This window comes from Argopecten irradians, chromosome 6 (genome assembly GCF_041381155.1).
Source record: "Argopecten irradians isolate NY chromosome 6, Ai_NY, whole genome shotgun sequence".
Lineage (NCBI taxonomy): Eukaryota > Metazoa > Mollusca > Bivalvia > Pectinida > Pectinidae > Argopecten > Argopecten irradians.
In genome coordinates this window covers 32,150,366-32,211,736 of record NC_091139.1, presented here as the reverse complement: position 1 = coordinate 32,211,736, position 61,371 = coordinate 32,150,366, and the positions used below count along the sequence as shown (strand labels likewise).

Genomic DNA, 61,371 nt, shown 5'->3' with positions numbered 1-61,371 from the left:
TTACTAAACCAAGTGCCAGTTGTGCCACTATCCTTCACCGTCTGTATTGGTGGCGAATCGATAGTTCATCGGGAATATATACATACAGGTATTTAGATCTCTGATTCCTCCATACTTTTGACTTTGTGTAATAGGTTTGTTTTGTCCATGATTCCTTTTCTACTTAGATCTCTGATTCCTCCATACTTTTGACTTTGTGTAATAGGTTTGTTTTGTCCATGATTCCTTTTCTACTTATGTTACTGCTCAAGTGATAATTCATAAGGATTGATTGGAATTCCTGCCCGCATATCATATTGTTGAATGACGTACTCTAGAACAGAGGACGGGAGGATGCGACAATGTCACTGATCAAAGAAAGTTTTTATATCTTTGAAGCATTTGAAGTAACAATGAAACACAAGAAATTGTCTATTAGACAAAAACATGTTAGATATATACTAATGTAGAATATATTATCGGTTAGACTTAAATTTCCGTTAATTACTTACACCAGTTTACTTTCAAATGAATTTGTTGGAACGAAGTATTGACATGCATCCCTCTTAATATCGAAATAACTAAAGAACAAGCTTTATTGTCAAGAAAGTTTTTATCAGGACATCAATAATTCAAAAAATGTTTTTTTACAACCCATATTGGCACTGATTGAGCGGTAAAAAGATTAAACACTGCCAGAGATCTCGCTGTCTTCAATGGTTGACAAAATGTCAGAGTGTATTCCCTCTGGTTTTCATATTGGTTTTAAAGCCGATATAGACGACAGAACGACTAAATAATTTGGACTAGCGGAATCTATTTAAAACAAATTTTAGTACATTATTTACATATACTTTTAACAATATTATTTTAGTAATACATTCACAATGTTCAAAACAGATATTAACATGTTCTGATATTGCAGTATGTTTGAAGTAAAATGGTCCAAAGTCATTAAGAACATTTGATTGAAATGCTGTGGTATACACTGTTTTATTGCCTTTTGGAATCGTTAATTATATTTTTAATTATTCAATTATGCTACTAAATGTCCCATCGCCCATCATTAATATACATTCTTGTGGGATGTTCTTTTCTCCGTGCCTCATCTTGACCATTTCACAGGTGACGTGAAAGAAATGAAATTGACAACGCGTAGACATTACAAACTTATTAACATGTTATAGCTTGTTTCATATAGTATGTATAATCCTTTTACAATGCTAATTTGACACGAGGCATCACTGCGGGACAGAAAAATGAAATCGACAATAAAAATTCAAGACATCTGCTACATAAATCTCTTAAGGTTTTAATATTTAGTTGAATGTACCGCCCTGACTTGTGTCGACCGGTATACTATTGTTTAGGAGAATGTCTAACATTCAACATGTTATACTATTTTCTGTGTAGTAAGGAACAGATGTGACAACGGAGAAGAAAGTAAGTCGTCAGATTGTTGGACGGGATCCTGAAGTGTAGACAGGTAAGTAGGCTTCGTACACTAGCATCTGTTTATATCTAAGTTATATTTATAAACAATGTGTGATAAAGAGGCTACATATTCATCAATTAATTATTATAATGACTTTTAATGTTCAGGCTCAAGGTTTACCTACAGTTAGTATTCTCTTCCAATCGTTTTTATCTACTAGTACCTGGAGTTGAAAGCTTTTATGATTAATTGGATAAATTCATAATGTGTCATCTGAATATTTTGAATAGCCTATGTCACAACACTTCGCTGACATACCGTCTTTAATAACTTCGTTTGTAAGGCATACTCCAGTACTGTATAACATATGTGATACACCGAGTAATATAAGACACACACAATTCTTAGCCTATCTATCATATAAAAAGAGAATATCATATACATGTACATATACTATATTATTAGTTATTGTGAAAAAAATCTATATGCTTCGTTATCAACATACTGATACTGATATCTTCAGGTGTGATACTGATATCTTCAGGTGTGATACTGATATCTTCAGGTGTGATACTGATATCTTCAGGTGTGATACCGATATCTTCAGGTGTGATACTGATATCTTCAGGTGTGATACTGATATCTTCAGGTGTGATACTGATATCTTCAGGTGTGATACTGATATCTTCAGGTGTGATACCGATATCTTCAGGTGTGATACCGATATCTTCAGGTGTGATACTGATATCTTCAGGTGTGATACTGATATCTTCAGGTGTGATACTGATTTCTTTCATACCTACGGGTGTAATACTGGCTGATCTAGGGCAATACACTCATATCGCCTGAGGCTGTATTGCATAGCTACCCATGGAATAAAGCCCTGTGACGTCACGGCGTCAACAAAATTTTTATTTCCTCTGTAAGATTTTAACAATTTTTTCACAAACTTGACTAGTTTTACTATAAAAGATGCAAACAACGAAATTTGTGTTGAAAATATCACATAATTTTCATGTATGGAAAAGTGACTTTCAGTCGTAGATTTCTTCGAATTTATTTCAAAATGGCAGGATATTATAGTTGTAAAATTGCAATAAAACGTCGAGGTATGAAAGAAAAACTCTTTCATAAGTGGATATGAAGGATAGGATTATTCTACCCTCGGGATCACAAAATGTTGCAAAACCCTCGGCAAGCCTCGGGTTTTACCACATTTTGTGACCCTCGGGTAGAATATCCCTATCCTTCATACTGATATCTTCAGGTGTGATACTGACATCTTCAGGTGTGAATCACACAACTCTTTCTCTTACGGAACACATGGTTATATCTCCTGTTCTTACAAACCTTTGGCTGGACTTTCCCTGTTTGATCGAATGTTATTTACGGGTTTGACGTCATTGTTTGTGTATGTTTGTGTGTTGAAATCGAGAGTATTTCAGTAAGTCTGCAGTGACTCCTCTAAAGAAATAAATTAACTTGGAACGCAATCTTAATCAAATTTGTCCAACTCACGGAACTGTTGTTAACAATACCTGATTGAAATGAGGATTGTAGATAGGTGAAAAAGATGTTTGTGTTTGTCTTTTGATCTCAGTATTCAGCCGTCTACAACCCTATAGTTAACCCAGTTTGTAGCACAGAATAGCTGATTGATCTATTGTTTATAGGGTTTTACGCATTTCTTCTTATCCTTGCACATATTGTTTTCAAATGACTTGCTCCTTCCTTGCGTCTCCCTTCGCACTGCCTCACTTCTGATCTTGGGTTGAGCTTTCGCCCGCGTGAAGACGGCCGTAAGCTCTGACCAATGCACACAATATAATATTTACAAGATGTACCCGGGATAGCATCCTCGATACTCCAGGGGTTCGATCACCACCGATCTTTACATCCCTGGACTATCTCATAGTAAAACTGGAGGCAACAGAACAGAACAGGTAATTTAGTCCTCTGATGCACATCAAAATAAGAACCATATAACAGTACACCGTGATTGACTGTGTGGCTTTGAAGTTGGACATCGCTTTCGATGTAGTCTTCAAAGATTTTTTTTTGTTGTCCTGTGATTGATTCAGATTTTTCACTCTGAACTGGCTTAAGTTTTACTATGAGACAGTCTAGAGGTGTAGAGATCGAAAGTGACCGGAATCCCTGAAATATTGAGGATGCCGGGGTAGTTCCTTTTTCCTTGCCTAGTTCTGGTATGTGAAAGGTTTGGCATAACACTAGTGCCTTAATTTAGGTATATCCTAGTTCTGGTTTAAGTAAAATCTGGTAAGATACTAACGTTACTGCCTTAATTTAGGTATATCCTAGTTCTGGTTATAGAAAGGTCTGGTAAGATACTAACTTTACTGTCTTAATTTAGGTATATCCTAGTTCTGGTATAAGAAAGGTCTGGTAAGATACTAACGTTACTGCCTTAATTTAGGTATATCCTAGTTCTGGTATAAGTAAGGTCTGGTAAGATACTAACTTTACTGTCTTAATTAAGGTATATCCTAGTTCTGGTATAAGTAAGGTCTGGTAAGATACTAACGTTACTGCCTTAATTTAGGTATATCCTAGTTCTGGTATAAGTAAGGTCTGGTAAGATACTAACGTTACTGCCTTAATTTAGGTATATCCTAGTTCTGGTATAAGTAAGGTCTGGTAAGATACTAACGTTACTGCCTTAATTTAGGTATATCCTAGTTCTGGTATAAGTAAGGTCTGGTAAGATACTAACGTTACTGCCTTAATTTAGGTATAATCCTAGTTCTGGTATAAGTAAGGTCTGGTAAGATACTAACGTTACTGCCTTAATTTAGGTATATCCTAGTTCTGGTATAAGTAAGGTCTGGTAAGATACTAACGTTACTGCCTTAATTTAGGTATATCCTAGTTCTGGTATAAGAAAGGTCTGGTAAGATACTAACGTTACTGCCTTAATTTAGGTATATCCTAGTTCTGGTATAAGTAAGGTCTGGTAAGATACTAACGTTACTGCCTTAATTTAGGTATATCCTAGTTCTGGTATAAGTAAGGTCTGGTAAGATACTAACGTTACTGCCTTAATTTAGGTATATCCTAGTTCTGGTATAAAGAAAGGTCTGGTAAGATACTAACGTTACTGCCTTAATTTAGGTATATCCTAGTTCTGGTATAAGTAAGGTCTGGTAAGATACTAACGTTACTGCCTTAATTTAGGTATATCTAGTTCTGGTATAGTAAGGTCTGGTAAGTAAACGTTATGCCTTAATTTAGGTAATCCTAGTTCTGGTATAAGATACTTGGTAAGATACTAACGTTACTGCCTTAATTTAGGTATATCCTAGTTCTGGTATAAGTAAGGTCTGGTAAGATACTAACGTTACTGCCTTAATTTAGGTATATCCTAGTTCTGGTATAAGTAAGGTCTGGTAAGATACTAACGTTACTGCCTTAATTTAGGTATATCCTAGTTCTGGTATAAGTAAGGTCTGGTAAGATACTAACGTTACTGCCTTAATTTAGGTATATCCTAGTTCTGGTATAAGTAAGGTCTGGTAAGATACTAACGTTACTGCCTTAATTTAGGTATATCCTAGTTCTGGTATAAGTAAAGGTCTGGTAAGATACTAACGTTACTGCCTTAATTTAGGTATATCCTAGTTCTGGTATAAGTAAGGTCTGGTAAGATACTAACGTTACTGCCTTAATTTAGGTATATCCTAGTTCTGGTATAAGTAAGGTCTGGTAAGATACTAACGTTACTGCCTTAATTTAGGTATATCCTAGTTCTGGTATAAGTAAGGTCTGGTAAGATACTAACGTTACTGCCTTAATTTAGGTATATCCTAGTTCTGGTATAAGTAAGGTCTGGTAAGATACTAACGTTACTGCCTTAATTTAGGTATATCCTAGTTCTGGTATAAGTAAGGTCTGGTAAGATACTAACGTTACTGCCTTAATTTAGGTATATCCTAGTTCTGGTATAAGTAAGGTCTGGTAAGATACTAACGTTACTGCCTTAATTTAGGTATATCCTAGTTCTGGTATAACTAAGGTCTGGTAAGATACTAACGTTACTGCCTTAATTTAGGTATATCCTAGTTCTGGTATAAGCAAGGTGTCTGGTAAGATACTAACGTTACTGCCTTAATTTAGGTATATCCTAGTTCTGGTATAAGTAAGGTCTGGTAAGATACTAACGTTACTGCCTTAATTTAGGTATATCCTAGTTCTGGTATAAGTAAGGTCTGGTAAGATACTAACGTTACTGCCTTAATTTAGGTATATCCTAGTTCTGGTATAAGTAAGGTCTGGTAAGATACTAACGTTACTGCCTTAATTTAGGTATATCCTAGTTCTGGTATAAGTAAGGTCTGGTAAGATACTAACGTTACTGCCTTAATTTAGGTATATCCTAGTTCTGGTATAAGTAAGGTCTGGTAAGATACTAACGTTACTGCCTTAATTTAGATATATCCTAGTTCTGGTATAAGTAAGGTCTGGTAAGATACTAACGTTACTGCCTTAATTTAGGTATATCCTAGTTCTGGTATAAGTAAGGTCTGGTAAGATACTAACGTTACTGCCTTAATTTAGGTATATCCTAGTTCTGGTATAAGTAAGGTGGTAAGATACTAACGTTACTGCCTTAATTTAGGTATATCCTAGTTCTGGTATAAGAAAGGTCTGGTAAGATACTAACGTTACTGCCTTAATTTAGGTATATCCTAGTTCTGGTATAAGTAAGGTCTGGTAAGATACTAACGTTACTGCCTTAATTTAGGTATATCCTAGTTCTGGTATAAGTAAGGTCTGGTAAGATACTAACGTTACTGCCTTAATTTAGGTATATCCTAGTTCTGGTATAAGTAAGGTCTGGTAAGATACTAACGTTACTGCCTTAATTTAGGTATATCCTAGTTCTGGTATAAGTTCTGGTAAGATACTAACGTTACTGCCTTAATTTAGGTATAATCCTAGTTCTGGTATAAGTAAGGTCTGGTAAGATACTAACGTTACTGCCTTAATTTAGGTATATCCTAGTTCTGGTATAAGTAAGGTCTGGTAAGATACTAACGTTACTGCCTTAATTTAGGTATATCCTAGTTCTGGTATAAGAAAGGTCTGGTAAGATACTAACGTTACTGCCTTAATTTAGGTATAATCCTAGTTCTGGTATAAGTAAGGTCTGGTAAGATACTAACGTTACTGCCTTAATTTAGGTATATCCTAGTTCTGGTATAAGTAAGGTCTGGTAAGATACTAACGTTACTGCCTTAATTTAGGTATATCCTAGTTCTGGTACAAGAAAAGTCTGGTAAGATACTAACGTTACTGCCTTAATTTAGGTATATCCTAGTTCTGGTATAAGTAAAGGTCTGGTAAGATACTAACGTTACTGCCTTAATTTAGGTATATCCTAGTTCTGGTATAAGTAAGGTCTGGTAAGATACTAACGTTACTGCCTTAATTTAGGTATATCCTAGTTCTGGTATAAGTAAGGTCTGGTAAGATACTAACGTTACTGCCTTAATTTAGGTATATCCTAGTTTGGTAAAGTAAGGTCTGGTAAGATACTAACGTTACTGCTTAATTTAGTTATCCTAGTTCTGGTATAATAGGTCTGGTAAGATACTAACGTTACTGCCTTAATTTAGGTATATCCTAGTTCTGGTATAAGTAAGGTCTGGTAAGATACTAACGTTACTGCCTTAATTTAGGTATATCCTAGTTCTGGTATAAGTAAGGTCTGGTAAGATACTAACGTTACTGCCTTAATTTAGGTATATCCTAGTTCTGGTATAAGTAAGGTCTGGTAAGATACTAACGTTACTGCCTTAATTTAGGTATATCCTAGTTCTGGTATAAGTAAGGTCTGGTAAGATACTAACGTTACTGCCTTAATTTAGGTATATCCTAGTTCTGGTATAAGTAAGGTCTGGTAAGATACTAACGTTACTGCCTTAATTTAGGTATATCCTAGTTCTGGTATAAGTAAGGTCTGGTAAGATACTAACGTTACTGCCTTAATTTAGGTATATCCTAGTTCTGGTATAAGTAAGGTCTGGTAAGATACTAACGTTACTGCCTTAATTTAGGTATATCCTAGTTCTGGTATAAGTAAGGTCTGGTAAGATACTAACGTTACTGCCTTAATTTAGGTATATCCTAGTTCTGGTATAAGTAAGGTCTGGTAAGATACTAACGTTACTGCCTTAATTTAGGTATATCCTAGTTCTGGTATAAGTAAGGTCTGGTAAGATACTAACGTTTACTGCCTTAATTTAGGTATATCCTAGTTCTGGTATAAGTAAGGTCTGGTAAGATACTAACGTTACTGCCTTAATTTAGGTATATCCTAGTTCTGGTATAAGTAAGGTCTGGTAAGATACTAACGTTACTGCCTTAATTTAGGTATATCCTAGTTCTGGTATAAGTAAGGTCTGGTAAGATACTAACGTTACTGCCTTAATTTAGGTATATCCTAGTTCTGGTATAAGTAAGGTCTGGTAAGATACTAACGTTACTGCCTTAATTTAGGTATATCCTAGTTCTGGTATAAGTAAGGTCTGGTAAGATACTAACGTTACTGCCTTAATTTAGGTATATCCTAGTTCTGGTATAAGTAAGGTCTGGTAAGATACTAACGTTACTGCCTTAATTTAGGTATATCCTAGTTCTGGTATAAGTAAGGTCTGGTAAGATACTAACGTTACTGCCTTAATTTAGGTATATCCTAGTTCTGGTATAAGTAAGGTCTGGTAAGATACTAACGTTACTGCCTTAATTTAGGTATATCCTAGTTCTGGTATAAGTAAGGTCTGGTAAGATACTAACGTTACTGCCTTAATTTAGGTATATCCTAGTTCTGGTATAAGTAAGGTCTGGTAAGATACTAACGTTACTGCCTTAATTTAGGTATATCCTAGTTCTGGTATAAGTAAGGTCTGGTAAGATACTAACGTTACTGCCTTAATTTAGGTATATCCTAGTTCTGGTATAAGTAAAGGTCTGGTAAGATACTCACGTTACTGCCTTAATTTAGGTATATCCTAGTTCTGGTATAAGTAAGGTCTGGTAAGATACTAACGTTACTGCCTTAATTTAGGTATATCCTAGTTCTGGTATAAGTAAGGTCTGGTAAGATACTAACGTTACTGCCTTAATTTAGATATATCCTAGTTCTGGTATAAGTAAGGTCTGGTAAGATACTAACGTTACTGCCTTAATTTAGGTATATCCTAGTTCTGGTACAAGAAAAGTCTGGTAAGATACTAACGTTACTGCCTTAATTTAGGTATATCCTAGTTCTGGTATAAGTAAGGTCTGGTAAGATACTAACGTTACTGCCTTAATTTAGGTATATCCTAGTTCTGGTATAAGTAAGGTCTGGTAAGATACTAACGTTACTGCCTTAATTTAGATATATCCTAGTTCTGGTATAAGTAAGGTCTGGTAAGATACTAACGTTACTGCCTTAATTTAGGTATATCCTAGTTCTGGTATAAGAAGGTCTGGTAAGATACTAACGTTACTGCCTTAATTTAGGTATATCCTAGTTCTGGTATAAGTAAGGTCTGGTAAGATACTAACGTTACTGCCTTAATTTAGGTATATCCTAGTTCTGGTACAAGTAAAGTCTGGTAAGATACTAACGTTACTGCCTTAATTTAGGTATATCCTAGTTCTGGTACAAGAAAAGTTTGGTAAGATACTAACGTTACTGCCTTAATTTAGGTATATCCTAGTTCTGGTATAAGTAAGGTCTGGTAAGGTCATAACGTTACTGCCTTATTTTAGGTATGTCCTTGTAGCTACATCAATTGATGTAGACGGTTTTAATTCGTTTGGTAGCAAATTACATAAAATCTCGACCTATATGTTTCCACTTAAATAATATTTCTTGTTCACTGCGTTCGTGCATACATTTATGTATGTCCCATTGCAAAAACAATCTTCTGCTGATAGAAGAAAGACAAACAATGCTACAATTTCAAGAATGTCAAATACTCATGACACGATATGTCAGGATATACATCCTGTGCATTGTTGACATTCTGATCGGGAACATTTTTGCTGGCCATTGAGATTTATTTTGTATTTGTTATTGGTATACACACAAGGACAAACCGTATCAGTTCGACTTTTGACTCATGTTAATAATTAAGTTTGATTTCACATAGTATAACGAGAACATTTTAAACTGGTCTTTTTCTTCTTATCCATTCCCAATGGCTATATAGCAGCAATCCCATCTGTTTATGACTAATATATTAATTCGTTGTAGGTGAATACTTTTGGTTGTTTCTTCGATATATCCATTAATGTATATTGATATGTTGTGATCAAGACGTCGGTGTATTAAGTTTTTTCCATGACATTTCTTTTCTCAATTGTCAAAAATTATTTCAAAGGTGTCGAGGACAAACTATTTAGAGGCAACAGTTTTCATCATTAGAGGTCGATTGGGCGTTATAATAAAAATATGACTGTGAAGTATTCGTGTTAACGGCGATAATATGAACGATACATGAAGAATACGTACTGCTTACTGAAAGGTGTGAACCATGCTAGATCTAGTTGTTTTGACGCATTTTTTTGTCAGGATAAGGAATATAGACCAAGGCACTGTCGGTCACTAGGTCACTGTCCATATTATGTCTGGAGGTCACTATATATGTCACTGTACATAGTGTTGGTGGTGAGTGTGTCTGTAGGTCACTAGGTCACTGTCCATATAATGTCTGGAGGTCACTATATATGTCACTGTACATAGTGTTGGCGGTGAGTGTGTCTGTAGGTCACTAGGCCACTGTATATAGTGTTGGTGGTGAGTGTGTCTTTAGGTCACTAAGTCACTATACAGAGTGTTGGTGGTGAGTGTGTCTGTAGGTCACTGTACATATATTGTCTGGAGGTCACTATATATGTCACTGTACATAGTGTTTGTGGTGAGTGTGTCTGTAGGTCACTAGGTCACTGTACATATAATGTCTGGAGGTCACTATATATGTCACTGTATATAGTGTTTGTGGTGAGTGTGTCTGTAGGTCACTAGGTCACGTCACTGTCACATATTATGTCTGGAGGTCACTATATATGTCCACTGTACATAGTGTTTGGTGGTGATGTGTCTGTAGGTCACTAGGCCACTGTACATAAAATGTCTGGAGGTCACTATATATGTCACGGTACATAGTGTTTGTGGTGAGTGTGTCTGTAGGTCACTAGGTCACTGTACATATAATGTCTGGAGGTCACTATATATGTCACTGTACATAGTGGTTTGTGGTGAGTGTGTCTGTAGGTCACTAGGCCACTGTATATAGTGTTGGTGGTGAGTGTGTCTGTAGGTCACTAGGTCACTGTACATAAAATGTCTGGAGGTTATCTATATATGTCACGGTACATAGTGTTGGTGGTGAGTGTGTCTGTAGGTCACTAGGTCACTGTCCATATTATGTCTGGAGGTCACTATATATGTCACTGTACATAGTGTTGGCGGTGAGTGTGTCTGTAGGTCACTAGGCCACTGTATATAGTGTTGGTGGTGAGTGTGTCTTTAGGTCACTAAGTCACTATACAGAGTGTTGGTGGTGAGTGTGTCTGTAGGTCACTGTACATATTATTGTCTGGAAGTCACTATATATGTCACTGTACATAGTGTTTGTGGTGAGTGTGTCTGTAGGTCACTAGGCCACTGTACATAGTGTTGGTGGTGAGTGTGTCTGTAGGTCACTAGGTCACTGTACATATAATGTCTGGAGGTCACTATATATGTCACTGTACATAGTGTTTGTGGTGAGTGTGTCTGTAGGTCACTAGGTCACTGTACATATAATGTCTGGAGGTCACTATATATGTCACTGTACAGAGTGTTGGTGGTGAGTGTGTGTCTGTAGGTCACTAGGTCACTGTACATATAATGTCTGGAGGTCACTATATATGTCACTGTACATAGTGTTGGTGGTGAGTGTGTCTGTAGGTCAGGGGTTGTACCTAATACCACGGGGGGGGGGGGGGGGGGGGGCAATATAATGAAAATGTCATACATATTTCGGTTTTGGTGATGAACTAGTGAATAAATATTCTTACATTTAATTTTTGATTAAAAATGCGATACCGATATGTGAACAATTATTAAACAGTCGTTCGGCGTATGTACTAATATTCCCGATTTTTTAAATAATTTTTCAAATAACGTATGGCTGTTAAGTTTATTCACAATTTCATCCAATAAATATGAAATTTGTATGGTAACATTCTTTCTGGAGTACCTGTCATTTATTTTTGTCGTTCAATGTTAAAAACATACTGGAGAGGTTTATCTTAAATGTATAAAACTGCCGTCCAGGAGGTCATCTTACAGCCACTCTCCCACATCCTCCTCTTTCTCCACAAAGAGACAAAGAGAAAAGTGGTGGTATCATCTACATTAATTAATTGTCACATGATAATTAGTTGTCACAACAGTTGTCATTGCATCCCGAATCCCAGTTATCCCCCCCCACCTCCCTCCCAATTATCGTGTATTAAAGAAGCCATGATTTATTTCAGTATTCTAGGATACAGTTGGCGCTGAGTACTCGATACGACATCGATCTTTTCTACTATTCTAAACTGCCCTAACATGACCCTTGGATGTCCAAACCCAGGTGTTTCATGTCTTAAATTAAATGTTTATTAATCCGCTATCATGTCCAAGTGCTTATTATTAGGGTTGCAGCTCAATTGACCTAATTGCACAAAATTATTTTGATAATTTCTTTGTCTGTAACGCTCGAAGCAAATAGCAATTAGAGCCTTTTTGAAAAGAATTATGACAGTCGATATTTAACCTTGGTTTACCTGACTTTACAGGGATGAAAACGTCTTAAACACATTACAACTCAGGACAAAGGTTCTCGGATAAGGATAAAAAGGCAGTTTTGAAAGATAAATCTCATTTATACCATACGCATATACAGTTCGAGGTTAAATCAAAATGAAGTTAATTATAGTAACGACAAAAACCGCAAGGCATATTAAGTAACCTGGAATACGCCTCACGTCTTGTCGTATTAAGAAAAGAAATTGTAATAAAATAATTAAGTCAACGATAACATTATTACAATCGTATTACAATGTCACACAGTGTCGTTAACTTGCATCAATACTTGTTTCCTTCTTGTTTTGTTAGTGTGTCTAATGTGCGTGTTCTGTGAAAACTGTGATACCCTTATATCAATACATACTATGACTCCTTGTGATAGTTTGTCTAATGTGCGTGTTCTGTGAAAACTGTGATACCCTTATATCAATACATACTATGACTCCTTGTGATAGTTTGTCTAATGTGCGTGTTCTGTGAAAACTGTGATACCCTTATATCAATACATACTATGACTCCTTGTGATAGTTTGTCTAATGTGCGTGTGTCTGTGAAAACTGTGATACCCTTATATCAATACATACTATGACTCCTTGTGATAGTTTGTCTAATGTGCGTGTTCTGTGAAAACTGTGATACCCTTATATCAATACATACTATGACTCCTTGTGATAGTTTGTCTAATGTGCGTGTTCTGTGAAAACTGTGATACCTTATATCAATACATACTATACTCTTGTGATAGTTTGTCTAATGTGGTGTTCTGTGAAAACTGTGATACCTTATATCAATACATACTATGACTCCTTGTGATAGTTTGTCTAATGTGCGTGTTCTGTGAAAACTGTGATACCCTTATATCAATACATACTATGACTCCTTGTGATAGTTTGTCTAATGTGCGTGTTCTGTGAAAACTGTGATACCCTTATATCAATACATACTATGACTCCTTGTGATAGTTTGTCTAATGTGCGTGTTCTGTGAAAACTGTGATACCCTTATATCAATACATACTATGACTCTTTGTGATAGTTTGTCTAATGTGCGTGTTCTGTGAAAACTGTGATACCCTTATATCAATACATACTATGACTCCTTGTGATAGTTTGTCTAATGTGCGTGTTCTGTGAAAACTGTGATACCCTTATATCAATACATACATGTACTATGACTCCTTGTGATAGTTTGTCTAATGTGCGTGTTCTGTAAAAACTGTGATACCCTTATATCAATACATACTATGACCCTTTGTGATAGTTAATGCTAACTGGTGTAATAAACTGCCAATTGGTGATACCGTGCAGCACACCATACATTACCACTTTATAATAGAATAGGGATGAGTATGTCGTCACTTCCCCTTTCTGCTGAGCGCTCAATAGGAGCAACAACTTCCAGTTTTATAGATAATTGTGTATCTTTGAAAGAAATAGACCAAAAGTCTCTATCATGTGATCAATAGGAGGTCTGGTGGTGATCTAGAAAAAGATAGTCGATTAAACGAAAAAGAAATGTTACTTGTAAGCCGTATTTTATGATCATGTTCACACTTCTACCGGCAACTGCTAGAACGAATGTACGTACCCGGCCTAATGTACCTTTGCCCATTATCTGTTTATAAGTCTTTTGAGTTACGATATTGCAGCTACTGCCTTGCATGCAGGTTACATGATCTTGCTAATATTTTATATTGTCTGTGGGAGGCTTGTGATTATTCTTCATGTGACGTTAGGTATATAATGGGATACACTAAGAATGAACTTTTTAAGAAAATGCCTAATTGAACTTTTCTATAGGATGTATGTACACAATCAATCATTGAGAAAGGTCACCGCATGCTATTCAACGCTAGCTTATGGTTTCAAATTATCAACAGTGGAAGCATACCCGTAAGTTGTACGACGATTTCAAATTTCCCATTCCTTTATAACTGCATCAATATTCCAATTACCGTATTCATGTGCCATTGTATATTCGAATTGTGGAAAAGACTATTCTATGTTTCATGCGATAAGGAATCCAAATTTGTAACGGCACTTGAAATACTGTACCAAATAGTATTGTAGTCACTGCAACAAATTCATTCTGAGAATTCGTTAATTTTTTTACCTTAGATTTGATTAAGGAATATTGTCTAATAAGCTACAGCATGCAACCAATTGTCCTTATTCAATTCAATCAAAATTATGTAGCATAAAATGAACTTTTGAGGATTTTTTCTGTTCTTAAAATTAAATTGCAAGAATAAATTGCGATCGTAACCATTTCTGCTATTATCTAAGCTATGATGAGAAGGAGTAGCATACTACATAGAAATGATAGCAATAATTATCATGATGAGTTAAAATTGACTGTCATTGGATACAGGCATCTTCACTGTCGTCTGCGTGTCGTTGAATTGGATCAATGTTCTGTAGGTCACTGGTCCGAGGTGGTAACAGTGCTAATGGATTGAATAGTAGTTCAGCCTCACACAAAGGTTTTTATTTAATTTTTCCTCAGATTTTATAAACTGTATCTCGACTGACTTGACTAATCGCTTGACAAGTAAATGACCTAGTCTGATCAGATAGCACCTTCATTAACACATACTCATTATTGGCACCGTTAATGAAGCAGGTGTATCCATCATGGTGATTCAAATATACTTATGTGTGGTACATTCAAATCATACGAATACCCTATAACTAGTAATTTTCTTCAGTCAAAAATATGACAAAAATCTTTGTAAAGAAAACTTAAGCGAATTAACATTTCACGATATACGAGTACATACACTTTATCTATTACTTATTATTTCGCGGTCATAGAAATGCCCGCGAAAGCACGTGAATTGTCATCTCATCATACTGACTAACATACACGATTTACTGTGATGATCTGACTAGGTCAAAAACCTACTGTTTTTCTTTCCTGTTTGAATATGTGTGTTGATACTCTCTTAGGTGCAATGAACTTCGAAATTATTTCGTTAGTATAAATAGTTCACATTTTCTTTCTCAAAGGACTTATTTACGAAAATTAGATTTCGTGATCTTGACTTTAGGGTTCTACTTTACCTGTATTTGAAACGTTTTGCGACGATTCATTTTCACGACGTTTTACAGATAGAGCGACGCTCAACTTCAAATTCACACAGTCAACCATAGTGTTCCGTTATACGGCTCTTTTGGTGTGCTTCAAACGACTAAATTACCTGTTCTATTCTGTTGCCTCCAGTTTTACTATGAGATAGTCCAGGGGAGTAGAGATCGTAAGTAATCGGAACCCCTAAAGTATCGAGGATTACTCATAACTAATCAATACATTAATTATGAAATTACATTTAGATAAAGTAAGGTTTACATTTGCGGCATGCTAATCTTCTTAAGGTTTGTTTTTATGTGATTCCCAGTTTTTCCGATTACTGTTAGCCAAATTGAGTTCGCGGATTTTCTTTTTTAATAAACATATTTTTGTAATTTTTGAAATCATTTTCGATTTTACAAGCAATACAAACAAAGATAGAGAACAATTTACAAGTAGTTACAAAATCAAAAATATTTCATTTGTACCAATTTCATAACATTCATATTCATACTTTTACACACTTAGCTTCATGTACACACACATATTCATTGCTTTCATTACTACATTCATTCAGAGATTTCCATCCACTCACATTCATTCAGACATATATGATATTTAGAAGAGGAAGACAAGATAGGTTGGACAGGAAATATTTGTACAGGAGGAAGGAGTCGAGATATGGATTATATGTATTTTTATCTAATGGTAGACAGCTTATTGTAAAAAATAATTAGTTGTCAGGATTTAAATTAATTATCATTCGTTTTTAAATTTTTGCATAGTTTACTCCAAGGGACTAACTTTCGCTCATTTTACCTAAATAGTTTTTCATCCAGGTTTTATTTCGCGACCTACTTTACTTGTACAAATATAAATGTAGTTTACAAATATAAAATTTTCGCGACCATTTATTTTCGCGATTTCCACTACAGGAAATTGAATGGCAGAAATAAGTTGTTCTAATGTACCTAGGTAACATGTATTTGTAACAATTCGGAAACAGATACCTCTGTTATATCTATTGACATGTTTTGTATACACGTATACTCTAAATTAAACCGTAAAATTGCGTTTTACATTAAAGCTGATAATGTGTAAGTTAAAAACGTTGGAGTTGAGATACAATTTTCAACTTTCATATGGTTTGCAGATGCCCCCTATGATGTCTCGTAACCGATTCTTGAAATATGATATTTCTTTATTGTTTTCTATAGTTTCTATTGCATACTTTTAAGCTTGCACTGTCTATTTTATAGGAACAATTAATTAAGTATTTCCTAGATAGCACCTGCATGTTGACAACAATGATATACCTTTACCTATATATTTAGTTATACATATATCACTCCCGAGGTACAAACCTGCAGTTTACACACACGTGTGCTCATTGTCATGGTTGAGTGAACATAGTCTTATTATTTACGTCAGCAAATCATAATTAGCTACATTATTACGCTAAAGTTAGTATCCACAGTAATTATTTTAAGTTGCATAATTATGGCGACGTATCTGAAATGTAAGAATTCACGTGCTGACCCCTGCTCGACCTTTCGCCATTGCTTCTTTCTAAATCACCATTATAACAATTCAACATTTAGATTAAGCATGACATCTGTATACAATGCGACATTTATTAATGTGTTAATTAGATATAAGGTAGGCGACCTCCAGCAAATCATTAACTTCATAGGTGTCTAAATAGTTGATGTTTCTTTATGGCATGCAGGACTTCAGAATTGCAAGACATTATCAGAAATGAAAATCAACGAAGTAGAATCAGTAACAATTCATTATGATAAAACACATCTTTCTCAGCAAAATTGATAAAAAATATTTTCCCTAAGAAGATACAAACAAATGACTAAGAACACTCTTTACTGCCTTAGATGATGAAAAGAACCTGTGTATTAACATTCAGTTCAATAAAGGAGATGGTTAATAGGTCGCCTGAGCCAGTCCACACTTCCGGTTGCATTTTTTTGTCAATAAATATTATCCCCGATTATGTATGAGGAATCTTTCCATTTCTTAACCGATGTTTTCTAGTTTGTTTTATGTGTATTTTTTTCTTCTCTTCAATAAAGCATCTGTAGAAGTTTTATTTTGAACCACCATTTATTATAAAACGCATTTGCAAGTTTTTAATAATAAGTTTAAATTTGTAGATTTATTATAAAGTTCTTGGAAGCTAAATTTGATGCTTAATTTGATGTCTTCTAAAAGCCTGATAACACAAAATTTTATAAGGACACTGACATATTTTGTAAATTACTGGACATGCAAAGATTGTCCATGTCTCACCTAATCAAACTGAGACAGATATAAAATATTTGAATAATCGAAACATCTAAATTAATTAGACATGAAAAGTTCATTGAAAATCATGCTGTGATTTTGGCGAACAATATATTTGTCGTTTTTTAGGGTTTAGGCAATGTTCAAGAATTCAATTGTTACTCATTACGTTGTATGCTAATATTATACTGAACTGGCCATACAGCTCCATGATTGTTACTATACGATTTACATTATGAGTATGATCTTTTTGTTCTCATCTTTCCCGAATAAGCCAACACACTTAATGAAAACATACAACAACATGAAGGACAATTAAAAGAAGAATATTTCATTCCAGTACACCTTCATATAAATAATGTTGAGGATCAACTTATCACCCTAACGTCATAGAATTAATTATTATATAGCAGGTTAAAACCATAATTGATACAAACAGTATAATGATAATCATTGGTACAACTAGTATATTATTTCGTTAACCATTTAAGTGTTATGAGAAGGTAGCACTTATAACAATTTTAATCAGCTCCTAATTGAATAGAGAAATAATCACTTTATACATTTCATTGTTTCTCCCCCAGGGTGTTCCTTTTTAACCATTGTTTTTGTATTAAATATTCTCCCAAACCTTTTAAAAATGATTTTTTGTTATCTCTTTAATATTCAAATTTACATTTTGCCAAAATAATAAGATAAGTATTCAAATATTTTTTCTGAAAAAAATTTTTTATAGTACCTTGACGGCTAGTGTAATGTTTTTGAGAAACTAAATTTTCTCGCAGTAATGCTTTTAGAAAAGTTTTTGTCTTTTGTTATATAATATATAAACTCCTAAGAAACTAAAACACATTAAATAATATATAAAACTTTTTTAGAGAGTATATTATTGAACAGAGATTTTTTTCCTGGAGTTCATGAAGATAGCGCTCACTGCCCAGTATTTGACGATTTTGTAGTATCCATCTGAAACTCCTACAAAACGTTAACTTTTATTAAAACTTAAAAAATATTTTATTTTTCGAACTTCCTCACTGCCTATGTACTTTTGTAGTATCCATCTGACCACGTTATTCTCATTTATTTCAAATATCTCTCTAAAATCTTTTGAAAATCATATTCTTGTCTTGATGCCATATCATTCAACCTTCTTGTGTCAACAATCATGTAGCGTAGATTAAAGATAAGTACTAAGGAACACCTAATGTTTTGTTCTGGATGGTGATGTTGATTGGTAAAAATGGTCAAATTTAAAAGTGGTTCTTCGATGGTGTATTCGAATTTATTTTCATGATATAGAACTTTCCTTCTTTGTAGGCCTTGCCAATGTGTTGCATGCAGCATAACCTTTTTTCAAATTGTTAACTACATAATCAATTACCAGATTTGCTGGCCGATTGTTTATTTTTAACGTTTTATTAACAGCTAATGTCGTTTGAGAAAAGCATCCCGTGTATGCTTTGCGTTGACTTTAGAGAAACTGTGGAATGTTCGGATTGTGACTCGTTTTAATTAAGAAAACTCTTGCCCAATTTATAGTGCTTTTTCACTGAAACATACTACCGAATACCAGCACACTTCTCCCACATCTGTTTAGATGGGGCTTGTCTGGATTTACTGTCTTTATAGGGCTTCTCTTTGTATACGTACATGTACGGTAATTTGCTATGATATATTTTATCAAACATCTAAAGTAAGTATTTCATGTCAAAATCCGAAATGCTTTAAAACTATCTTGATGGATTTTGTCCTTACTATTTTGAGATTATCTGTCGTTAATCTTCAAATTTTCCCGGGGTTCTGTTTGGATGTGCTTTTACATCATATAATTATGCATGTTCTCGCTTGTTTTGAAAATCATATTCTTGTCTTGATGCCATATCATTCAACCTTCTTGTGTCAACAATCATGTAGCGTAGATTAAAGATAAGTACTAAGGAACACCTAATGTTTTGTTCTGGATGGTGATGTTGATTGGTAAAAATGGTCAAATTTAAAAGTGGTTCTTCGATGGTGTATTCGAATTTATTTTTATGATATAGAATTTTGCTATGATATATTTTATCAAACATCTAAAGTAAGTATTTCATGTCAAAATCCGAAATACTTTAAAACTGAATCTGATGTTTTATTGAGCATTTTAATGCCATGTCTTAAATTATTCTTCTATATGGAAGTTGAATTATCAGTTATATTATTATTTTATGTGTTAAAAAGCAACTTTAAAACATTTTCATTGCTTCAGAATCCCTCCAATCATCTTAAAGGTTAGAAATGACTTCATCGTTTCAAACGTCGCATTTGATTGGTTTATGTTGTCAAGGTAACAAAGTCGATTACAAAAAGCAGGTGTGAAAGTGAACAAACAAAAACATTGTAGATGTGAATATCTTATTAGTGTTATTGAGTTAAAACACATGAAAATGATTTCTGATTATCAGCTTCTGATATCTCTAGCCAATACATTAACAATACACAATTAACTCCTTTAGCACACATGTTAAATTCCCATTTAGACAAGCATAAAGTGATCCATAGATCTCGGCGTTACCCAACATCAACAAATTATGTACACCAACTGCGAATCTCATTAGATAAATTTTATTATGTAATTTGTACATATGACCCTCTCAACCTAAAAGTGATTTTTTATGTTATTTCCGCGGTCGCTCAGTGATTTTAAGATTTTCTGACATATTACGACAAACCATCCATCCCCGTGGTCGCAAGTTTTTTCCTGGTGCTCCGACTTTCCTCCACCACCAAAAATGTCTATGACCTGTTAAAAAATCTGCTTATATTTTATTGAATTTTTAAAAAGTTTTCTGTTATGATTGAGTTTCACATTTATGTTACTACATAGATTATTTCTTAAATCATTTTTATTTGGAGAGGAAATATCCCATTCATGTAGAGAACATGATTAAAATGATAAATTGAAGTTCTGACATAGAACAAGAATGAGCTGCTCAATGCCTTCAGACAAAAAATGGATAACAACGTTGTTACTCGATAAACAATTACCTAGCATATCGAGGACTTGATGAGACTACTAACTGTTCTCTGGATCTGATGATTTGTCATCTTTTGTCGATTTCTGTATAAAGTGAAGTCAGTGGCAGTGAATACTGTACGAATGTTTTGTGGGCGACCTCGTGTTCTCATTGTTATGAGATTAAACTTTACACGTTCTTCGTGTATCTGATATATATTTGAAGCTTACGTATGTGGAATAGAATTATTCGCTTTTCTGGAGTATGTTTAAGAGTCTAACACATCTGGATTATTTTTTATTATTATTTTGTTTCGTTTTGATTCTTTGTTTGCTTTGTGTGTTTTGTTTTCTTGCTGTTCTATGTAATCGTGTTGAGCTGCGATTAGGGTTGTATTTCTAGGTCAGTATATTCAATACTTTTATATTGTTTTCTGCCTCTTATCTTAGAAATTCGTTCGAGAGTTCGTTATGTACTCTTGCTCGCATAGTTTCATAAGAGCTTCAATATGTCTTATTCTAGGATAAGATTACGTGTTGTGGTTGTCTTGCATTTCCTTTCATTTCATAGAAATAATGAAATATGCTGATATATTCCGCGAGCTACAATGTCTAAAAACATGTATGAGAAGAAAGTTTTATTTCTTCAAACCTTATAGCTCGCCATTTATCTTTGTTACATATAAATCTTTAATAAAAAAATTATAGATGTCTATCTTAAATCACCTCGAGTTATCAAATTCAAATTATAACAATCACGCATACCCTTAAAATTGCTTAAATTTGGATTATTATGTTAAACGATAATTCCGTATTCTTTCGATTTATGCGTCTTTTCACTTCCTTAGAAATGACGATGGATGAAAACAGTAGAAAAGAGGGCATAGAAACGTTTATCATCAACCAATCACGTGAAGAAGATGTGGAAGAGGATCGTGGGAAAGCCACGAGAAGGAACAGCCTCGTTCTGGCCACATTTCTTTTGGAACTAATCATACTGGTGTTCATGATTGTTTTGGAGTATTTTCTGAGGTAAAATATAATCTATAAAAATGATATGTGCAGACAAAGTGGTTGATGTATTAACTATTTTTATTGTCATTTGAGATTGTAAATAAACCCATGATTCTTAACTTTTGTAGTACTAAGACTTCCTGTGAAACCGATTTCAATATCCTGGTACCTTTCCCAGAAATCTGTCTAAGTAAATAATACAATTTGCAATTTTCGCGAATATCAGTTCCCGCAGTCTCGCGATAAAATTGTCATTGTTTTCTTTTTTTTTTTTTTTTTTTTTTTTTTTGCTTTTAAGAAAAACAACAGATGGACGCAAGAAAGTATATATACCGTCATTGACGAACTGTTATTGACAGAAAGACGGCTATTAGAACTCTTTCTCTCTGCTATAATTAACAAATGAGCAACACCTAGATTGTCTTATTGCTAAATATAGCCAGTCATTGACGGAATACGTGGCATTAAGATACGGAATCACCGTCACACAAATAAGTTTTGACTTAAGGCTGTTTGTGTCGTCATTTCAGACATGTTGATTGATTATTATCGCCATTCTTGTTCTGTAATTAGTCCAATCTTCAGTATCGAATGCTATTGTGTTTCCTTCTTTGATTAAAACGTTGTGCGTATGTCAAACGAGACTATTTTAAACAGTTCCTCATGACATTTGTGAATTAAATGAATCACTATTATTGACAACATTAATAATTAAGGCTTTTCAAGGCTGCATCTTTAGATAGATGTACTGTTCCAATAAAACGAGGATTCATTGAAAATATTTGTCAATAACGAAACAAATACGTTTAAAAATTAAACGTCATTAACAAGATCACAAAATCACATGAATTTAGATTATTTTTTCAAATTTCATATGAGGCAATCTCCAGGTACTAACTGCATTTTAGTGGTTTTTCTCCTCGATTCTCCAGGGGTTACTATCACTATCGTGATATCAACCACTGAACTATATAATAAAACTGAATGCAGCTCAGGAGAAAAAAAACTAACCAGTCACAGGCCTACAGGTATCTTTTTTGAACTTACACAAAACTTGAACAACTTACACCTCCAAAGCAACATAGCCAACCACAGTGTAGGGCTATTCCATTCTTTGAAAATACATCAAAGGACCAACACCACCAGCTCAGTTGGTATCAAACACAGAGTCTTCAATTTCGATATGACATATTTCAGTGGTGGTTATTACGAAATTTCTCCAGGTACTTCGGTTTAAACAAGAGACTTCCTAAGTAATCTTGACCAATAATTGAACGTTAAACCAAACAAATATTGATCACCATTTGAAAGCGAGTAGAAACCTAGTCAAACATGTGTTGAAAAATATACATGTCCTTGATCAAACCAATAACACCTTAACTTATAATGATGTAATAACTTAATGATTATAATGATGATCGGACCTTACGGCACATTTATATACATTGTTGTAGTCTAGTACGTATGACTATGTTTTGTTCCAGTAGTGACATCCTGATTCTTTAAACCAACGGTATAATACTGTGAATTGTTAATTCGTGTCGAGTGGTGAGTGACAGAGTAAGTGGGTAGGTCACGTTGAAGAAGTAATTGTAGATTTTTTTCCAATTCCATATCTATGATTTTATAAAAAAGGATTTCTTGGACGGCTCCACTTTTTGCCTAGGTAGATTTTTTGCCGCAGTGAAGCTGGTAATTTAATTTTAGGTGTTAAAGAAGTTGCAATTATGTGTGGAAACGTAAAACAGCTGTCATAGGTGACATGGAGATATATGGAGGTGATGCTTTAGTATTTTTGTCAACAACGTGTCAATTTCAGGTCAAGAATTCCAGAGGTTAGTTTCAGCTCAGTCTTTAAATAAAAATTGACTATTTCATCCTTCTCAAGTCAATTTTAGAGCAATATTTTTAACCAGAAAACATGAGAATTGCAGATGAATTCAGTTTAAAATATTTACTTGTGTAGATGTTTATATAATTTTAAACGAGGAATATCTTAGAGTCCCAATGTAGCCAATCACAGGTGATGTTATAAAATGTTACATCACTGTCGATTGGCTGACAAAAAGATTAGCTGAAGCTGATAATGCTGTTTTCGCTTCAGGTGGACGACATTATTTCCGATAGTCCGACTCTCATTCTCCTGCAGTGACCCATTGATCAATGCCCGTTCGGCTGGCTCTGGTTTTGCCACCTTCATCTATGATGGCAGCGTTCCTCACGTAACCATATATGCTCTCAGCTTCTGTGTCCCTCCGTTTGTTGTAAGTCATACTTCCCTGCTTCCTCCATGTTAATTTCGTCGTCTTAAGCATGACCAAAGGCTACCTTGAACATGTCACAATCAAGCACACACACAAATACACAAATATTCACCTTATTCTAAATTATTCATATTCAAAGTATATATATTTTGTACTACAAGTTGGCATTTAAATATTTTGTGTATTCATATTTTATGTGGATTTAATTTTCGTTCTTTTTGTTTTTTGACATGAAGCAACGAAAGTATGTTCCCACAAAATCTAATTTATGTAAAGAAAGATATATTTTCAATACAATTATGAGAACAGACATATTTTCAATACAATCACAAATTTTAATCGAAGCCAATCCTGATATAATGGCTCTTTCATTCAAGGCCATACATGAACTGTGCATATCTCCCCAAGATTTGAATTCTCAACGAAGTTGTGAATTTTGTCTCCAACGAAAAATAAAATATTTCACACCGTAAAAAGAAAACTTAGCTATTTTATCACTTATTTACTTGATAATTTTAGACTGCTTTTAGAATACTACTAGCAACGTTTGCAGTAAATAAACTTTCAACTCGATCGTGTCCACGTTACTAATAGTAACTGCTTCAGATGAAGGTAACATTAAAATGTGGCATAATAAAATGATCATTGGTCAAATAGATGGGTCAAAACACATGTACCATAAAAACACAAACAAAATAACCAGGTTTTGATATGGTCTTCATTTACATAAAAGAAAAACAATATTTGCCTTTGTCACTAGAACTTCTTTATCTAGTACTTTCTACTCCTATGTACCTTGTTTTCTAATACCAACATGTCGTACATTTTGTAATAATTAGTGTAATGAAATTATGTACTTCATATTGATTGCTTACTTTCCAGCTTGATATCAATTAAATGACTTGCTAATTCTCTATCCCCTGCATGCATTGCGCCAGAAAAACACATTTGAGTTTCTAATTCTTTACCCAATCTAAGTGTATTTTTTTAATGAAATCTTTTGACTTGCTTATTTTTGAACTCTTTCGCATTGTCTCATAAAAATACAAAATTAAAAATTAAAAAGAAGTACAAAGGTGGACTTTCTTATCTTTATCGTCACCACCCCCTGAAGCTATCGTCATTTTCACAGAAAAATAAGGCCTTTATGAGAAAAAACCCATGATCAATCACAAACCTACAAAAACTTATTTAGTTTGGTTATCGTATACATTCGTTGTTGCACCAGAACCCTCAGTACGCTCACTGTCTTTATGTCTACTCCTGAAGCACCCTCAGTACGCTCACTGTCTTATATCTACCCTGAACACCCTAGTACCTCATGTCATTATATCTACCCTGAACACCCTCAGTACGCTCACTGTCATTATATCTACCCTGAAGCACCCTCAGTACGCTCACTGTCATTATATCTACCCCTGAAGCACCCTCAGTACGCTCACTGTCATTATATCTACCCCTGAAGCACCCTCAGTACGCTCACTGTCATTATATCTACCCCTGAAGCACCCTCAGTACGCTCACTGTCATTATATCTACCCCTGAAGCACCCTCAGTACGCTCACTGTCATTATATCTACCCCTGAAGCACCCTCAGTACGCTCACTGTCATTATATCTACCCCTGAAGCACCCTCAGTACGCTCACTGTCATTATATCTACCCCTGAAGCACCCTCAGTACCCTCACTGTCATTATATCTACCCCTGAAGCACCCTCAGTACGCTCACTGTCATTATATCTACCCCTGAAGCACCCTCAGTACGCTCACTGTCATTATATCTACCCCTGAAGCACCCTCAGTACGCTCACTGTCATTATATCTACCCCTGAAGCACCCTCAGTACGCTCACTGTCATTATATCTACCCCTGAAGCACCCTCAGTACGCTCACTGTCTTTATGTCTACCCCTGAAGCACCCTCAGTACGCTCACTGTCATTATATCTACCCCTGAAGCACCCTCAGTACGCTCACTGTCATTATATCTACCCCTGAAGCACCCTCAGTACGCTCACTGTCATTATATCTACCCCTGAAGCACCCTCAGTACGCTCACTGTCATTATATCTACCCCTGAAGCACCCTCAGTACGCTCACTGTCTCATTATATCTACCCCTGAAGCACCCTCAGTACGCTCACTGTCATTATATCTACCCCTGAAGCACCCTCAGTACGCTCACTGTCATTAATCTAGCCCTAAGCCTACCCTAGCACCTACGCTCACTGTCATTATATCTACCCCTGAAGCACCCTCAGTACGCTCCTGTCATTATATATCTCACTGTCATTATATCTACCCCTGAAGCACCCTCAGTACGCTCACTGTCATTATATCTACCCCTGAAGCACCCTCAGTACGCTCACTGTCATTATATCTACCCCTGAAGCACCCTCAGTACGCTCACTGTCATTATATCTACCCCTGAAGCACCCTCAGTACGCTCACTGTCATTATATCTACCCCTGAAGCACCCTCAGTACGCTCACTGTCATTATATCTACCCCTGAAGCACCCTCAGTACGCTCACTGTCATTATATCTACCCCTGAAGCACCCTCAGTACGCTCACTGTCATTATATCTACCCCTGAAGCACCCTCAGTACGCTCACTGTCATTATATCTACCCCTGAAGCACCCTCAGTACGCTCACTGTCATTATATCTACCCCTGAAGCACCCTCAGTACGCTCACTGTCATTATATCTACCCCTGAAGCACCCTCAGTACCCTCACTGTCATTATATCTACCCCTGAAGCACCCTCAGTACCTCACTGTCATTATATCTACCCCTGAAGCACCCTCAGTACCCTCACTGTCATTATATCTACCCTGAAGCACCCTCAGTACCTCACTGTCATTATATCTACCCCTGAAGCACCCTCAGTACGCTCACTGTCATTATATCTACCCCTGAAGCACCCTCAGTACGCTCACTGTCATTATATCTTACCCCTGAAGCACCCTCAGTACGCTCACTGTCATTATATCTACCCCTGAAGCACCCTCAGTACGCTCACTGTCATTATATCTACCCCTGAAGCACCCTCAGTACGCTCACTGTCATTATATCTACCCCTGAAGCACCCTCAGTACGCTCACTGTCATTATATCTACCCCTGAAGCACCCTCAGTACGCTCACTGTCATTATATCTACCCCTGAAGCACCCTCAGTACGCTCACTGTCATTATATCTACCCCTGAAGCACCCTCAGTACGCTCACTGTCTTTATATCTACCCCTGAAGCACCCTCAGTACGCTCACTGTCATTATATCTACCCCTGAAGCACCCTCAGTACCTCACTGTCATTATATCTACCCCTGAAGCACCCTCAGTACGCTCACTGTCATTATATCTACCCCTGAAGCACCCTCAGTACAGTACGCTCACTGTCATTATAACTACCCCTGAAGCACCCTCAGTACGCTCACTGTCATTATATCTACCCCTGAAGCACCCTCAGTACCCTCACTGTCATTATATCTACCCCTGAAGCACCCTCAGTACCCTCACTGTCATTATATCTACCCCTGAAGCACCCTCAGTACCCTCACTGTCATTATATCTACCCCTGAAGCACCCTCAGTACCTCACTTCATTATATCTACCCCTGAAGCACCCTCAGTACCCTCACTGTCATTATATCTACCCCTGAAGCAACCTCAGTACGCTCACTGTCATTATATCTACCCCTGAAGCACCCTCAGTACGCTCACTGTCAATTATATCTATCCCTAAAACACCCTCAGTACGCTCACTGCCATTATATCTACCCCTGAAGCACCCTCAGTACCCTCACTGTCATTATATCTACCCCTGAAGCACCCTCAGTACGCTCACTGTCATTATATCTACCCCTGAAGCACCCTCAGTACGCTCACTGTCATTATATCTACCCCTGAAGCACCCTCAGTACGCTCACTGTCATTATATCTACCCCTGAAGCACCCTCAGTACGCTCACTGTCATTATATCTACATCTGAAGCACCCTCAGTACGCTCACTGTCATTATATCTACCTCTGAAGCACCCTCAGTACGCTCACTGTCATTATATCTACCCCTGAAGCATCGAGAATGAGTTTACTAGTAATGAACTTGATTTGTTTTAGGTACTTGTAGGCGAGATTGGGGTTTGGGCTTTCACGGATGAACGACAAAAACCTATCTGGTTATCTTGTAATGGAATGAAGGTGCCACAAGTAGTCCGGAGACTTATTAGATTTATAGGTAAGATATAAGTAATAGACGAAAAATGAAAATTCACATGTTCATCCCTAAAATTCCATATTGGACTGGTCAACTTTTTGATTTAGAAGAGTCTAAGTGTGTCCTCAGGGGTAAATGAGTTACATGACTATGATGAACTTTTAGATATGCTCAATTTAGTATTTTTCTACATCTTTACAATGTCATGAGTTTTTATTTTTTTTAATGTATAATTCACCGATCGCCACGCGGTATGTACCCTCGTAGGACAAAATACAATAGCCACATGCTGTATGATAGACAGCTGGCAATCCGTCAATTCATATAAAGTCATAAGTTTACATTTTATATATTTTAATGTTATTCTCTAGAAAGCCAAAAAATGGCATTTTGTTGTAACGTATAAAATGTCACACGCTGGTGTTGTGTCTAGACCTTGATAGCTAGGTTTGAAAATCATCCAACGGAAATATTCCACCCCTCCAACTCCCGAAAAAAGAAATAAAAACTTTATTGTATGCTGATGGAAAATATTGGTAGGTTTGATCGCACACTTGATCTTAGTGTCCTGTCGGTGAAACTAGAGGTGACAATAGTATTAATCTTGTGTGTCTGTATGTCTGATTGCTGTTTTTTATGAAAACTTTCATGCCATATTACCACAGCTTGAAATTGAGTTTGAGTTCAAAGTTCAAGTACAAAGGTCACTGTTACTAACAATAAATTGTTTTGCACATTTTGGTTTCCAGATGGTAACTTCAGAAGCAAATAATAGATTTTGTTTATCGTCATACATTTTGGTTCTATGAGGTAACACACATAGGGATTGATTTTGGGTCAAAGGTCAACTACATAGTTCACTGTTACTAAAATAGATTTTGTTTGGCAAATGTTTGGTTTCCAGACAATACGTTAAGAAGGAATTTATTGATCCAGTTGATAGTTTGTCACGACTGGCCGTGGACATGTATCACTTATGAATACTCTCAAAATGCGTGATTTTGAAAAGCTAATTCATAACGCATGCAATTAATTGTTCTTGTTTCCCCATCTTTAACTGGTTCAATTACCTCTTCAAAACGTATGTGGCTTCCCTTTGAAAGAAGACAACAGCTAATCAAAGTTTAATCCTTTCAGTAAAGTTTTCTTGAGAACAAAAATTCGTTGTTATTGTATCCGAAATAATTTTAATTCATACTGTTGTTGGCTTTTTAGGTCACCTGAGACGTAGTTGTATGTGGCCTTACGTCATATTCTAACCGCCTTTTGTCCGTCGTCGTGTGTATGGATCCTACTTACTAAAACTGTGCCTCTTTAACTCAAAAAGCTGGTAGAAACAACTCATCTTCATGAATCGTCGCATCTTCAGGCCCTTTACAGAAGTTATGTTGTCATGGTCCTAAATCTCACATTTTTCCATTGCGAGTGGTCAAGTTTACTGTAGTTTGTGTTGGGATAACATAGTTTTAGTATTATGTGTTCCTTTTACAATGGGAAGAAGTCAAAAAGGATTAGAACTTTTAGCATGAGCTAATATTTAACATTATAGTTATATTGACTTTGACTAAACTCTAGGGGTAAGAGCGGCGGGACCAAATAGGATTAAAAAGGCTAAAATTCCAAACTTTTTCCTAATCTCACAAATGAATCACACACATTCCATTCCATTCTTGGAATTGATTTAGGGTCAAAAGTCAGCTACAAAGTTCACTGTTACTAAAATAGTTTTTGTTTGGCAAATGTTTGGTTTCCAGACAATTCATTAAGAAGGAACTGATTAATCCATTTGATAGTTTGTCACGACTGGCCGTGGACATGTATCACCTATGAATACTATCAGAATGCGTGTTTTTTGAAAGCTAATTCATAACGCATGCAATTAATTGTTCTTGTTTCCCCGTCTATTACTGGTTCAATTACCTCTTCAAAACGTATGTGGCTTTCCTTTGAAACAAGACAACAGCTAATCAAAGTTTAATTCTTTCAGTAACGTTTTCTTGAGAACGAAATTCGCTGTTATCGTATCCGAAATAATTTTAATTCATACTGTTGTTGGCTTTTTTAGGTCACCCGAGAACAAGCAATCTTCATAAAATCTTCAGGCCCTTTACAGAAATCATGTTGTCATGTTCCTAAATCTCACATTTTTCCTTTTGGAGTGGTCAAGTTTTTTGAAGTTTGCGTTGGAAATAACATAGTTTTAGCATTATTTGTTCCTTTTACAATGGGAAGAAGCCAAAAAGGATTAGAACTCTAAGTACAAGCTAACATTTTAACATTATAGTTATATTGACTTTGATTAAACTCTAGGTGTTAGAGCCATGGGATCAAATAGGATCAAAACGGCCAAAATTCCAAACCTTTCTCCTAAGCTCACAGATGAATCACATACATTTCATATTGAAAGAACATATAAATTAGCTACTTTTTATAAAAAAAATCCATTTTTTCTTATTATTTTACCAAATTGCTCACATTAGTCCTCACGGGTATCAAATTAGCTGGTGGGTGCATGTGGCAAAAATTAAAGTGGTAGCATATCTTCCTGACATTCTGCATCAGAACATAGATTGGTGACTGTTCAGGCCCATGTTATTCTGTCTCTACGCTGTATCGCTACTCTGCGCTGTCTTTCCATTAACACCACAATGTGTCGTCACCTATCCGGCAGCTTCTTTTCGTCAATGAATCGACCTTTAGAAGTAAAAATATTTTGCGACCCTTGATAGCTTTAAGGGCCTAAGTGATAATAAATTAAAGATCGGATGCATTTCATGTTAGTGATAGAAAGTTGCAGGTATTGATTAGAATAATTATATTGTGACATTCACAGACGATTCGGATTTTAATACAATTATCAAAAACAAGCTTTACTTTGTGATTATTACAAAATCTTATGGTATATGCGCATTTACAAAATATAATCTGAACAAATACTGTATTCACAATAGGCGTTATAGCCCACCAATTCAGCCAACCATCTCACGCTCTGTATAACGACAACTCGCTTATTCAAATCACTTTCCTCTGGAGTCTAAAATGGCTAATTTCAACACAATTTGTATATAAAGTCTTAACGTTTAATCGCACCATTTTGCTCGGTTTTCTAATGACAAATTTCAGCACAATACTTTTTGTATTTATTTACACTCGATGAAATAGAAGCCAAATTTTTCAATTATCCTAAAAACTTATACGTCGTACGTCGGCGTTGTAGCACCTTTAAAGCTTAGTTTTTAAAAACCACTAATTTTCCTCTTTTTGAACATTCTTGAGGTTTTTTGTGTTGTGTATTTTTAAATAACAAGTATTCAATCTTTTCAGGGGTATTTATATTCGGGGCTTTCACAGTGATGGTGTTCGCTGATGTCAGCAAGTTGTTGACTGGAAGACTCCGGCCGGTATTCCTGGAAATATGTCGGGTCAATCAGACGCTTTGTGATGCCCAGGGAGGCCAGGGTAGTGATGAGCTTTGTGGGGAGAAAGATGAAATGAAGCTCCGATACGCCAGGTAAAGCAGACTAAAATAACACCGATGTGTTTGAAGGTGATGCATAGTGGTTTTATTCAAGAGCAATTAAATTTCGCTATATTTGCGCTCAAGGTAATTTCTGCAAACTTCAATAACCGCGAATAAAAATAGAGGGAATGAAAGATCAAATAATCTGTATAACTTGTTATTGTTAGACATCCACAAATGCGCGAATATTTCTTCTCGTGAATAAGTATCATAGACGACACCGCGAAATTTTCTCTCACCAATATTACATTACACAACTATACACTACAAACTCTTTAGAAACAGGTAACCAGGTGAGTACAGAAACCTGAACAATGGGCAAAAATGTCTACGAATCGATTTCGATTTTATTGCAGTATTAAATATCTTCTCTGTAACATTATTATTGACTCTATAGAAATATTCAAAGACCCCTCATTTCAATTTACTCTGTTTCACGGGGACTTAGCATGTTACCTTGCTACATATGTCAAGGTCATTTCTTTGATAAGTGACAGAGTGCATGTTTTGGTCACAAAAGTGTTGGCATAAGCAATATTTTTCAGAATAATCGAAATGTAACTAAAGACAAACACTACTCTTTAGTTGATAAGCAAAAGTCTTGTACGCTATTGACGTCTTTTCCAAATTATTCACTGCAAAGGATACTTCATAGCATTATCATTGGCTAAGAAAAAGCAGAAAATATCTCCTCTAACAAAATGAATCGATGTAGGATTATGCATTAACTTGTCATTATGAACATCGACTGGTAACTCCTGTCCCCACTTTAGTATTCGATCTTTTACACTTCTTGTCCACGAACTAGATCAAACAAAGAAATAGATGCACTTCCATTCTATGAGTGTCATTATATTTCTAAGAGATTTTGTTTCTATTTATTTTTATTTTTATTTTTGATTAATTACACACTGTAAAATAGCTTCATATCATTATCAAAATAAAAAAAAATTAAAAAAAAAATCAACAACAAAAAACTGAAAACAAAAAAGGACACAATGCTGAGTACTTCTTGTTTTTTTTCTTGTGCAAATTGGTACAAAACCCGCAATATCTACAGGTCATAGCAGGTTTATAATATACAGATTAAATGTAAAATGACACTAGCATTTTGGTGTTGACAAGAAAGCTGTAAAACTTAATCCAAGATACTCTCATGATTTTTTCCCCACAGAACATCATTTCCGTCTATGTATTCTGCTTTGTCTGCGTATTCGGCGATATTCCTCACGGTAAGTTTATGACCAGGATTAACACTATCAACCTACAATATGCAGACAAATTGACTGCAAACGTACAAATGATAGTAGTGATATAATTTCAGAGCTTTCCGCGCATGCATTATTGCGCTTACAATTCTCTCATTGTAATTATATATATTGTGTACATGGATCAATCACTTAGCTAAATTGTGTGTTTTTGTCTTAAAATGTGATTGAACCAAAATAATTGCGTTTAGAGTAGTTAATTTCAAAATATTTTTTCATTATATATATTATTGAAGCTAAGTCTATAAAGTCTTCTAACTAAGATGTATCCAGAAACCATTACTTGACAATTTGATTTAAAAAAAAAACAACCCCAAAAACCGATCTTTTCAAAAAAGATTTTTTTCTTTCTTTCTTGAAACTATTTCACTCTTTTTCTCTTTAACATGGCTTAGGAGACTTCTGGTATTGTTCCTCTCGTAGGAAAGCTCCACTTTTCGATCCTCATCTCCTAATTGTTCTCGTCCGTTTTTAAGACGACAGGACACCTTGACAGACTAGAGACATACCTTTAATTATCATTGCTAATCGTTCTAGGCTACTACGGTGTAAAAGTTAATTAAGCAGAGCAAGCATATTGATTTCTGTTGCTATGATACAGCTAGGGCATTGTCACATCCATAAGCTTTATGACGATACCTATGGCACGTGAGCGACCTTTTATCTTTTGTTTGTTTTCGTCTTTGAACATCAATGGAAACCAAGACAAGTAATGCCATTTTGCGTCTACTTGGTGCCTCATTGAAGTACATAGACCGATTAAAACAAGCGGCAAAGACGTAACGTCATTTGTTATTTATTAAAACATGCTCTTGTTTTGCTTGGAAGAGCCGCAACCAATTCACTCCAGAACTTTAAGATGCGTACGTAAGTACTTAAATGGCAAACCAGTCAGTCTTAACAACCCATTTCTGGTGTGTATGACGCCATTTCTGGTGTGTATGACGCCATTTCTGGTGTGTATGACGCCATTTCTGGTGTGTATGACGCTGTTGTGGTATTTTGAAGGTTTTGTTAACACATATACCAGATATTGATTTTCCTAAAAAGAGATACCGATCAAGCTTAAAGTACTCGGACTAATTAACAGATGTTGTGGAAACAACAATTTTCTTTACTGAATATCAAATATCTAATTTCATAAAATGCAAAAGAAAAAAAAAAGAACTGAACTGAAAAAGCACTGTTATAGTGAATACATAATTACTGTAGATAATTTTTGTAAACCATTATAGCTTATAAGATTTCAGGACTTTCTAAGGTTTGATGAATAAGGAAAATCAAAAATATGTAATAAATGGTTAGTGACTGGCAAATGCTCAGGTGGATATCAAACTTGAAACTCAAAAGTTGAAAGTTAGAAGTCAAGAGTCAGATACTTTTAAGCTGATAATGCGAAAGGAAATGATAATTGTTGACGATATATTTTTTTAATCTAAATGACATATTTTTGACTTGCATTGCCAGATTTAACTTATCCATCATGGACCAAGAAAACTATTGAAATAACTAAGAAAGTAATTTTAAAAGTCTTGGTTCATGTTATCTATCCCTTTTTTCATCTGTGCGACTCTCCGCCTGCCCATCTAAACCAATATGTTTTATGATATCGCTATTTTTTAGAAAGATGTTTTTCACAAAATGTAGGTGTTTGGTTCCCTGTGGTGTTTGAATTCCATTTGTACCGACTTAAATTTGTTGAAGGGCGGGAATCGGGATCCCACAAAGAAATCTTCTTTCAATAACACATGTCTTTGTCCTGTTGGTAGATTTACCTACATGGTGCGATGCGGACTCGTTCTGTACGAATCATCAGACCGTTCCTGTCCTTGGCCTTCGTCATGCTCGCCTTTCTATGCGGCCTGATGGAGTACGGCCTAAATGTATGCCATTGGGAGGACGTATTGGCTGGTCTGGCTTTGGGCGTGGCTGTCGCCGTCTACTTTGTAAATATGATCACTATCTTCAATAACATTACTATGTGAACCAAATTATTCTAACTTGGGATTACATTTTACACATTTCGGGAGCGATTTCTCGGAAAAAAGTCGACCCGGAAGAGTTTAAACCCCTTAGACAGTAAATTATGCAATTCTAAAATCGCCATTAATATAAGTTGGATTAAAGAATATATGTATATACTAAAATATTTCTTATTAACAATTTTCTATGTTGTGGTGCATCATGTCATTTCGCTACCCATTTTGATGTTCTAATGACTTATGAATGAAAGCTTTGAAATATTTTGTACGTAGATGAATGTAAGCTTAGAAATATTTTGTTCGTAGATTCGTGCTGAAAAAGAGTAAAAGTCGAATTCGAACTTCTTAAAAAAAAGTTTCTAATTATACGGTATCTGTAAGACTGGTTACTATAAAATCAAATATCCTTCAAATTATGACGTTGATCACATTGACATTACTTTTGTTGAATACTCTCGACTGTATGGCCTAAAATACATTCTAAACCAATATCACTTTTGTCAATTCGTTTTTATTTAATGTAAGCTTCTCCATTTGGTCGATGTTTCAGGGTTCCGCTATCTTACACAACTTCCGGGAACACGTTCCTGAAAAGATAGTCCTTTCCCTTCTACATCGCTTCCTACTGGATAACCAGATTTTAGAAGAATTACTGAAGGAGGTAGGCACAATCTGTAGATTCAAATAGAAACGAAATCTTTTGTTGAAAAATGTTATTAATACGGAATTAATTTTGCACACGACAGAACTACAGTAGATATTTAAAACGTTTAAGATTATTTTCTAAAGAAAATTTTTATCATGTAAACTAAACGTAGGTCGTGATAAGTGATATTTACGTAAATGTCAAGAGCGCAGACAATCGAGACTGATGGGCCAATGGTTGATCAGATTCCTTGTCTCTGAGGACCAATTCGTCCGATCCTGAATTATATCAAATGTAATTTTCTATCAGCCAATCAAGCACTGCTGTTGTCGGAAGTTGTGTTGGCTTGTTAATGAGAAGTGAGATGTAAATAATAATTGGATTGATTCGGTGATACCTGAGATACAGAGCTAGACTTGTCTGTCTTTATTGTCGGCTTATCCTTATATTATAGTATAGATATTATAGCTTGTGTAAAAGGCTGGATACCGTTCAGCAGGTTATTTTCGAAAGGCATCGTTGTAGATACGTCAAATATTGAGATATTTATGGAAAAGAGTATATCATCCATGTAATAAAATCGCGAAATTAAAAAATAATAATAATATATTTTTAAACAAAATCGGGAATATTTTGACCCCCTCCCCCAATCATACAAAAATGATATGTTGAACTCGTTCCTGTAGCCATATAATGTTACGATATCATAGGTATAAGATATATAAAAATTGAATACTTTTATCTTATTGATATAGAGGCATGTGCTTTGTTAGTACAATTGATGTTGATGATCATAGTTTAATATTAACTTTATGTGTCAATGCACGTTAGCAAACTGCCACCATATCTATTAGAATAACCGTTCTTAATTACGTAAACATGCACTAGTAAACTTTTGTTTTATGTTTAAACATTTTTGTATATTTATGTGCTCTAATTCCTCCGTGCAAGGTCATTCAAATAAAGCTTGTAAATTGTTGTGCAATCGTCTGCTAATACATTTAGTGTAAGTCTTGAACACAAGTAATATCAAAAGCAAAATACATAAACACAAGTTTTGTTTTCCATGTAAAACCTTATATTGATAATATTAAATCAATAGGTTAGTGTTTGAAAATATTACCCATGTGGCATAAAGGTGCAGCATTCAATTGCATAGAACAATGCTATAGATTTCGATGTGCCATCGATTTTTTTAATACTACGGGCAAATTGTTCGCTCGGCTTACATATGATCAGAGCTGATAACGAATGCGTAATAATAACAATTAAAAAGGTTGACATTTTCATATCAAATACCTTTTTATTTCTAAAGCATGACGTCATTTTCTGCTAAAACATCCGGATCTTTATACACTATACGTTCTATGCAAACCATTTTCTCCTAAAAGAATTCAAAAGCAATCATGCGTACGAAAAAGTACGGGTGTGCCAAAGCATACAATCATATTAGATGTTATTCATATTTTTCAGAGTGGGCAACTTAAGCTTCCCAAAAACAAAGACTTATACATTCCAAGAGCACACATGAGGCGGACGTCCGGTCTGGAAGATGATGACACGAAACAAAGAGCCCGGATGTATGACCACTTTCAACGTGATTTATCGACAACGGTAGATCATTTCCGCGAGAGGAGAAATTCCCAAATGGATCCTACTACGCAGTTGTGACGTCATTCCTGGAGGCTGATTAAATATTGATAGCAATAACTATTTAATATCAAAGTGATATACAAACAGTGTCAGCGTATATTACTAGGTTTGATATAACGGGTATAGCTAGAACATTGACTTATCATAGTGGGATGACCTGGTACATGTTCTCGGCGACACATAGTATCGCTCTTGTATCGGATAGGATATTATTTCTTTTAATCTAGAAATTTTCCATATTAGCATTATGTACTGTCTCCATTTACTTACATCTATATATATTACTTAAATGTTTTATTTGTTCTTATCTTATATTACCATTTATTTTCCATACAGTGAATATGTTATATATACCGTAAGGAATACGCTTGGTGATAAAATGGGCCTGAAATAAAAAGAAAATGCACATTAGCAAAATACTTCTGGTCCTAATGATTGGCAAAACATAACACCTAAACAGAGATTGTTGCTTCATGTTCACGTAATTCCTCTGTTCTTTGATCAACAATGCTTAAAAATAGAAATACAAGTATACCCATATTCTCAATCAGATACGTTAGGGTATTATCTGTCTTAACACAGATTACTTTATCATTAAGATGGATGACTGATTTATTTTTAAGTCACATATTTCCTTCTGCTGTATCTGATGCTGACGTAAACAGACTGACTAACCTACAATGTACTTCCTAGTCGAGATATTGTTTGAGAGACGAAAATGCAATATTGTTGACATCTATGCACTTAAACATGTTGTTTACTAAACGTTCCAGGATAAAAAAGTATTCCTGGCCAGTGTCTTAAAATATAAACTGTATTTTTGGCCTTTGACGGAAAGACAAAGGTGACATTTCACTATCTACAACATCGCTTATATTTTATGACACTAGTAATATATTGATACAAAAGGGACGGTAATGTCTTGAATTTCATGTTGTCAAATGTCAATAACTGGCTTTTAACACCCATTGTATGCGACATGTAGAGGCTAAGATATAATTAATCCTTTACATACATTCTGTGATTAAAACTCAACTAGACGAAACATTGCCTTTATATTGTATTACATCGTGATGTCGGACTCAATACTGTTTAACCTACCTACACTGACCGTTCCTAACCCATTCATTGTCGGCTGATGACGCATCAAGTCAACCACAATGGTATTAAATAACTAAAATCAATAATCCTGGTGAAATCAAAACATAATTTCAGAATAAGAGACGAAATTCGAAAAAAACCCATTATTGTTTTGTTATTTCGAAATACCTGGTTTTTGAGCATTTTATTCATTGCTTTACTATGAAGATATTATGCTTTGGTCTTGTGTTGTAAATGCATCCTAATTTTACTACTAGCTATACTACCATGTGTGTATTTTACATTTAAATTGAATGAGCGAAGACATTTGCAATGTCTCTGTGTGTACCGTACAGGCATAGTATGCTACTTTTGATAGTTCATCATCTAAATCAGCCATATTTCTTCATCAATTTGTAAACGTTTTGATTTAAGGTATATTTCATGCTAATATTAATGTAAAGATATGTCACTTAAACATATGATATTTGAACATTGTAAAAATTTGATATTTGAACATTGACATGTAACTTAATGATTAAGATGTCGGCCTATAAGAGAGCCGAAATCTAGGGATCATATATTCTTGGTTTTGAATAAAGCGCATTTAATTACTGCCATGTTCAGTGACTTCAGGTTTTGTCGGATTCCGAATGGTATCATGTGACTGACGTCGACACGACCTGCACACGGTGAGTCAGGTAACTAGCGTAAGCGTACATGTGTTTTTTACGTTTTCTTTATGGCTAATATGACCAAATCGTGCTGATATATGTCCACAGAATGAGTGTTTGAAACATACAATTCACACATTGCCGTAATTTACTGTGTGTATCAAATAGTGTGTTGTGCTAGCATTATTTTCTTTGTAGATTCAGTCTGCTGAGGTCGACCACATGTTTTGTTTATGAAAATTTTTTGACATTTTCTCTTTGTTTCACAACTCTCATATTACTTCGAGATTGTCGCGACGATATTCGGAAGAGTTCGGAATGATTCGGCATCTTTCGAGCCTATTTTTCACGTGTACACGTTGGATTTTTTTTACGTTTATTATAAAAACTACTGCAACTTTATAAAAAGTGGTAAAATTAGAAAGTTTAAAACTTAGACCGACGGAGAAAAATATGTATAACACTTAAACAGTTTTCACTATGACAAAAAGAGCGAAAATTATAGACCATGGAACTTTAACATAGTATTGCCTTAAAACATTTAGGAATTGGCGAAAGATGGGCTATGTAACTGCGTTAACCGTTAAGCTAAAATGATTTTGTTTTTGTTTTATACTACTTTTTTATCAACAGTAGAGCCTTAGAATATCTTATTTTCATGAAGCCAGTTTATTATCTAGCCACAAATTCTCAAAACCAATGCAATTTTGATTTTTTTTTTTAAATCTAAACTGCATGGTATGTCTCTTTATTCGCTTCATTATCCAGTCATTTTTACTAAAAAACGAATCAAATTCATTCCCCAGTTATATAATCTCAAAACCAATGCCTTATTCGATCTAAATATGTATGTTTCTATATTTTATCTGTTTCAGTATGAAATCATAATTGTTAAATAACGAAGGTACTTAGAATCACGAGGCTTCACTGTATGTAACGGAGCCTCGTGTTTTTCCATGCCTTTACTTTGATCAAATGTAAATTAAATCTGTAATGTAAATATAACTTCCTACTAATTTATCCCGACCAGACAAGTGGTCGTGATTGAGACTGATTACTATGTACAGAATTATTGATCTTTATAATTACTACAAGTCATGACATGTAAACATCGGTGTTTGCAGTGGGTATTGAACAATAGGTAGCATCGTCGGAAAACCATAGAGTGGTAGGTCAAACCAAATAATAGTACAGACATAATTATAAAGATTAAAAGAAAGGTCTTCAAAGTCCATACCTTTTGTTTAACAATGATCCTGACTGAGTCATATAAGTTTATTGGGTCATACGCAGGGAATACAAATGCAAATAACTAATATCTTCGACGTTGATGTTTTTAGTGATTGGAAATACCTTGTAAAACAGTAGTAGAACATGTTTGAATATAATGGTAACATTCCACAATCGATCATATACGGAATGTGCTTATTAGAAAGACTAAACAAAAAACAATAAGGGATTTTAATGTTATATCGCAACAAAAGGATGTAAAGCATATGTACATGTATTGTTTTACTATAGATTCGATTTTCTCGGATATTCGTGATCAGCAGATAACAAAGAAACGATGTCACGAAACCATGATCTAAACTTCAAACCTATTGAACAAGGACATATAGATGCACATTTGAATAGAGAAAGCAGTAATGGAACATTGCAAAGGTAAATCTAAATATAAAAAAACGGACTTTGCCGCAAGACCCTTTTGTCTTCGCATGCGTCTCCATGCGGGTTGGGTGTCTATTCTCTGTCTGCCTATGAAGCCACCAAATCCTTGCATTCAAGTCTGAGTGTTTGGTATGGTAGCTTGAAAACATTGACCAAACAAAATCTTTATCTCAAAAGACAAAAACACTGGTAATCAATGTTGGTACTCAATACGGAAATCATGCAAATAAACGTACAATATTCCCAATTTATGATCGATGAGTTTAAAAAGCATAAAACAGCACAATACGTGCAGGACATAACAACCGTTATTTCCGTACAATTGGAATATATTCAAAGATAAACAATTATCGCAACTTTCCCCGAAAAGGAATTTCAAACGATATGCGTGATTTCATCTTTCTGAATGAGATTACGAACTATCAGGTATACATTGTATCAGCGTTATCGCGCAAGGGAGCGTTTTTCCCTGGTGTAATACTATAGTTCCTGAAGGTTGAACCACAAACATTTCATCATTTATTGTAAAAATAGAAACATGCACGGAAATAAGGACTCTATCTCACTGATCACCTTTCTTTACTATCCTGCAGAAACAAGTATAGCTTCCATAACTGAATGTCAAATACTAAGATCTTATGAAACGTTTTTGTTCTCTTGAGGACTTGATAACATCTTAGCGACCACGCCATCGGACTGTTTTACCAAAATCACTACTGATATTTTAGATCGCTGCAGTGGAATTTTCTCACAATGTCAATTATCACAATAGTTTTGATGATTTATGTTCAAGTAATAAGAGGTGATAGCTATATATAAATGAGGATATTTTGAAGTTTTGTAAAGATTTCTATTTATTTGCCAATTGGGCAATTTAGCATTGATTTATTTGCCGATTTAGGCAATCTAGCATTGATTTATTTGCCGATTTGGAAATCTTGCATTGCTTTATTTGCCGATTTGGCAATCTTACATTGATTTACTTGCCGATTTGGCAGTTTGCATTCGTGAATCTTCAGATGTCTGTTTCCCAGGGTCTGTTGGTTTATCTCAATTGAATTTATTGTTGATTGGAGGTTTGCCATATACCCTATCTGGGGTTGGTATTCCTCATACTTATAGATAAAGCTGTGACCAAATTTACACCAAAAATATTGTGTTTGTTTTCTTTGCATGATCAATGATAACTAGCTTATACATATAGTTGTTCACATATTTTATGTAAAACTTAAGTGGTAATATTCCATAATGGAATCAATATAACAACGATAATATGTCACATGTTTCTACTTTCGATCCGTTGTATAAATGTTCACGTCGTTGGATAAATATATTGATATTCTAATAGTGGAATATGATCATTTAATTTGTCAAGATTTTAAACTTTGATCTGAACTAATTCCTTCTCATTGTCAAGACAAAAATTGTGTACCCATCAATAATCGAATGACGTCATATTATTGTACTCCGACCGCTGCATGAAGAACAAACAGTTGTTGAAACAGGATGTGACATGGTGTCTGAATTCGTCACACTTTCCCACCCGTAGAATAAGATATCGACTTATATTAGCATTAACCAGATTGATGAATTGCCGCAACAGGACCATTCCGACTTTTTGAAGATTTGAGGCGCCTAAGCCGTCAATTCAAAATGCCCTATCCGTCAATACAATCACGTGAAATTGTTCCACATTTGACGGAATATTATCTAACTTGACCCCGAACTTTAACCTTACGGTAAATGAAACGTCATTCAGTCCCGCTAAGAAGTGACGTCACATTCACCGAAATGACGTTACTTTTACGATATCGAAAATCTGGTATGGCGGTGTCGTCTTTTTCTTGGCTAATGGCAGAAAGGTATGTTTTATAAAATAATTCTTTGATGGATGTTTATTGTGTTTTTGAGTATTTTCATTTTGTTTCATTGATTTTACTCACTGAATAGAATTACGGTTACTGTTTGCGAATGCGCTTATTCATTTCCCGAGGCAGTAAAAAGGAGTACACTCTCATTCGGTGTAGTGAATGAATCTTTACCTACGCATCAAAGAAGCGCCCCGCTTCGAGCGAAACCAATTAAATAACTGGCGATTTGCTTTCATTTTGAACTTCATAATGGTTGCAGGATAAACAGAATACACGGTTAGTATCTTGCAACACAAGTTTTATTTTGGTGCTCGACACTGAAAGCCGAGATGACATCCTCGTCATCTCGGCTTTCCTAAGTCTCGCACCAACATAAACCTTGTATTGTAAGATACTAACCATGTATCCTCTATATGTAACTGTGTCGTAAACGGCAGAGTGTGTGGTATAATTATCAATAAATAAAAACAATGTTACATTCGTTACGCATTAAGATTGTGGGATGTCAAGTGTTGTGCCTTAATCTGACCAATTCACATATGATAAAGATGTGGTAGAAACAGATCATATGACTCGAGGTCATTAAAGTTTGGGGAAAGGATTTCGCTTTCACTATGTGTAATTTTTAGCCAACAAAGCTCGTGTTTTAAATGTTAAAGGGCACCTCAATCGACTCACTCGTGTGAAACAAATACAACATTCAACAACCACGGAGTGTGTGTGACCTCTACACATTTATGTTATTTCTGCTACATTAACTTCGCTCATTGCTCTGTATTACTTTCTACAGGTTGTGATTGAATGTAAATAAACATGTCATTGATAATCCCGACGGGACACCAAAAACGTGATTGAGACTGATCACTATGTATATAATTGATGATCTGCATTATTACATCAGTGATGACATGTAAACATCGGTGATATACTGCTGACGTTAGACGTATCACATTGCACATTCTACGGACACTCTAGGGGTTACAAGCATCGTTGTTGTATCCCTCCTGCACTATGCAATATAGTTACACTGAGAACATCTCTGTGTATGAGTGTGAAAATTTGTGTTTGTATTTTTTTTTTATATATATATATTTGAAATACATTTTTGATATACATTAAAAGAAATCGTTTGACCTCATAATGCTCCACTACAGCGGCTTTTTTTTGATGTTGGAAATCTTCCAAAAGAAGTTTTGATTCAGTTGGCTCATAAATGGTCAGTTTTCCCTAGAAATGCCTTTAGAGATAATCCAGGGAAGGATATGTCGTTAATGATAATTAGTAACCCTGGAGTAACCCCTGGAGATCGATTCCAGTAGGGTTAGTGGGTACTAATTATACAGAAATATTTGTATTGGTTGCAATCGGACTAAAGGAAAATTCTCCAAAGGAGGAATATCTCACTGCTCAGAAACATCTGAATATGACTATCATCATTTATATGCGTGCGCTCATGGAGTACATATACATTAATCTAAATAATTAACTATCCGTGAAAGCTATGTTAATCCAATAGTTAAAAATACAAGTTTTCGATAACAGTAGAACAACGTAACATTTTGATCATCAATATATTTTCCTACATGTAAAATGTTAATTAGGGAGGAAGGCTGGGATCCAAACTTTGGTCCCAATTTTTTTTTTCAATTCCGTTTAAACAAAGTAACTTCTAAATTTGGTATTGACTATTTTGTCGGAATTATTTGATCTTTCAGGATAAGATATTTCATGGAAATACATATGACAAAAGTATGATCTAAACCAATCTCGATAAAACAATAGTAATCAATTCAAAGGAAATATTGACGAATAAAGGCTTTTGCAAAACAAGAGATTATTTGAAAGCTTGAATGTATATTATACAAAACTATGTTGGTCTTAATACACCTGGTAAGTATAATCACATATTTTGTTTCTTAGTACTCTATAATTCTATCTTGGTTTAAATAGTAACGAGCATTTTCATTGTATCTTAAAACTTTATGTTTTCACCTTGTATATATTTTCAAAAATGACCTCGTTATTTGTTACGTCGTTTATTATAGCTGATGCATTAGCGTAATGATTTCAAAGCAAGAGTCCGTCAAGAAATACGGGGTTTCATGGAATTATATTAAGTTCAAAGGATTAACTTGAATAGAAATTATGCCATGGGGTTAGAACACAAAAGTTTTAGTGTACTGTCATCCAAGTAATAAAAATAAATATGTTGTTATCCCAGGACTTGTCAATCAAGAGAACACAATTTTCCTCAAATGGGACTCATTTGTACACATTATAAAGTCACTTGTTTTTACAAACAAAACTTCATTCCAATTCCGCTTGTAGAAATGAGACGAAATTTACCTGAAATTATCATGAAAGAATTCTGAGTGAAAAGTGAGCATATTAGTGCTTATGCGATTCAGGTGCAAATCGGTGTGAACGTAAAGAGAATGACAACCCATAAAGTAATGTTTATATCACCACCATAAGTTGGGGGAGTAGTAAAAATACTTCCCGGAAATATAAATTAACATACAACATTGTACGACGATGTATCTTTAGTTGGCGTTGTGTGTAAATTTCACAGACGGGTGGGGGGGATGGGGGGGGTGTACGTCAGAAGCGTCTTAGTTTACGCACTTAGGAATTGCTGTAAAGAAGGGAAAATGCAAAATGAGGTCGGTGAATTTGAAATGATTTAGTATTATGCACTGAAGATCAGTTTAGGAAACACTGTAAAGAAAGGACATTGATGTTATATACAAAAGTGACGTCGGTGAACCTGAAATGAAATAAAAGGTTGATAATAATTCCAAGTTGATACTGAATCATGAAAGATGTTTTTCATATAAGAAAGTAATTAGAAAAATAGGCAAGTGAGAGATTTGTTTTGTGTTAAAAACATAAGAGGTTATTTGCAGATTGGTAGAAATGTTGTTGTTGAAATGATTAACGAGACACACTGTTAAATATTTCACACGCAATTTAAAGCATAATGAACAAAAAGTCTTCTATGCAACGTTTTATAATTATTGTAAACAATTGGTGGCTATAAAACACATACATTATTTTGGTTTGCTCGACTTATGTAAAAAAAATGTCAGATAAGAGAAGTGATAAACTTATGACGATATTAATTAATCAAAATGCAATAGCTTATCAGGTTTATGGTAAAGGAAGGTTATCCCCGGGAGAAAATACGTTGTTGATGGCACAGCCCACACATCACGCCTGATAGCCGCTTTGTTTAAAGTTAAACCTGTGTTATTATGATGAACATTGTAAACATTTGACCGGAACATGATCTACATTTCCTCATGCTGTTGGCCAGATTTACCAGGTGATCATCCGAAAAACATACAGAGTTAAAGGACATTTTTAGACAAAAACATGTACGTGTTAAATAAAGATACATTTATAGGAATTATTGATGTATAGTTTACGGAATTGGAATTTTCGTCTCTGCAAAATTTGTTTTTCGAATTATTTTAACCACTGATCACTGATACATAACATCATTCCTTTACTACTGCAGGCATTGCCTTCAGTAGCTAAAAATTTAAAGCTTGATGACTAGGAAATAAAAAAATTGCCAAACATTGTTACAATTGTTACTTTTCTTCTTTATGATAGATATGTCAAACTATTCTAAATGTTTGAACTACTCACTTCAACATTGATTCCACAGCGTCGTATAAACACACAACACGCGACATTGATTCCACAGCGTCGTATAAACACACACAACACGCGACATTGATTCCACAGCGTCGTATAAACACACAACACGCGACATTGATTCCACAGCGTCGTATAAACACACAACACGCGACATTGATTCCACAGCGTCGTATAAACACACAACACGCGACATTCCAAAACACTTCCTTCTCCTGTTACGTTTACCGTAGATTTCCTGCAATAAAATAATGATTGTCCTGACATGCATTGGTGTGTAACATACATAACATACAATGCGTGTTCTATCTAGCATTACAAATGCTGCGCTTTTATGCTCCATGATAGATATTATCACCAATAAACCGAATGTAAAAATATAAATACAACATGTTTCCAATATTTGATTTAGAATATATTTAAAATTGATCAATTTTAAGAATATGAAATTGATCAATTTTAAGAATATTCTAACATTCTTCAGTGAATTCTCACACTGACGTAAATCCAAGTTTTTGTGACCTCTTGAACTTATTAGTGCGCCAGAGTCTATGTTAAGATTATAAATAATCATATATTGGGTTTGGTAGCAACATATTGGTCCTTCACAGAGACATTGTAAATATATCTGATTGTTTGTTGTTGTTATAATTTATTTGGATGTATAATTGGTTTGGTTTAGGTTTGATATTGACTGACGTTTTATCGCCAAAGAAGGCCATACATAAAACGATGCTTTTCCTTACGTGTTTTATCTTATGTGTTTGGACTTATTCAGCTATGTATTTAGCACAAACCCCTTGTAACATAAACAAGACACTAAAATATATATTAATTTTAAAAAATCCAATAAATTAAGATGAATAGTCATGAAATAATTTTGATTCTAATTTCATGAAATACTGAAATTCAATATCGGTTCATCAAATCACATGGTCTTTCTGTCCCAAGAGCTTAACCCACGTAATCAGCCTACACTGCGCAGAGGCGTGTTAACGATGTGGTTTTCCCTCTCGTTAGTAGTTAGATCGAGGATGTTTGATACCGACAGATATTAGTATAATTTAGAATTGTGAAACTTATTCATTAATATCGATGTTTGTGTCATCTGTTAAATACGAACTGTGGAATGTATTGTATTAGCAGATATCCCTTTATGTAAACATTGGGCACCATAATATCACAACACATATTATCGTTTCCGACCTTCTTTTTTATAATAAGCTGTAGGTGTGTTAGATCAATGAAAAAAAGTCCATTAAGATTGAATAAGCCCCGTACTATACCAAATAAGTGTCATTCCTTCGTTGTAAATATGGAGGAAGTCCCTTAAGTTTTGACCAACCTTCGTACCATGTCTAAGTATGTCGCTCTATACATGTAAATTGTTGGTCTGTTGCGTCAATGATAGAGGAAGGTTGGACCAATCCCTTTATCCTTGAATTACGCGTGTCATGTACAAACTTTACATCAGGCATCTAGTTTTATAACCATCTTGGGAGAGATGCAATTCAATTTTTTACTCACTCTTTACATAAATGTTCTCTATAGAGTCATCGTAAGGCATGACTTATTCCAATCAATCTTGATAGATGCGTGGTCATTAAAAAAAGAATTGGCAATATATGGAGATGAAATAAAACATTACACAGAAACGTACAGCTGCCTAACGCATTGAACAATAAAAAATCATATTGAGAGAAATATCTCCTTCTCACGCGAAACATACATTGGGTTTTCCAAGAACACCTTTAACATCTCACTCAACACTATCTTGATAACTCTTCTAAAACTAAGAAGAAATTTTGCATAATAAAGTGATACATACATATTGATTTTCTGAACGAATATATATATATATATATATAAGAAATGTCGTGTTGATATTTTTTTTATTCTTAATATCTACTGATGCACAACGTCATTTAAAAGTTTAAGTATATATTTTATATATTATTAAATATTGGTTGAACAAAAACGAGGAAGCATCGATTCTCGTTTTAGTAATGAATTCATACTTAAAGCTTTAGAAATTGTTTTGAAACGTAATGCTTTTTATTTTGATGAAGGCTTTTTCCAACAGATTAAAGGTACTGCAATGGGTAGTAAAGTAACACCCATGTATGCAACTTTGGTTTTGGGATACTTAGAGGAAACTCTTTATTCTAAAATTGAAGCTAAGTTCGGAAGTACTTTTAGTAAATTTGTTAAACATATTTTTTAAGGTTCCTTGATGATTGTTTTATCATATGGCCACCAGACAAGGATTTTAGATATTTTATTTCATATGTTGAATGATCTTCATCTATCAATTTGTTATACAATGGAGTGTAGTGAAATTTCTATGCCATTTTTAGATGTTTTAGTTCAAGCAAATGAAGCTGGTATAATTACTACGGACTTATATTGTAAAGCAACAGATGCACAGAATTACCTGAATTTTTATTCTAATCACAGTAAACATTCTAAAGTGAATATTCCTTTTAATCTCGCCTCAAGGATTATTACAATTGTTAGTGAGAAGAAAAAGAAGATATTAGACTTGGTCATTTACATCAATATCTTAAGGCTCAATGTTATCCTGTTGAGGTAATAGAGTATGGTATTAGAAAGGCATTTGAAAAGGGACCTTTTACATCCCGTGTACATGAACATGAAGTTAATACGGCTTTGATTCCTTTTGTTTCTACTTTCAACCCAAGAAATTTCAATTTTTCCTGTGATTGAAAATAAATGTAATGAGTTAATGCAAAGTAGTGATCGTATGAGAAAAAGATTTTTTTTAAAACAATTTTGCAGAGTAGAAGACAACCTAAAAATGTAAAACAAATGTTAACAAGTTCCAGGTTCAATAACTCTATTGCTGATCCCGTGGTGTCGAAATGTAAGACACCTTGATGCGGTACATGTCCAATTATTATTGAATGTAATACATATGTGTTTAAAAATGGCTTGCATTTTACAGTAAAAGCAAACATGAATTGCAAATCGAAGTGTGTGATATATGCTATAATTTGTTCTGGTTGTGGTGATTTTTACATCGACCAAACTAGTAATGAACTTAGAACACGTATAACTGTTCATAGGCAACAAACAAGGACGGATTCTCTACGTAATTTGAATGTCAATAAGCATATACATGATTGTGCAGGTGATCAATTTAATGTTATACCTTTATAACAATTACATTCTTCAGACACTGTTTTGTTATGTGTGTGTGTCTGTACACCCATGTACACCGTTTTTGATATTGTTCGGGTCTTCCAAATATCTAAATTATATCCAAATATTCTTATTATTTTTTATAAACTTCCTGTATGGCGATGGTGGGTAGTGATAGCGATCAGAATTTCTTTAAAAAAATATCCTTTTATTATATGAATCTTATATGTTAAATCATGAATCATGATCATGATCATATAAAGCATTACTCTCTTTTTCCAGTTTTATTAGTTTTAATATTCGCCTGTGTTAGGGGCTTTTGCCAATAATTGTCTATGGACTTTTGTAGTCCCAGACACAGGCAGAATCACTGGATTATGTACCCATTAAAACTGAGAAAACTTTAAAAAAATATTAGTGGCTTACTAGTCTGTTAAATTCCAAAACTAATTGTTATCTTACTACTATAATATCAATCTGTCTTTTAATGAATTATCTCCCTTGTACAATTAAATGGACCTCTAACCGACAGTTTCTCGATAAATTTTTTGAACATGCCAACACATTCCACAATACCATCAAATTCACTGCCGATATATCATTAGATACCAGTATATTTTTAGACACTAGATCCACCTTAGTTGAAGGGGCCATTAGTACTTACTTGTATTCCAAACCTAGTGATTCTCATGTATTCCAAACCTAGTGATTCTCATCTATAACTCCGTCCAACCAATTGTCATCCCTCGTATACCACCAGAAGCATTCCCTATTCACAAGCTTTACGCATCCGTCGTATAGTGTCCGACAGTACCACCTTCGAACGCCGGTGCGAAGAAATAAAATGCCACTTTCTCTCTAGAGGATACAAATCGCATCTGATCAACCAAGAAATCGAAAAGGTCAACACCCTAGATAGAGCCAATTTCCTCATATACCAAACCAGAACTGCCACTCAACGTGTTCCTTGTGTGGTAAGATTCCCTCCTAACTTACCACATCTCCCTTCTATTCTTAGGAACCTCTGGAAAATCTTTGAGTCATCAACAAACGTATTTTCACAGAGCCACCGCTACTAGCCTACCGTAGCCCAAAAAATGTAAAAGACCTTGTAGTGAGCAGCAAACGTCCTCCTCTTGCTCCTGCTGCACAAACGGATTCATTCCAGACATGCAACAATAAACGGTGCATGATGTGTCCAAACACAGCATCCACAGACACATTTGATTGTGCTATCAACAACAGAGCATACAACATCCGACAGACCTGATGTGCAAATACAGCAATGTCATCTACCACCTCTCGTGTAGGAAATGCACAATGAAATACGTCGGGGAAACCGGTGGTCCACTCAACGTCAGAATCAACAACCACGGCTGGTCTATCAAACAGAACAAATCTGACTATCCGGTTGCCAGACATTTCAACTTGCCCATCCATAGTTGGAAAGACATGCAGGTGACTGCAATCGAGAGAGAGAGATTCTGGATTACCTATCTACAGACCCGCTATCCCAAAGGCATTAACGAACGTTAAATATACAAATTGACATCAATTGATCACTTGCTTTTCAATTAATTATCCCTACTTCCAGCATTTTCCCGTTCTGTTCTACGCGTTTTTTATCCTTTACATATGCTGCCCAGCAAAAGACGACTAAATTTAGGACTTTGCTTCTTTGCCAACACACCGAGAAATTAGGCGACTAAATTTGCATCCTATACCAATGAGCACTATAAATAAATTTCGCCACACATTTGACGTCACATGTGACACGCTTTCCTGTCATCGCTCATATTTTAGCGTTCTGTCGAACAGCATGGATACATTTTTGTAGATCCGGCCTTCGGCTGCCACTTGCCGTAGGGTAAATTGCGCTCCATTGTGCTGTATAGTTTAATATTTGTCTACTTTGTTCCGCATTACTGTTCGTATCCTATTATATAAACGTGATCGTTTTATATGTCTTGATAAAGGGGCAGATCGCCTCGAAAATTTGACAATTTTGTTTTGTCCACACGGTTGGAATTACTTCCTTGTCCCAGATATATATAAATATCAATATGAAAATTAATCCTAAACTTATATTCCATAAGAGTATAATACATGGCATATTAATAATATTCTTTTGTTACATACCAAATTTGTTTAATAAAGATGCTGTTTATGATGATCACATTAATATATGTAAATAATTTAATCTGATAAGTTTCTGGCTAGGGAAGGGCTTATACTTGTATAGGTCTAGCCTGTAGTCCAATGCTTTTGATTTATTCAATAAAATTGATTGAAATGAAATTTAACATCTCAATTATGATAACGGGTAACCCTTATGCAACAACAGTTTTTCGTTCGAGTCAAGTTTTAAATCATTGTGGGCGTCGAATTGTATCTACAACTAAAATATAAATAATTCACATGCAGATTTATCTGATACGATCAAGAGCAGCACACGACGATTTCTGTTTTTGTGACAGGTATTCTAACAGGATCGTCCAACACATTACACTTTTTCTCAGTTTCAATTGTAAATTTCTTCTTTGACTTTCATCTTCTATTGCATTTCCAGTAGTTTGACTATCATCTGTTTTCGTATCATCCGGTCTGATATTCCTGCAATGTACACTGAAAGCGATTTACGTGCTGTATTTTCGTGACAACTAGCTCCTAACCTAGTTTTGTCAGGATAGATAATAGCTATAATGACGTAGCTCTGAACGACTGGCGGACGATTTCTGACAAAATGCCGTCGTCAATCAATCGAAATGAAGTCAGGGTATGATTATTTATGATAGATTAAAATATTCTGTGCTAGAGATCGTATCAGCATACTTGATTTGCATTTCCTTACCAACATGTATATTGTCATTACTGAACACGGCACCATATTGCAATGGTTTTATGTGTGCTGTAATGAGATGGTTCTGATAAAGATATTATTCCTGTATATTTCTTGTATTTCAATTATACTAAACCCTTGTCGTCAAGCTATTTTAGTGACGTCAAATTACTGGTAATGACCGCTAGAAGATTGATAATGCAAACCTAAATACCAATTATCATATATATAGATTTAATGGATGTCTGTCTGAATACGTATATTTATATACTATAAACCATCTTTTTTCACTACTACATGCATTGTATATTTAAGCATTGATGTCACTATTTTTTAATTTTTTTTTCATAACCTGATAAAAATTAAAAAATAGTGACATCAATAATTATAATTAATTTTATACTCTATTTGATAAAATGAAGTATGTTTAAATGTAACATTATAGTGGTTTTTCAAGGGATTCTTTTTTCCGAATCAATACGCAACGTCAATGTCTCAATTGTGACGTCACGTTAACGTCGGGGTTTCGCGCCATTCTCGGATTTTTTTTTTCATAGTGGTATGCAAAAAAAATATTGACCAATCAGAAAGCCAGATTTGGTATGAAAACAAAGAAACATTAATTATTTGTTATTGAAAACAAATTCATGGATTTTATTTCGCGGTTTTGAATATAAATATTTCTTCATGAATGCGAGATAGATATCAATTTGTTGTAAAAAAAGCTTTCGCGAATAAACTGTGACGGCGACATTCGTGAAAGTAAATAGCACTCGAAAGAATGAGGTTTTACAGTAAAATTAAGCTTTAAAGGCCCAGTACCTTTCCAAAGCCATTTTTAAAGGAAACTATATATCGATGGCCTAAGATGTGGTTACAACACCAAACATATGCAAGATTTCCTGCGTAATATAGGATAACTGTGGTGGTGCAGTCAACTATCATGCGGTACTTAGGAAGACGGCGGGAAACGTAAGACGACTCGCGTTATGGAAATAAACATTTTATTTATTTGAATAAATTGTTCTCAAAGTGATGATACGTGTAGTATTTACGATAAGTTAATAACTCTTGCGATTCTGTAAAATTATCGATCTCGTTTTACATCCATTTAAAATGAATAAAAGCCGTCTCGGAAAGGCAGTGGGACTTTAAAATTTGTTGATATCAGAGTTGCCTGATGGTGATATTCAGGCCGTATTGGCGTGACATCTACCTCAAATATTCATGAATACGTTTGCTAGGACTTGAACCAGCATCTGTATTGGTAATCATCACCAGTTTTAGGGCCTTACAAAACTAACCTTGCCAGCATTAATATTACAATCATTATTTACACAAGGTACGAGCAACGCTTTTAAATTTTACTTTAGGCGCAAAATAAATATGTCATAATTTCTTCATAATCCATACTTAAATATGTCGCCTTCGGCAACTTAACCTGTACCAAAATTAATTGATTTTTTTATATAATGTCCAATGTGGTTTGTGGTAGCAAAATAAATAAAGCAACAACATTTATCTGAATAATTTGCATGGCGTATGAGCAATGTTTTACAATTTTACTTTAGGCGCAATGTCAGATATGTTCCAAATTTCAGCATAAACCTCAACTGCATCAATCGCCTTCGGTAATGCACTGATAAAAAATATAATTGAGTTGTACCAAACAATCTGACATTTATTTCTGCTTTGATGTATTATTCTGTACAAAATGCAACATCAACACTTTCTTCTCATTCTGCTATGTAAAGTTTTGGTTAAATCTACATGTGAATAAATCGTCCAATAAAAACCCAGACGAAACACAAGAAACGTAATTGAGACTGATGTCTATGTACACATCATTGATCTCTATCAGTAGTATCAGTCATGCCATGCAAACACCGCGGCTGACGTTAGGCATTAGATTCAAGTACTGTTATTCCATATTTGATCTGGTATTGTTTAAAAGTTCAACAAACAGCTGGAGTCATACAAGGTTCAATCGTGTAGTAAGCTCGTGTCATGTTAATCTATTTCAGTTTTCTGTTTATAGCGAGAATTTTCGTCATTTCACATACTGAGGCAGACTCCGATTAGCGCACTCCACACGGTAACGTAAAACTGGCTCGAACAGTTGCTTTCGAGTTGAGACAACTACGGACTACGACAGAGTTACAACGGGCAAAATAGTTCTCCGACATGCACTTATCGTTAAAATGAACAGTTTCAATATGCTCTGGAGTGTCTCATTCAAAAACCTTCCTCATGGGAGGGCACGTTAAATTTCTGACGCCAATTGGTGTGAGGTGCAATGGGTGAGATTAGCGAAGAAACTAACCACAAGTTAAGTCGCCTTTTATTCTTTTGGTGAGCATGCATTGCTTAAAAATCGGAAACAATGTACGTGTACCTCAACCATGCACACCCTTTGCATTCTGAGCCTTATTACTTAGAAATTATCCAGCACTTTTAAATGAGAACATATTTACCATAATCATATATAACCGACATAATCCATCTCAACAGGTAAGTTATTTTAATACAAAATTTCACAGCTTAATACTCAACATAATCCCATATCCTGTTTCTCCTTGTTCTTTGTTCCCCACAGGGATCAAAAAGGCTAAAATCTTCAAACGACTTCTTCTCAAGAACCAGAAGGCCCAGGGTAATGATTTTGAGCCTGTAGCATGCTGGGATAAATGGCTACCAAGTTTGTTCAAATGAATGCCTTGATCTTCATTTAAGGTCACAGGGGTCAAATAGGCTAAAATACTTTTAACAGCTTCTTATGAATAACTAAGAGGCCTAGAGACCTGATATGTGGCCCTTGACATGCTGAGATGAAGGACTATCAAGTTTGTTCAAAATAATGACCTTGATCTTCATTCAATGTCACGGGGTCAAAATGCTAAAATCTTTTAACGTCTTCTTCTCAATAACCAGAAGGCCGAGGGTATTGATATTGGGCATGTAGCACGCTGGGATGAAGGGCTACCAAGTTTGTTCAAATGAATGACCTTGATTTTTATTCAAGGTCACAGGGGTCAAATAGGCTAAAATCTTTAAACGGCTTCATCTCAAGAACCAGAAGGTCCAGGGTTCTGATATTGGGCATGTAGCATGCTGGGATGAAGGGCTACCAAGTTTGTTCAAAATAATGACCTTGACCTTCATTCAAGGTCACAAGGGTAAATCGGCTAAGATCCTTTAAACGACTTCTTTTCAAGAACCGAAAGGTTCATGGTTCTCATATTTGGTATGCAACATACTGGGATGAAGGGCTACCAAGTTTGTTCAAATGAATGACCTTGACCTTCATCCAAGGTCATAGGGGTCAAATAGGCTAAAATCTTTAAACGACTTCTTCTCGAGAACCAGAAGGCCCAGAGACCTGATATTGGGCCTGTGACATAATGGAAAAAACTTAAATCTTTAAACGACTTCTTATCAACAACCAGAGTGCCAAAGGTACTGATATTGGGCTAGTAGCATGCTGGGATAAAGGCTATCAAGTTTGTTCAAATAAATGACCTTGACTTGTCACATGTGTCAAATAGGCTAAAACCTTTAAATGACCTCTTCTCAAGAATCAAAAGGCCCAGGATACTCATGTTTGGCTTGCAGCATGCTGGAATAAAGTCCTACCAAGTTTGTTCAAATCAATGACCTCAACCTTCATTCAAGGTCACAGGGGTCAAATAGGCTAAAACATTTAAATGACCTCTTCTCAAGAATCAAATGGCCCAGGATACTCATATTTGGCTCGCAGCATACTGGAATAAAGTCCTACCAAGTTTGTTCAAATCAATGACCTTGACCTTCATTCAAGGTCACAGGGGTCAAATAGGCTAAGATCCTTTAAACGACTTCTTCTCAAGAACCAAAAGGCCCAGGACACTCAGATTGGGCCTGCAGCATGCTGGGAAGAAGGGCTACCAAGTTTGTTCAAATGAATTACCTTGACCTTCATTCAAGGTCAAAGGGGTCAAATAGGCAAAAACCTTTGAAAAACTTCTTCAGATTAACTAGAAGCCTAGAGACCTGATATTGGGCCTATGACCTGCTGGGATGAAGGGCTACCAAGTTTGTTCAAATCAATGACCTTGATGTTCATCCTAGATCACAGGGGTCAAATTGGCTAAAATCTTGAAATATTTTTTTTGTGAATAACTAAGAGGCCTAGAGACCTTATATTGGACCTGTGACATGATTGGATGAAGGGCTACAATATTTGTTTAAAAAATGACCTTGATTTTTATTCAAGATCACAGGGGTCAAAATGGCTACAATCTTTAAATGACTATGTTGTATTGTGCCAATAATCAGATGACCGTTAAGACCCATGGACCTCTTGTTGAAGTTGATAAATCCATTATCTTGTGCTATTGTACTGAAATATGAAATCGCAGTAAGCACCACCTTTCTTTTTTTTGAAAATACCAGTTTCCCTTTCCTTTGAGGCATTGGAATAATGATGCAAACTAACGATTCACATAAGGTTCAATCGCTTTCTGGGTATTCCGGAAGTCTTTAAGTGGACATGCTAATCAGGTCTGAGTGTAAACAATAACCACTAAATATAAGAGAATAGGAACATTTTCTCCATCGATAGCGTTTTTCTGTATTTTACAGAATTTATGGTGTTTTGGAGCGATTCCTTTAGACGAGGTGATAATTTGAAATATTGTCAATGCTAATGTAAAAAAAATTATGTAAAATTAATTTTGCGTTGGTAGTGTTTATCCTGAATGACCCCGGCTTTTAAACCAATATTGACCTGGATTTTAATGAATTCTTAAACTTAAATTTCCATAGAAAATCAGAAAAAAAAAGCAATGAAGACATTAAGGAATAAAAGTAAGGAGAGTATTCTTAGGATTGTGTCGTTTACTTCTTCTGTAATGCTTTCCTGTACAGACTTTTAAGTGAAGGGATTCATTAAAATAAAGGAATATTGATGAAACTGGGCACTGGAACAGCAGAATAAAGATATTACGAAGAAAATAAATAAAATACTTTCCAAAAGAGCTGCACATTAGGAGGCAAAATTTTCATTCAAGACATATCAACAAAAGAAATTACCCGGCTTCGTGTCATACGATTACTGTGCTTTTCTTCACAAGATGCAATCATACGTGTGTATCGGGGGTTTTCGTATTCCGTTCTTCATTAACACTAGACCTCATCGGTTTGTCTATGATGTTACATAAATTAATGTAGTGTCTGTCCATAAATCATATAACGCTCACACTTCCTAGATGTCCGATTAGTTTTAACTTGTTTTACATAGATATTGAACAGTGTTTGATTGGGTTAAAGGTGGTATGAACGCTACGGGATACAAATATATTCAATATAATAGCGCGTTAGCTTATCATTTGAGAATGAAGAATTCAATTAAAAATACATTAGTTTTATTCTTTTTGAACAAGACATTTAAAATAATTCGATAATTTTTATTTTGGTCTTATTAAATGCCTAGCAGAAAAAACCTTTATCAAGAGTTATTTTTTAAGGCAAATGAAACGCGAATCCTTTAGTTGTAATGTACCGTAGTCAAAAGTCAACAAAACTCAAAATCTTCTTGTTTGCTTAAACAGCACCGACATCATCATTTCCTGTTAAATACATTTGCGGTTTAACTTCCGTGGATATTTTCCAACAATACGGAAATTCTTCTGTAATGCCAATCCCTGCACCACTTGAATCGGCTTGGAGTGTGAAAACATTACACATATGGTTATACGTGGATTATAACAGTTTTTAAAGGAAGGAAATAAGTTTTTCACGGATAACTTTACAACAAAAGGTAATATAACAATGCAATTCAACAATGGAATGATAAATATTTACATTTATAACAAACAACTTTAATAACAAAATGCCCCTCAGATTGGGTAACTACAAGATACTATTTCAAGCAGGTAATAAAGCTATATAGTTCCTAAAATAAAAAGGTATCATTTTTTTTGACATTTCATCAAATCATCTAATCTAATAATTAAATTAAGCGATTCATCACTATAATAATTAAATGTGATATTGCTACACACCATTGTTCTGTCTACTCATTACCTCCTTTGCGGGTAGGTATCCATTGTGACGTCATTATTTAAATAAGCGAAATTCACATTGTTTGACGTGACGTATGACGTTACGCTCTCAAACACAATATATCACCATCAATGCCTACCCGTTAGGGCAGATAATTCTAATATACAAACACAGAATATAACTATTTTCAGTGATTATACAATAGAGGACGCAACGCAAAGCAAAGCGGTATATGATGAGAGTCAGATTTTTGTGTTATGTATCCATAACATAAGACACATATTCAGATTAATTCTTATTAGTAAATGTCCGTTCTTCAAAGATGAATTCAAAATTTAAAATACAAGAGATTCAGCTTGTTTTAAAATAAAATTATGAAATATGGAAATTATGTGAAAGTCCTTCTACGAAAGGAATATAATTTGTAAAAAATAAGATATTTTGATTAAAAGATTTTTGTAGAAAAAATCAAACTTCATTTTGGATCTTTTTTTTGTGTGAAATAATGATACCGTTATATAAATTAATCAGAAGCGATGTTACAAATGGCGACATATTTGTTTCTGTTTATTGGTTGATGAAGTTAGATTTTAATCCATGAAGTGCTCGTTACAAGCAAACTTAAATTATAATGATTATAAGCCTTTAAATGCAGTACAATTTGAACGTAACAACAAAAATTACCGATTTTCAAATGTATCAATTTTCAACAAGAGGGAAGTACACAATAGTCCAGGTTGATCGATTTGGATCTATTGTTGCAGAACAAATTGAATTCACAATGTAGCACCCTGTTTCGTTAAAGTCAGCGGTGATTTTCACCAATACCTTACAGACCAATCCCACTAATTCCATTTGGAACTCTTGATAATGAGTTTGTCACACATATGACAGTACACCTGCTTATTAAAGAAGCGGTTTTGAATAAGATTTCCTTTTCTTTTCAGACCTTTATACCTTTTTTCTCTCAATATCGTTAAAGCATACCAGTCTTGTCGACTTGATCATCTATCAAATCATGACTGCTATATAAATATTTAGAAATATCGAATATGTCCATAAAATGGAAACTGCGGAATGATAACAACACACACCATAAAACAAAGGTAGCTTTTATGCCATGAAAATATCTATATTCTATCACTAAGTAAATTAAAGATTTTTCCTACCTTTCAACAACTGTTATGGATGTTCTACCTGGTAGATAACTTGGAATAAGTTCACTAAGACGTGAAGGCTAAAAAACAAAACATGAAGAATAAAAAAAATTAAAACCCAGGTTGTATGTACCACGCAATTGATTATTCAATGATGTGATCGGTTTCATGTAGTTGGGGAACACCTCGGTTGATGGGAGAGGCATAACTTTTGTAGTGTTTCAAAAAGAAAACTCCAGAAGAAGAAATTCTTAAGAACCAACGTCCTGCCATGAGTTCATGTGTGTTGTGGTTCATCTACCTGGCTCAGGATTTGCAACTCTTATTTTTCGACGATTATTGTAGTGATTGTAAAACGTAAGTCTCCGCCTAACCCATAGGATGGGACTAGTGATTGAAGATATACAGAGGGTGATGTATTTTATCATATGCTCAGAGATATACATTAGATCTTTAAGTAAATATGATATATTTCATCTTGTAACAATATTACATGAACAATTAAAACAGTATCTGCTCGTGTTTATAGATACATATCATTTGACGTGTTCGGTCAATTTCCTACACTGATGTGCCAACAGTTTAAGAAGCCAATGAAACTGTCATTAATTTCGATTTCTTCCGTATTAGCATGGCGTGTTAATGGTGCCATTTCTAGGTCACACTTCCGGATCCGTGTCGGGATGATTTCCGGGGTATCTGTGATTAACTGTCCAATGATTTTCCTACATCGAAATATTGATTATCTAACTGACAGAGATTGAAGAAGGTTAACTGCCACCACTTTGAAGTTTCACTATTAGTAGATATAAGCGTTCAGATGTATTTCGTTTGATGATTGTAAATTAGGTTAAACAGTTAGCATTATACACGTGCGTGTTTGAGGTCAAAGTTGTCAAGACAGTGTACTCCCTGAATATTCCTATATTTGTATTTAGTTTGATTCATTTGAACATCCGCCAGATTGTCATTTAGGGAATATATGCTAGGTATCATCATTTTTCACTGTTTGTCAATGCTTCCATGTATATTTCCTTTTACAAATTGTCATTTTCATTGCTCTTCTGATTGAAGAATCAGGAAAGAGTTGATTTTTCCTTGATACAGCAAATGATAATGTCTTTGAGTTTCCGATGTGATATGTTTAGAATATGTGAGCCAATTATTTTCTATATAAATTTGGTTACATTTAAAATTTCGAGACTCTTGTCTTTTCTTGATTAGAAAAAATGCTTGACTTACAAATTAAAGATTATTTCATATGTGGTTGGAATAAACTACGCTAAATTTCCTTATGCACAGTCAGCAACTGACATTTCTGCTACGTCACCTGATTTTATCGTACATTTTGTGGAGATAAGGAAAGCGTCACTCCTTGTTAGTAGAATCACACACAATCATGTCGACAAATAACAACTGGCCATGTCAAATTGCTGTCCTTTATCTCCTAACTATTTCACCAATCTTATGATTCGTATAGTGTTGAAACGAAAAATTGTGAGTCAATATTTTTCACTGTTTTCGAATAGATGTTAATTTTTTAAAAAATAGGCAGTTAAATATTAAAAATATATTGGCTGTGATTTATGCTTAGGAAAATTCATTCGTCAACGATTAATCTCTTATGGAAAATGCGTGGGCGATACATATTGACCTTGACATTGATTAAAACGTATGACGAGAACGCGAAAAATTCGTATCCTCATCAGAACGATATATCATATCAATGAATAGTAAAAAAAGCAATGAGTTTGTGATATAAACTCCCTTGGGTATAGGTATGGATTACACGCTCATGCCTATAGATAATAAGTGTGGGTTGGAGGGGTTATCCAGGAACGCTTACACAGCTCCTACACAGAGATGCAGACTTGTCAATTCTCATATCTAATTAACTCTTATCAAACATGACGACACTTCCATAGCAATGTTTATTAAGGAATATGTGCACATAATTTTCTAATGTAGATACAATGGCGCGTCGACTATGAAATCAATAAGACTTTTATCTGTGTAGATAATCAACTCTGCACGC

General features: G+C 34.9%; 1 protein-coding gene across 1 annotated transcript; it reads left to right on the top strand.

Annotated features, from left to right (window-relative positions):
- Window positions 1–1,325: 1,325 nt before the first annotated feature.
- LOC138326336 (phospholipid phosphatase-related protein type 5-like) lies at window positions 1,326–39,199 on the top strand. The gene is made up of 9 exons (XM_069272456.1): window positions 1,326–1,465; window positions 21,471–21,654; window positions 23,741–23,900; window positions 28,015–28,132; window positions 31,436–31,622; window positions 32,806–32,863; window positions 34,669–34,845; window positions 35,432–35,542; window positions 37,001–39,199. The coding sequence occupies exons 2-9, from the start codon at window positions 21,473–21,475 to the stop codon at window positions 37,196–37,198; spliced, it is 1,191 nt and encodes a 396-aa protein (XP_069128557.1). The 5' UTR covers window positions 1,326–1,465; window positions 21,471–21,472; the 3' UTR covers window positions 37,199–39,199.
- Window positions 39,200–61,371: the final 22,172 nt, after the last annotated feature.

Bases quoted from the DNA above. Each gene is read 5' to 3' on its own strand.
- LOC138326336 (XM_069272456.1), top strand. From the start codon at position 21,473: ATGACGATGGATGAAAACAGTAGAAAAGAGGGCATAGAAACGTTTATC. The intron at 23,901-28,014 runs GTAAGTCATACT...GATTTGTTTTAG, and splicing joins TCTGTGTCCCTCCGTTTGTT to GTACTTGTAGGCGAGATTGG. The intron at 32,864-34,668 runs GTAAGTTTATGA...TCCTGTTGGTAG, and splicing joins ATTCGGCGATATTCCTCACG to ATTTACCTACATGGTGCGAT.